The sequence below is a fragment of the Cervus canadensis genome, chromosome 10, assembly GCF_019320065.1.
Source record: "Cervus canadensis isolate Bull #8, Minnesota chromosome 10, ASM1932006v1, whole genome shotgun sequence".
Taxonomy (NCBI): domain Eukaryota; kingdom Metazoa; phylum Chordata; class Mammalia; order Artiodactyla; family Cervidae; genus Cervus; species Cervus canadensis.
The window spans coordinates 21686202-21758290 of NC_057395.1; positions in this window are offsets into that span (position 1 = coordinate 21686202).

The window sequence follows — 72089 nt, forward strand, 5'->3', positions numbered from 1 at the left end:
AATTAATTATATATCAATTAAAAAATCAACCTAGATGTCCAACAGATGAATGGATAAAGAAGTTGTGTTACATATATAATGGAATATTACTCAGCCATAAAAAGGAACACGTGATTGACTGAGAAAATATTGAGGATAGAGGGAGAAGAGGGCATCAGAGAATGAAATATCTGTATGGCATCACCAATGCCATGAACATGAACTTGGGAAAACTTCAGGAGATGGTGAGGGACAGGGAGGTCTTGCATGCTGCATTCCATGGGGCCACAAAGAGTTGGACATGACTGGGTGACTGAACAACAACAATATGTATATATACACACATACACATACCACATCTTCTTTACTTGGTCATGGATACTTGGCCTGCTTTCATATATTGGCTATTATAAACAATGCTGCTATACATATTGGGGTGCATGTATTTTTTTAAATTAATTAGTGGTTTTGCTTTTTCTGGATATATACACAGGAGTGGAATTGCTAGACCACATGGCAGTTCTATTTTTAGTTTTTTTGAAGAATGGTACATACTGTTTTCCCTAGTGGCTGCACCAGTTTATATTCCCACCAACAGTGTACCAGGATTCCCTTTTCTCTGCATCCTTTCCAGCACTTGTTATTTGTAGACATTTTGATGATAACGATTCTGATGAGTGTGAAGTAGTATCTTGTTTTGATTTGCATTTCTCTAATAGTTAGTGATGTTGAGCACCTTCTCATGTGCCTGTTAGCCATCTATATGTTTTCTTTGGGAAAATGTCGATTCATGTTTTTTGCCCACTTTTCAATTTTTTTTTATATTTAGCTGTATGAACTGTTTATACGTTTTGTATATTAACCCCTTGTATATTAACCCCATGCTGCTGCTGCTGCTAAGTCATGTCAGTAGTGTCCAGCTCTTATCATTGGCAAATATTTCTTCCATTCCATATGCTGTCTTTTTGTTGATGGTTTCCTTTGCTGTGCAAAAGCTTTTAGGATTAATTAGGTTCAATTTGTTTATTTTTACTTTTACTTCTTTTGTCATTAGGAAGCAGATTAAAAAAAAAAAAGAAAAAGTGACAATTTATGTCTTCCTTTATATTCTTTTTGGAGTTTATGGTTTTAAGTCCTACATTTATTTATTTATTTATTTTTTTTCTACATTTATTTTTTAAATTTATTTTTTTTATTTTGTTATTTTTTTGGTATATGGTGTGAGGAAATGTTCTAATCTCATTGTTTTATCTGTAGCTGTATTTAATTTTCTTGTGGTAAAACTCCCTTCTGTACTCTTAGCACAACCAACGTATTCTATTACCTTAATGATAGAGCCATTCAGTGTTGGACATATGATTCTGTAGCTAATTGAAACCCAATCCAGAGACACATGCTTGAAACTGTTGGGAAGTGAAAGTTCTCAATACACTAGATTAGAAGCTGGGTGGCAAGATGTATGGCAAAATCTTGGCAAAATCTCCCCAAGAATTAAGTTGATAAAGAGGAACACTGAGCTGAAAGATGCCAAGACATAGAGCTGAAGCTCTCAGCTGAGCCCCTGGATCCAGGCATACTTAAACCACCTTTCTTTCTATGTTTTTCAGCTACATGACTCATATTCCATCTTGTGTTTTTGGACATTTCTCTTTGGTTTCTGAAACTTACAGGCCAAAAGTTAGATATAAATAAAAAGCTATTGTAGATACACCATTTAAAAAATTTAGATGTACCTTGGTTCCTCCCAGAGAACCAAATAAAAGAATTTAGAGAGTTCAAGCACTATTCTTCTCATTTACAAAATAATAAATTTTGTACAAGATGAATCTGAGATATTTTAAAATAAAAAATCCCGAGCAAACATGAGGAAAAAGTACTTAGTAAAATGAACGGGGGGGGGGGGGTCCAAAAATGTGCTAATAAGGACTTGTTGGCACCACACTTCTGCCAGGAGCACTGTTACTCCATATATCCAAAATGTGAACTTAAATAAAATTTATAACTGGATCCCCTTTTTCTTCTATGTGGAAGCCTCATGCTCTTCACAAATTAGTGCATGTTTTTCTTTATAATTGTACATAGCAACTTCTCATACGTTAGTTTTGATCTAGATGTGATCTCATCCAATAGCCTTCCTTGACTCTTCTATTTCAAGTAGCATTTCCCTACTCAAATCCAACTCAATCAAATCATTTTATTTTATTACCTTCTCAGAATTTAAAATTTTCTCAGATTATCTTGTTTAGTTGCTCATTAGCTATCCCTTATAATGGAATATAAACTACATGAAAGTAGTTGTGTTTTCTATCTTAATTATCACTAAGTGTCTGTCATCCAACTGATTTTTTCTAGAATAAAAAAATGAATGAATTAGTTGCATATTTTGCCTTTCTTCAAATAGACTTTTTTAAAAAGACTATTTTTTAAGATAAGTTATAGGTTTGCAGCAAAATTGAGAGTAAAATACACAGATTTTCTGTATGTTTCCTGTCCCCACATGTGCATAGCCCCATTATCAACATCCTTCTCAGAGTGGTACATGTTTTGTAACTGATGAACCTACATTGAAGCATTATTACCACACAAAGTACAAAGCTGACATTAGGGATCAGTCATAGTGCATCGGGCTTCCCAGGTAGCTATAGTGGTAAAGAACTCACCTATCAGTATAGGAGAATTAAGAGATGTGGGTTCAATCCCTGGATCAGGAAGATCACTTGGAGGGTATGGCCACCCATTCCAGTATTCTTGCCTAAAGAATCCCATGGGCAGAGGAGCCTGGCAGGCTACAGTCCATAGGATCACAGAGTCAGACATGCCTGAAGTGACTTAGCACACACACATTTGTCTATTATTTTAATATTATACAGAATATTTTCACTGACCTAAAAATAGTTTGTGCTTTTCCTATTCACCCTCCCCTCATCTACCCTTGGTAACCACAGATCTTCTTACTGTTTCTACTGTTTTGCCTTTTTTGGAGTGTCATGTAGTTAGAACCATACTATTGTTGTTCAGTTGCTCAGTCATGTCCAAATCTTTGCGACCCCATGGACTGCAGCTTGCCAGGCTTTCTTGTTCTTCACCATCTCCCAGAGTTTGCTGAAACTCAGGTCCATTGAGTCACTGATGCCATCCAACCATCTCATCCTCTTCCACCCCCTTTTCCTACTGCCTTCAATCTTCCCCACCATCAGGGTCTTTTCCAATGATTTGGTTCTTCGTATCAGGTGACCAAAGTATTGGAGCTTCAACTTCAGCTCCAGTTTGAGCTGAAGTTTCATGATTGAGGCTTCAACTTCAGTCATTCCAGTGAATATTCAGGGTTTATTTCCTTTAGGATTAACTGGCTTTATCTCCTTGCAGTCCAAGGGACTCTCAAGAGTCTTCTCCAACACTGCAGTTTGAAGGTATCAATTCTTTGGTGCTCATCCTTTTTTATTGTCCAGCCCTCACATCCATACATGACTACTGGAAAAACTGTAACTTTGACTCGACAGACCTTTGTCAGCAAAGGAATGTCTCTGCTTTTTGATATGCTGTCTAGGTTGGTCATAGCTTTTCTTCTGAGGGGCAAGTGTCATTTAGTTTCATGGCTGCAGTCACCATCTGCAGTGCTGTTGGAGCCCAAGAAAATAAAGTCTGTCATTGTTTCCATTGTTTCCCCATCTATTTGCCATGAAGTGATGGGGCCAGATGCCGTGATCTTCGTTTTTTGATTATTGAATTTTAAATCAGCATTTTAACTCTCCTCTTTAACCTTCATCAAGAGGCTCTTGATACATACAGTATCTGGCCTTTTCAGATAGGTTTCTTCTACTTAGTAACATGCATTTGTTTCCTTCACATATTTTCACAGTTTGATAACTTATTTGTTTTTAGCACTTAATAATATTCCATTGTCTGGATGTACCACAATTTATTTATCTATTCATCTACTGCAGGACATCTTGATTGCTTCCAAGTTTTTATACAGTTGCATGAGTGGTAAAATATGGGGACTATCTATAATTTTGTAATTATATGTAATCTTTATGATTCCAAGATGCTGCTAGTGACCCATTGACCATATGTGGATCAAAGTGTTTTTCTGTAGTGGGAAAGAACTTGTGCCAACCTATTTATGCTTTATCCCTTGTTGAACCTCATGACCACTTGGCCTGGACTTTTAGAACAGGGTGTGGGCATTGGCAGACCTCAAACATTCTGGAGAGGAAATTGGTCTGGGGGGCTGTGGTAAGTCTGTTTTTAGACAAATTATTTCAGAGGTGAGAGCAGGCTACTGAGAGTGAAGTGTACATATATGGAATTATATGCATTTGCAAATATGACCTTGTAAACAAGAGAAATTACATTTGGCCCTAAATACTTGAGAGTCATAAGCCTAAAAGTCTTAAAGAAAATGTGGATGAACACAAAATACAGATTGGATGTTATTTCTGGGGAAATGCAAAAGCAGATATTTTGTGGAGAGAATCTTTGAGGGCTGATCTTAAAAGTTATTGGTAATCTTTTCTTCCATAATCTGGTGGTAAGCATTTTTAATATTTTCAGAAGTCATTAGCTGTATATGATGATATATATTACATATATACAAAACTTTATATACTTTTCATAATTAAGCTTTTAAAAGAGAATAAATATGGATTATCTTCCTAAACAAAAGTTTATTGTGCCAAAAATTGAATTTTTAAGATTTCAAAAGTCTTTTTTTTTTTTAATTTCATAAAATATGGTTACTTGGAGAACTTGAGAGGAATCAAGTGAGTACAATATTTTTTCTTAGTTTTTAGCTATTTCAGAAACACTATCATTATTGTGAATAAATCAATGATTACTTTTCTCAATTCTATAATTCTTATGTAAGCAAACAAAACTCTTTGAGCTTCCCTCCTCTCCAGACTAAAGCCTAAGTGTTTGTCACTGAGTCATGTCTGACTCTTTGTGACCCCATGGACTGTAGCCCACCGTGCTCCTCTGTTCATGGGATTTCCCAAGCAAGAATATTGGAGTGGGTTGCCATTTTCTTCTCCAGGGGATCTTCATCACCCAGAGATCAAATTTGGATCTCTTGCATTACAGGTGGATCCTTTACCAACTGAGCCAGCAGGGAAACCCACACTAATGCCTGGGGAAAAAAAAAAAAAAAGTGAAAATCGAAGTCACTCAGTCGTGTCCGACTCTTAGTGACCCCTTGGACTGCAGCCTACCAAGCTCCTCTGTCCATGGGATTTTCCTGGCAAGAGTATTGGAGTGGGTTGCCATTTCCTTCTCCAGGGGATCTTCCCGACCCAGGGATCAAACCGGGGTCTCTCGCATTGTAGACAGACACTTTACCATCTGAGCTACCAGGGAAGTTCAAGTTCAGCAAATTTTTACAGAGGCTAAAGCTAAAGATATGTCAAGCTAGCAAACAATCTCAGGACTTTCAAAGAAAGCTCCAGGGTTTAGATTTCTTACCATGGAGATGCCTTTAATCTATGCCTCCAGCAACAGAGATTTGAAGAAGACTAAAAGCAAAATACACATTAGATTTATCACAATTAAGCTGTGTGTTGGATGGGAATGATAACCCGAAAGCACATTATTTGAATCTGAAGTCAGTTTGGTGAGAAATACAATACAGCGTTACCATCCTCATTATATTGTGGAAGAAACATTAGTATATTAGAAAAAGAAGTTGAAGCCTTGTCCAAATTCATTCAACTAGCAAGTGCAGGAGAATACACACCAGCTTTAGAATCACTTTCCTTTGATTCTTGGACAAGTGGCTAAAAGCATAACCTCATCATATATGCAAAACATCCATAGATTAACTAAAAAGGACTTTCTTACAACCAAAGTGAGCCCACTGGAGAATAAGTACAGAGTGATTTCTTTGGTTTCTAAAGATTTGTGATCCAGATTCATTAGGTATCTCACCATGATCTTACTCTTTCTTGAGACAGGTAAGGGAAACAAACTGACAATGATGAGCTTAGGGGAGATGCAGTTTATTTTAAGCAAATCTGTTTTTGGAGAATCTTCTTATTCTTCACCCTTAATTTTCCCACTTATACCTAATGTGACATTTAACTCATGACACTATCTTTTGTCTTTTCGTTTTCTTTCTTCCTTTTGCTTTTTTTTTTTTTTATCTTGTATGAGCTACTCCATGGGCTTTTTGTCCCCTCTTCCTCTGCATCCTAAGACAACCAGGGCATTCTCTCAGTCACTTTGGTCTGTGTGCTCACGTCCTCACCATTCTCATAAGAAAAGAGGGGATGAGGGCTCAATGCCTGCAGTGTGTGAAAATGGGAGTAAGGTGAGTATGTTGAGTAAGGTGAAGGCAGTAAGGTAAGGTGTCCTCGGGGCACAAATGGATAATCACCCTTGTCACAGCAAATAAACTCTCTCACAAAGAATTCCGTGGTTTTCCAGAGGAAATGAGCTTTCCCTGCAGGCTGCCGAGCCCAAATGAGCTCCTTACAGCACCTGCAGATCTGAGCATCAAGCAATTATTCCACTATCTTGCCTAAAAACAAAGACTGGGCTACCCTTTGACAACCTCTGACCATTTCCAGCTAGCATAAACTAATTATATTTGCAGCAGGAGGGGAGAAAGTCTTTCATAGTCCTCCATGGGAGATGTCCTTCATGCTTTTTGCCATGTTGTCAGTTCTGACAATCCAAAAAATGACCACTTTTCAACCAAGGAGTTGCTGGACGAAGTACTTAAGGAGATACTGGGAGACCCTTAACACAAATATATCTCACTGCCTAGGATTTAGCCATGTGTCTGAGTGGCCCACCCTAACCATTTAGCAGTGATACAAGGGAACTATTGTTAAGTTCACTTAGCATCTATTACAGCCTGGTCAAAACAGCTTTTTTGTTTTGTTTTGTTTTTGGACAACCTGTTAATGGGCCCACAGATAGGTGTAAGGAATAACCCAAGCCTTGGGCACTGAAGCAAGATGAGAGGTTAATTGAAACTTTCTATCCCAACAGCCTGGGATTTTGCCAACTTTTACTAAGAGGACAGTGTTGAACAAAAGGAGATATATGATACAATTGGTTGGAAAACAGGAGGGTCAAAATTCCCAGATGAGGAAGGAAAACTAGCCAAGGAAATCAGGCCACCTGGGCCATTTAAGATGCCAAGAATATCTGGTGGCCATTCATCTGGTGCATGAGGCAGAAAGTAGTGGGCCCACCATTCATCACATCCTGCTCCCTACCAGAGAAAATATAAGGTCAGTGCTATAAACAGTAGGCACCCCAGAGTAATCAAAATTCCAGAGTTTTTTTTTTTCACTGGAACAGCTCACAGGAAATCAGGTTTTTCTTTTCCTAGAGAAGGTATATTCAAGTCTCAAAATTGTGGGGCTGGCCTTCTACACGGTGCCTGGGGGAGCAGGGGCATTTCTCTGAGAACTTGTGAGGGATTATGTCTAAATAAATTGAGAGGCAGTGGCCCATTAGGACTTCTTGAGTAAGCTCCGTCTGGCCTGTTGCATGCAATGTCCACACCTGCTCACTCTCTCCTCACTCTATCAAAAGGACCCCTCTTTCTCCATCTCTATTAGGTCATAATCATTATACTCTGTCTTAAGTTCAAAAGCAGTTGCTCTTTATCTAGGACCCTGAATCTATTTTTGGAGGCTTCTGGGATTTTATATTTCTTGAGGCTTTTTTCAAACCTCCCTCCTTTGCCCCCATTCCCATCACAAACTTTGACAAGTCCAGCTGGCAGATCTCTCTGTCTGGAAGTCGACTTAAAAATTTGCCAACTCATTTTCTTTCTTTCTTTTTTTTCCCCTTCCCAGTACAGCTGGTGCCAAAATGTGATGATTTGTTTTGCTCCAGTCACTGAAGTTTTTGTTTTCTTTTATTTCAACCCCCTGCTGGTTTCCCAACTTGGTGCTGAGTCATCTGCTGCAGGTGTTCTAAGCGGCTGGTATTTATGTCACTTGCAGATGGTTTGGGTAAATTAAACAATGTTCCTGCAGCCCGGTAGAGGCTCTCTTGGCTCTCTTTGATCCAAGGGCTTCCTGTGGTTCCTGCTCATGTGCAGAACTTCAGGGTACTGGGTGAACTCTTAGATGGATTTTATCCAAAGATGGTTAGGTTGCTTCGGGCCCCAGTCTGATGGGATCCAATTCAAGCTAAGAGAAGTTAAGAATAGAGAATCCGAAAATCACAAGGCTTAACCTACATAGGGAATCACATCCCCAATGTACCATGAGCACAAGTAAGCTAATACCTCAGCTGCCTAAAGAAATTAGGATAAAGGGGTCCTGTTCTCTTTCTAAAGAAGGGGGAAGTCATATTTGAAAAAGAAGACCTGTTACAGTGAAACTATAAGTCTTAGAAACACATATTTAGTGTTTTCTTTTTCCTTGTCCCTTATCTAACCCCACAATGTCTCCAGCTCCTATTCTACTTCTCACTGCAAACACTGTTTCACCTGAAAATATTTATTTATACTTTAGACACAGAGGATAGAGGAGGAACTTAGGAATTCTTGTTCCCTTCCATCTGAGAAGGCTGTCCTTCATCATGAGATAATCCATTCCACTTGGAAACCCTCAACAAATATGGAGTTTTGTGATTTAGCAAGGGAAATATCTGTTTGGTCTTCACCAAAGACAAGAAGTATGACTGTATTTCAGACGTCTTTCTAGAAAAACAGGATTTTAGGAGAAATATGCTTTCCCAGTACTGTAGAAATCTACATTGACTTTTAAAAGGTGACCAATCTTCTGAGGGGTTTCCCCGGAAGAGTGAATTTTGGTGCTGAAACTGAAGCAGTCCTTGGCAAACAGTGGGCATTTTAATGTATGTAGAGAATAACCCCAAAACCATTAAAAATACAGATTTCTGGCTCCCCATCCCCAGAGATAATGATGCAGTTGGTCTGTGGTGGGACCCGAGGATTTACATTCCTAAGGATTTTCAAGGTGGTGGTAAAACTGCCCGGTAAGGACTGTAGTTTGAGTTATAAGCAGCTATAATATTCTTTGATAGTATCTTGTGTCTTCAGAAGAGGAGATGAAAAGTATAAGAAGATAAAAGTGAAGAAAGAGTACAGATGCTGGAGCAGTGCCTAAATTTTTGACCCTTGAACAACACAAGTTTGAACTGTGCTTGCCCATCTGTTTGCAGATTTTTTTCAACAAATGTCACAATATTACATAATCCCTGGTTGGTGAATCCCCTATGCAAAACTGCTAGTAAGGAGAGGAAACAAGTTAAAGTGGACTTTCCACTGTGCAGAAGATTGGCACCCCAACCCCTTCTGTTGTTGTACAAGGGTCAACTATACTAGATAAAGGGGGTGTGTGTGTGTGTATGTGCTTAGTCATTCTGTCATGTCAAACTCTTTGTGACCCCTTGGACTGTACAACCCAGATTCCTCTGTCCATGGAATTTTCCATGCGAGAATATTGGAGCAGGTTGCTATTTCCTTCTCCAGAGGATCTTCCCAACCCAGGGATGGAACCTGTGTCTCTTATTTCCTGCATTGCAGGCAGATTCTTTACCCACTGAGCCAAAAGTATTGTTTTTTAAAAGTGACTCATTCTTAATGTATTAGGCAGTTATTACCATAAAAACAACAACCAAAAAATCTCAGTGACATACGGCAACATATGTATTTTCCCACTCACAGAATGGTGGGGTTCAGCAAATCTAGGCTGAGCTGGGCAAGGTGTTTCTGTCTGCAGGTTGGGTGCAAGTCTCTTCCACATACCTCATTCTGGCAAGCTGACATATGATTTTCTCATGGTAGAATCAGAAATGGAAACATGTGATGTTTCTGAACACATAGGCTCACATCAGTCACAATGTCACTTTCACTCACATTCCATTGGTTAGAACCAGTCAAGCCCCAGATTAGTGGAATTGAACAGTACGTCTTCCACTGAAAGTGAGTGGGCTGGGAGTGAACACTTGTTGAATAATAATCTAATCTACAGGGATCTCAGAGTTTGAGAATATCCAGTCTAATGACTGAAATATAATTGCTACCTGTTTCATAACCTACAACAAATTTCAGGGTTTTTTTTAGCATCAGTTAGGGATAATTTGGAGAAGGCAATGGCACCCCACTCCAGTACTCTTGCCTGGAAAATCCCACAGATGGAGGAGCCTGGTAGGCTGTGGTCCAAGGGGTCGCTAAGAGTCGGACACAACTGAGTGACTTCACTTTCACTTTCTTGCATTGGAGAAGGAAATGGCAACCCACTCCAGTGTTCTTGCCTGGAGAATCCCAGGGACGGGGGAGCCTGGCGGGCTGCCGTCTATGGGGTCGCACAGAGTCGGACACGACTGAAGTGACTTAGCAGTAGCAGCAGGGATAATTCGGAGAAGGCAATGGCAAACCATTCCAGTACTGTTGCCTGGAGAATCCCAGGGATGGGGGAACCTGGTGGGCTGCCATCTATGGGGTCGCACAGAGTCGGACATGACTGAAGCGACTTAGCAGCAGCAGCAGCAGCAGCAGGGATAGTCACCACATTGCTGAAATATTTACTAAATGCTATAATGCAGATTCTAGTTACTCACATTTTTTAAAGGGAAATTACTTGATATCTCACTTTATCTGATTGCTTTGTAGGAAAACAAAAAGAATATAGAATATGTAGTATTAACCCACTTTACAAGTTTTTGGGTGCTATAATTTATTTTATTTTATCTGAAATACTCTTTCTTTCCTTTGATGCTCTCAATCACTTTCTATTCAATTAAATAAACCTATAGATTCAATAGATTTTTCTACCAAAACACTGCAAATATTTCATGTTACATAAAAATCATATAAGGATATAGAAAGAAAGCATAAATAACTATCAAAATAAGTATATAACCAAAGAAATCATTTTGATGACAATAGAATCATCTTGTTTCTCAAACGGGTAAACTGTGATTGATTTTTGGCAAAGGGTTTTAAATGGAATTTACCAGTATGCGAGGATTAAGAGGTATTTGTTAACATTGACAAGGCCTTCTGGAGGATTGATATTTCCAGAATTGTTGGAATTACCATCCATGGCTCACTGACTAGACCTCTTCCAACAGAACATGAGATTTTCATTGGTTTAGCAAAGGAAAGTCTTTATCAAATTTAATGGGATCATTTACTGTTTATATGATCAAAGAGACATGAACATTTATCACTGAGCCCTATAAGAATATTATCAAAAGACTGTTTTGCATATAGGGTTATCATTACCATGTTTTTAAATTCCATATATATGCGTTAGTATACTGTATTGGTCTATATCTTAAACTATGTCTTCAAACAGGATTCAGGTTATGCACTAGGGTATCTCGTGATTTCTGGCTGAGTTATAGGGACCTGTACACAACCCTGACAGGAAGCCCTTGGACATAGCATTTCCATCCCTTTAGTGTGCAATGTATCAAGCTTCCACAGTTCTTATTGAAACCACTAAAAAGACTAGCACAAACAGGTCATCAGTTGGGACTGTTCTCCAAAGGGAACTAATACTGCAACTGCTATGAAAGTCAAAGTAAGTTTCATTTTTGTGCGGCCAATCACTCCAATGAATTTCATGCAGAAGAAACCTGATTAAAATGAATGACTGTAGCAGCTTTGAATGCAAAGAAACAAAGAGAGGGTTACAATAAAAATGCAATATGAAATCTAATAGTTATGCAGAAAAGTAGGGGATGAATATTATTAACAAGTTGATGTTGCTTCTCAAGATGATCCCTCTAGTGCTGAGCTACTCAATATCATAGTCACTAATTATCTGTGACTATTTAAATTTGAGTTTCCTAAAATTGAAAATTCAGGTCCTTGTCCACATTAGCCACATTTCAAGCAGTCAATAGCCACATGTGACTATTGGCTACCATATTGGAGAGCACAGATATGGAATATTTTCATCATAGCAGAAATTTCTACTAGATAGCAATGAACTAAAGCTTCTTGTTACTGGAAAGGTGTTGGATTTAGTACTTGTATAATGAAAACATTATTTGTTAAAACAATGCTGTGAGACTCTTTTCTCAGCTAGAGCTTTGTAGTAAGAATAGCCATAAAATCTGAATCTGGAGAATTATCTTTAATGAAAAAATTGTTAGTACTGATATTAATATTTATGCTCATAATGAATGTTTGCTGTCTGCCCCAAATACTGAGAAGCAGAAACATGCTACTATATGGAAAGAAAATGACTTTGTGCTATGCTTGTTATGCTTGCTCAATCACCCAACATTTCTATCCTCCTCTTTGGGAAGTCAGTTTTAATGGAAAGTAGGACATGGTGACCTGAGGTCACCAAATAGGTTTTGCTTTTTTTTTTTTTTTCATGTGTCAACCGTTATGATCCTTCTTAGATTTACAGGGCTTTGTTGTCATTGTTCAGGCAGTAAGTCATTTCCTTCTCTTTGCAACACCATGAACTGCAGCAAGTCAGGCTCCTCTGTCCTCCACTATTTCCCAGAGGTTGCTCAGATTCATGTCCATTGAGTTGATGGTGCTATCTAACCATCTCATCCTCTGCCTCCCACTTCTTTTGCCTTCAGTCTTTCTGAGTATCAGGATATTTTCCAGTAAGTTGGCTCTTTGCCTCAGGTAGCCAAATAATTGGATCTTCAGCTTTAGTATCAGTCCTTCCAATGAATATTCAGTGTAGAATTCCCCTTAAGATTGACTGGTTTGATCCTGCAGTCTAAATGGATTCTTAAGAATCTTCTCCAGCGTCACAGTTTGAAAATATCAATTATTCAATGCTCAGCTTTCTTTATGATCCAACTCTCATATCCATACAAAGCTACTAGAAAAACCATAGATTTGACTCTATGGACATTTATTGGAAAAATGATGTCTCTGTTTTTTAATATGCTGTCATACCTTTCCTTCTAAGTTTGTCATACCGTTGTATGACAAAATTTGTCATACCTTTCCTTCTAAGGTGCAAGTGTCTTTTAATTTCATGGCTACAGTCACTATCTGCAGGGATTTTGGAACCCAGGAAAAGAAAATCTGCCACTGTTGCCAAGTTTTCTTCTATTTGTTATGAAATAATGTGCCTGACCAGATACCATGATCTTAGGTTTTTGAATGTTGAGCTTCAAGCCAGCTTTTTCACTTTCTTCTTTCATCTTAATCAAGAGGCTTTTTAATTCCTCTTCACTTTCTGCCGTTAGAGTGGTATCATCTTATCTGAGGTTGTTGATATTTCTCCTAGCAATCTTGATTCCAGCTTGTGATTCACCCAGCCTGGCATTTCTCATGGTGTACTCTGCATGTAAGTTAAATAAGCAGAGTGACAGTATACAGTCTTGTCATACCCCTTGCCCAATTTTGTCAGTAGTTCCATGTCCAGTTCTGTTTCTTCTTGTCCCACAAACAGGTTTCTCAGGAGACAGGTAATGTAGTCTGTTACTCCCATCTCTTAAAGAATTTTCCAGTTTGCTGTGATCTACACAGTCAAAGGCTTTAACTTAATCAATGATGAAAAGGTAGATGCTCTTCTGGAACTCCTTTGCTTTCTCTATGATCCAATAAATGTGGGCAATTTGATCTTTGATTCCTCTGTTTCTTTGAAACCCAGCTTGTACATCTGATAGTTCTTAGTTCACACACTGATAAAGCCTAGCTTTAAGGATTTTGAGCATTACCTTGCTAGCATGTGAAATGAACTCAATTGTATTGTAGTTTGAACATTCTTTGTCATTGCCCTTCTTTGGGATTGGAATGAAAACTGACCTTTTCCAGCCCTGTGACCACTGCTGAGTTTTCCAAATTTGCTGACATACTGAGTGCAGCACTTTTAACAGCATCATCTCTCAGGATTTGAAATAATGAAGCTGGAATTCCACAATCTCCACTAGCTTTGTTTGTAGTAATGCTTCCTAAGGCCAACTTGACTTCACTCTCCAGGACATCTGGCTCAAAGTTAATGACAACACCATCATGGTTATCCAGGACATTAAGATATTTTTGTATAGTTCTGTGTATTCTTGCCACCACTTGTTAATCTCTTGTTCTTTTAAGTCTTTACCATTTCTGTCCTTTACCATGCCTCTCCTTGCATGAAATATTCCCTTGATATCTCCAATTTTCTTGAAGAGATCTTTAGTCTTTCTCATTCTATTGTTTTCTCTATTTCTTTTAGTTGTTCATTTAAAGAGGCCTTCTTACAGGGTTTGAGTGTTCTTATACTTTTCCAATTCATCTCTAAGAATTGTAAATATTTATTGTACTCCTCCATCTTGATGATATATGAAAATTGGGAGTCAAACAAAGTCTTAAATGCCACATTAACTCCTAGTTTCCAAAGGAATCAAGTTCTAATTTTAGCCTTTGAAGTCTATAAAATAGTGCATAAATTCAGTCTTTACCACTGTCGGAAGAGATATGAATCCTGTTACTCTTATACACAGTTTTTGTTTCAGGATCTGCCCGTATGAACACCACTGACTTCTAGGCACTTTGAAAATTTGTGTCATTTGATTCTTATCTCAGATAATTACTATCTACAGTTTACTTTGAGAAAAATGAGGCTAAAAGAAAATAAGAGCTGACATAAGTTCACAATTACATAAACTATTTGAACCTTAGGCAATTACTTCTCTTTGTCATTTTTTTTTTTTTTTTCTGACAGGTACTCTCACTGGGATAATTATAAAATGGACTAATTAAGAATTAAGAATGTACTCTGACTCAGTTTGGGGATAGTGTATGGGACAAGAAGAAGGACCATGTTCAAGCAGAAAAGAGAAGAAAGAGTGTAGTATATTTGAACCCTCACCAAAGAGGCTGAGATTCACTAGCAAGAGTTGGAGCAGACTCCAGAAACCAGGGCTTCCCTAGTGTCTCCCCTGGTAAAGAATCCACCTGCAATGCAGGAGACCCCAGTTCAATTCCTGTGTCAGGAAGATCTGCTGGAGAAGAGATAGGCTACCCACTCCAGTATTCTTGGGCTTCCTGGTGGCTCAGGCAGTAAAGAATCCTCCTGCAATGTGGGAGACCTTGGTTTGATCCCTTAGTTGGGAAGATACCCTGGAGAAGGGAATGACTACCCACTCCAGTATTCTGGCCTGGAGAATTCCATGGACAGAGAAGCCTGGAAGACTACAGTCTATGGGGTTGCAAAGAGTCAGACACAACTGAACAAATTTTACTTCACTTCTTCAGGAAAACAAGGCAGAAATTCAGCCATGGGATCTAGGCAATCAGAGAAAGGTACTTAGGAGATTTGTGGGTTCTCAGAGTTACCTCAGAAATGAATCTTAAGGCCACAAGCCTGATGTTGAAACCACTAAATGGGCAGATTAGGATCCTGGTTTCTTTCTGAGATCAGACCGAATTCTTCAGTTGGATATGGACTACCATTCTCAAAACTTTGGAATAAAGAAAATCAATAACCTCTTTGCTTCTCTTAGTGAATCTCAGTTTAGCCATGAAATTTCAGAGGAAGAAGATAACTTAACATTCAATGTTCTGAGTGATATTATTATATACAATCATAATACAAGACAGTCATGGAAATACAGAAAGAACATAAGAAATTATTGAGTGTGGTACTTCATGTACAACGAAATACTCTATGATACTCAGTTAGTGACTTTTATATACAACATAGGACCACAATCTCAGAACACCAAGGATTGTCCAGCCTTGTTTTATTACAGAAAAACTCGCCATGGTGTTCACATTTGGAAACTTTTTCTTACATTACATAGGAAAAAAAGGACAAGCTTTTCAGCACCTGGAATTGTTAGTGAGGTATAACTAGGGTGACAATATAATTTATTGTCCAAATATAGACACTTTTGACAATGAATGTAATTATTTATAATTACACCAGAACCACAGGTGTAAACCAGAACTGTCAGAGGCAGAACAGGGCACACTGTCACCCTAGGTGTAGACCACAGCTGCATGTAATTGGCATCATGACATTTTCCCAACTCACTCACTGAATATGACCAAAAGTCTGCTCATGTGTGTCAGCTGATTTATAAGCTGGTTGACATAATGATGTAAATGTGCAATGATGAAGATGTTTAGTAACTTGTTTTTAAAGAATAGCCAGGGTAAAGAAAAATGTGATTGATCATTATTGTTGGGTTTTATCTTTAAAAAAAAATTAACTTGATACAGTACATTTCAAGAAAAAAAGTGTTCAATTACCAATCTCCACTTGCCATGGGAGAGTATTTCTCTTCAATTGAAAAAAAAATTAAATTATCTATTATCCTCAAGGAATTTTGTATGATATTCTGTTTCAGATATGTCTGATTTTGCCCTTAGGGAAATTTGAAGGGCATTTGGGTTATCACAATGCTTGGGGTGCACTACTGGTGTTTAGTGGGTGGGGACCTGGAATTGTAGAGGTCCTAAAACACCAGGTTTCCCTGGTGGCTCAGATGGTAAAGAATCTACCTACAATGCAGGAGATCTGGGTTTCATCTCTGGGTCAGGAAGATCCTCTGGAGAAGGGAATGGCTACCCACTCCAGTATTCCTGCCTGGAGGATTCTGTGGACAGAGGAGCCTGGTGGGGTACAGTCCATGCAGGTCACAAAGAATTGGACATGACAGCGCAACTAACATTGCACCATGCTGCATAGTCTCACACAATGAAGTGATGCCTCAGGCCTCATCTGACTCTTGTGAAGAAAAATGTGCTAAGAAAAACCTAAGTCTAAAATGTAGCTCCATTTTTGTATATAAATGCAAAGATTCTTTTTTATACTGCTTTAATAGCAAATACCATACACATTGACAGAATTATGCCCTTTCTTTTATTTGGTGCTCTAACTAGAATTGTTTATTTCAGAAAGTCACATAACAGAAAGCATTATGTCTGGGTGACTGAATTTGTGACTAACATTCAAAGTGACCCAAGTATTTATACATTGAAATGCTTATTTATGATAAATGATTTTCTTAATTTATTTTACAATTTATTTCAACATTATAATTAGAGCATGATATTGACTTAAAAATACATGTGGGGGTTTATATTATTTATGAATTTCATTTCAGTGTAGTAAATGTACTAATATCTGATATGAATAGGGATCTTGCCAAGACTCCAGAACAGTGCTCCTCATAGTGTAGTCCCAGAACTGGCAGCAAGATGTTCACTAGAAATGTAGATTCTTGGGCTTCACTCCAAATCAGCAAAATTACAATCTTTTAGGTGGCATTCAACTGATCTGTGATTTAACAAACATTCTAGGTGGTTTTTGTGCATGCTTTAATGCATGCAGCGATAGGAGGACTATCATTCCAGGTAAGGCAAAGATGAGTAATGAATTGTCTTCAAAGAACATAGGGTTTAACAGAAGAAATAAAGATACCTTCTTTCTTGAGTTATGTGAACTCAAGAAAATCAGAAAGATCAGAGATCACAATGCCCAAAAAACAGAAAGTGATATACCAAATATGACATATCAATAGCAAAATGCTGGATTCTGAGACAAGTTTAAACTATACAACCCAATTAAAATGAACAAGACTCATGCTGTTAAGACTTGATAGAATCCTGAAAACATACCCAGCAGAGTACTTAAGCTGTTCCAAAACACATCATTCTCTACTTTTTAACAGGGAGTGAACAGCTGGGACGTGTTATTAGTAAGCCATGTTTTCATAGGCTTTCTGGTTTTCTTTAGCCAAAGTCTTACAACAGTCTTTGGACAAATTAGTGCCTGAAGCTATAGGAAGTCTTCAGTCATTTTGAGAACTGCTGAGTAAGTCGGGTCTCAGATACAGCATACCCACATGGACATGCCTTGCCACCTTTGGCCTTTCCACCTTGGAAATGCCTTCACAACCAATTGCACTATTCTCAAATGTCTATTTACTTTTAATGACTTTGGTTAAATGTGAAGAGTTATTCTGATGACCCAGTTCAAGACTAGCAAGAAAAGCTTTAAAAAAATCAGTAGATTAAACTGGGAAGCTCTTAAATAAATGAGTAAGAATCAAATTTACATCTTAATAAATGAGCGACAAATTGTTGAGTGGCCTACATAAGTTGGTGATACTGAACCAGACCTCACATTTTAAAAAGACACTGGGAAGACCCAGAGGAATTGGGTGGAGAGGGAGGTGGGAGGGGGGATCGGGATGGGGAATACGTGTAACTCTATGGCTGATTCATATCAATGTATGACAAAACCCACTGGAAAAAAATAAATAAATAAAGGAGAAATTGAAAAAAAAAAAAAAAGACATTAAAGAGATCAACATGGAAGCAATGTTGGAACATGAAGCATGGAAACTTTCTATGTCTAGATATTCTCACATACACTTTTGCTGCAGGGCACTGTGGGGTTTTGTTCCAAATTGTCAGCACAGTGATCTGGCTTTTATAAGTTCACCAAAATAGCTCGTTGGGATATTCTTCCTATATTTTGTTGATGGGAAAAATCCTGAAACATGATCTCCTCTTGCCACACACAAGAAAGCAGCCTCCCTGAGATCCTCCTTGAGCTGCCTCTTGTTGTTGGCACTTGCATAGATGTTTATTTCTAACTTTGTCCTAATTTCAGTACAGCTCCCCAAATATGATTGAATCTCAGCAAGTCCATTCATGTCAGATTCTTCATTTAAAGTTGTTTTGAAAACACTGTTACATACCCATTGTTCATAAGCTGATGGGTCAGTGTCTACTGTCCATTTTTTATGGCTCACAGGCAGTTGCTATAACTGTGTAACTCCCACTGGGAATGAGAGAGTGAGAGAATGGTGCCAATTATTTTTTACATCTCAGAAGGCAAAAATCTATGTGCTAAAGTCATCTGGATAAAAGTACAAACTCCACATCTTCCTTTGCCTAAAGAGAGTTTCTCATTAACATTTCCATCCCCTTTGGTACTGAGAGCTGCTCAAACAAGCATTTAGAACAGGTGGTCCTGGTTGTACTGAAGCAATTCCCCTAGGGAACAGCACATGCTTACACTGTAGATTCCCAGGCCAGTAAATCCAAGACAAAATTACAACTCCCAGCGGTCAACTCATTTAGTTTTACACAATGAAGTCCATCCTCTTTGTTGGGAGTGGAAAATGTATTCCTCTTAGAAAAAATGTATAGTGTAATACAAGAGGGGGAAAAAATCACTGAAAATTAACAGACTCAAGAGATAATAAAAATTCTGCCAATGATCAACCCTGGGGTTTTGGTCAATAATTTAAGATTTCTGTTCATTAATAGGGTCAGTGTGCATAAAAATTAAGAGGTTTAAAGAATCCTAGATGGCTTGTGAAAGGACTTTAGGAGCTGCATATAGGCATTCATTTGGATAAAAATTTGATGCTTATCAACCAGCGCTTTTTACAGAATTTTACAAGGGTAGATATGACCGCTCCAAATTAAGAATCATGGGATTAAATTTCTCCAAGGAAACTTTACTACCCCAATGTTCTTCAACAAAAATTTATTGAAAAGGTGCTATGTCAGGCTATTGAACTATATGGACAGGCAATACATAGGCTCGCATGTCTACAACTCACTGCTCTTATGACTTTACAGCTCCTGGCTATAAAGAGAGCAACAGCATCACATTTAATGTCTCTTGTAATCTTGTTTCCATCCTTATTTTTTGATAAAATTTTATATGGAGTCCACAGATGACTCTTATTCACAAAATCAAATACAGTACCTAGAAATATTTGCATCCTCTGGGAGTTCATTACAAATGCAGCATGCCTGATCTCACCTAAGAACAGAATTCAGCATTTTACAAAAAAAAGAAAAAGAAAATGCTTCAGATACATTAAAGTTTGAGAAGTTCAGCTCTATAACATTCAATAATTTCACTTTACCCTTCTAAACTAAAGAAATAAATGAAATTGTCTTTGTTCTAGACAGCCTTAACTTTAATGTCATCATTACTTTTGTCAGCATAAAATATTTAGATTCCTTATAATCATTTAGAATAATAAAAAAAGGGGGGGGAACTAAGTTGTAGGGATAAAATCTACTTACCTACCACTGTGTCTAAACATTTCTGGGCTTAATTTGTTGAGTTGGAGAATCAAATCTATATCCTTAGCATTATTGTGGCGCATTGCAATTATTCCATACATTTTGAATGAATGAATATGAAGAATGAAACAAAAAAAGTCATCAGGAATCTTTGATTAAAAAGTGTAGAAATGACTTCCACTTCTGGCCAAGATGAAATAACAGGAAAAACATGATGTTTACCCTCCCATCTGGAACAAGAGAAAAATAGACAAATATATGAAACAGTAGTTTGCAAGACGCTAGATGTGAGGCAATGAAAGACAGTGAAGCTTGAGAGATGAGCCTTTCTATTACCCCAGATGACTGCCTTGGAATGGTTTCCAGACCACAGCACAGAAGGGCTGCTCAGGAGGAGGAGACCAAGAGGAGAACCTACAAAGAACACTGTAGCTAAAGCTGACACAATAGAGTACCAAAGAGGATAGAACTGCACAGAAAGAGAACCATGGAGATTTGTGGAAGGTCCCCTGGTGTACTGATCAATCCATGTGTGTGAGGAAACTACTTGAAGCTGAAGAAAGAATCTCCTGAAAAGATTAGACACTGGTCTGTCTAACCGGGACTATAAAGGGATTGTAAGTAATGCCTGCTCCCATCAGCCAGACAAAAAACCTCAAGATTCTGAGGCTTCATGTAGAGTACACAGAAAGAATTTGCCTCAATCCCGGGGAATAATTAGCCCTAGACTGAGCACTATTCCCAGTTACACCTAACAAATCTTAAAAATAAAGCATACTAGCTATCTATTTTACACACACACACACATATATATATATATATATATATATATATATATGTATATATACATGTCAATGCTACTCTTTCAACTCTTCCCACCCTCCCCCTCCCACTCTCCACAAGTCCTTTCTCTACATCTGTATCTCTATTCCTGCCCTGCAGAGAGGTTCATCAGTACCATTTCCCTAGATTCCATATATATGCATTAATACATTTGTTTTTCTCTTTCTGACTTACTTCACTCTATATGACAGACTCTAGGTACATCCACATCACTACAAATAACCCAACTTAGTTCCTTTTTATGACTGAGTAATATTCAATTGTATATATGTGCAAAGTCTTCTATATCCACACATTTGTTGATGGACATCTAGATTGCATCCATGTCTTGGCTATTGTAAATAGTGCTGCAATGTACATTGAGGTACATGTGTCTTTTTGAATTATGGTTTTCTCAAGGTATATGCCCAGCAGTGGGATTGCTGGGTCATAAGGGAATTAAGTGATTTTTTTTCCCCCTTCAAAGGACTATCTGCATGTTTCTCAAATCTGACCTGTAGATGGCTTTTGTTTGGACCACTGTGGATTAAATGGAATCAATGGCCAAATTTAAAATGTGAGATGTTAAAAAAAAAGCACAGAAGAAATTAAGTATTCTCAAGTAATTTAACTACATGTTTAAACAAAACTCAAAAATATTTAGAGGAATGTAAGATTATTTACCACTCGGGAAGGTAAAATTCAGAATGTCGGGTATCCTATCAACTACTTCAAAGCATGCAAAGAACAAGGAAGATACAACCCATTATAAGGAAATAAATCAGCTATGTCAAATCAACCTTGAACTGATCCAGAAGTTAGAATTAGCAAACAAGTGCACCATTAAGTTTTAAAAGAATCAATTAATTGTAATCATTTTTTAAGAAAACAGAAAATGTTTTACTTGTAGGAGAAGCATTACCCTCTGGTGGTATTTCCAGGTATTGCCAGTAAAGATATTTATAAGTATGCTTTTTCTTGGGGTTTACAAATACTTGCATGAGTGAGTGAGTGAAATATTTGCATAAATAATTACAACTGGAATCTTTTTGTGCAATATCTCTGTTCACTGCATTAAAGATGCTGTCCAGATTACCCACTTCTTTACAGACCCTTATGGCAGAGAGAAGAGAAACTAAAGAGCCTCTTGATGAAAGTGAAAGAGGAGGGTAAAAAAGCTGGCTTAAAACTCAACATTCAAAAATGAAGATTATGGCATCTGGTCCCATCACCTCAAGGCAAATAGATTGGGAAACAAGGGAAAGAGTGACAGATTTTATTTTCTTGGGCTCCAAAATCACTGCAGATGGTGATTGAAACCACAAAATTAAAAGATGCTTGCTCCTTGGAAGAAAAGCTAAGACTAACTAGACAGCATATTAAAAAGCAGAGACTTTACTTTGCCAACAAATGCCCATATAGTCAAAGGTATGGTTTTTCCAGTAGTCATGTATTGATGTAGAGTTGGACCATAAAGAAAGCTGAGCACCAAAGAATTGATGCTTTTGAACTGTGGTGCTGGAGAACACTCTTGAGAGTCCCTTGGAGATCAAACCAGTCAATTCTAAAAGAAATCAACCCTGAATATTCATTGGAAAGACTAATGCTGAACCTGAAGCTCTAATATTTTGGCCACCTGATATGAAGAACTGACTCATTAGAAAAGACCCTGATGCTGGGAAAGATTGAAGGCAGGAGGAGACGGGAACGACAAAGGATGAGATGGTTGGATGGCATCACTGGACATGAGTTTGAGCAAGCTCCGGGAGTTTGTAATAGACAGGGAAGCCAGATTGCTGCAGTCCATGGGGTTGCAAAGAGACGGGCACAACTGAGTGACTGAACTGAACTGTAGTTGAGGCATTATATAGGCTATTTAAATAAATAGTATTAAACCACTTGTAGAAGACACATATATACATCTCTGTTGTATGTATGTGTATATATATTATAATATATATATTATTTGTATATATAATATATATATGTTATATATAGACATGTATGTTTATGTGAGTATGCATAAATATTAAACTGAAGATGCAATTAACAAAGAGGCTTCCTGAAACAGTTGTTGTCTTGAAAATTAAATTTCATTCATTGTCTAGTGAAGAAGACATTGTCTTCCTTATAATAATAGTATTCTTAAATGTAATTTAAGTCTCATACACTATTCCATTACTAGCTTGTCCTCTTCACTTAAATTATTTACAACCAGTTTCCTTATATATTCATTTTGTGTGTCTTTTGCTTTTAGAAAGAATGTTCTTTGAAGTTTTCTCTCCCTACCACATCCCTAATACCTAGAAATATCCCTGGCATGCTAATTATTATCACATTGTTAAAATAATTATCATATTGAATTAATGAGATGAGTTTGCTGAGACCTGAAATTTCAACAGTCAGCTAGAACTTTGCTGATGTTTAGTCACTAAGTTGTGTCTAATTCTTTGCAACCCTGTGGACTGCAGCCTGCCAGGCTCCTCTATCCATGGGGTTTTCCCAGGCAAGAATGCTTGAGTGTGTTACCACTTTTTTCTCCAGGGTATCTTCCCAATCCAGGGATCAAACACACAACTCCTGCATTGCAGGGGGTTTCTTTACCACTGAGCCACTAGGGAAGCCCTCAGCTATAATTCAGTTCAGTTCAGTTCAGTTCATTCAGTCATGTCCAACTCTTTGTGACCCCATGGACTGCAGCATGCCAGGCCTCCTTGTCCATCACCAACTTCCGGAGTGTACTCAAACTCATGTCCGTTGAGCTGGTGATGCCATCCAACCATCTCATCCTCGGTCGACCCCTTCTCCTCCTGCCTTCAATCTTTCCCAGCATCAGAGTGTTTTCAAATGAGTCAGCTCTTCGCATCAGGTGGCCAAAGTATTGGGGTTTCAGCTTCAACATCAGTCCTTCCAATGAACATTCAGGACTGATTTCCTCTAGGATGGACTGGTTGGATCTCCTTGCAGTCCAAGGGACTCTCAAGAGTCTTTTCCAACACCACAGTTCAAACGCATCAATTTTTCAATGCTCAGCTTTCTTTATAATCCAACTCTCACATCCATACATGACTACTGGAAAAACCTAATTCAGCTATAGTTAGGATACATATAAAATAAATTTAAGCATTTGGTATATAGCTACGTATACACATTATGGTCACAAACCCATTTTAGAGAAGCTTTACATGATCAGATATTGATTTCATTGGTTAATTTCAGTTTCTAGCCAGGAAATTATATATTTGGCAACAAGATATTTGATGCTATAAAATAATAACTAAAAGTACAGCCTATGAAGCCAACTTGGTATTAAACCCTATTTCTACCTCTAACTTGGCCTGTCTAGCAGGCAACAGAAGCAACTCTAGATGTTTTCAGCAGAGAGATTTTAATATAGGCATTTGATTACCCTAGTGGTAAAGATTTATGAAGTCAAAGGAGGAACTGAGTTATTTGAAAGATTAGCAAGACGAGGAAAATGTGGTCATGCTTAAGGCTGAAATTCCACATAGAAACTACATTGCGTGAACCCAGGAGTCATGGACCCTGATGGGTGACAAGATCATCCTACCTTTTAGGACCTTGAAATGAGGGGGATTGTCAGGTCAGAGCTGGAGCCATACAGGGTACATAGCTACTGACAGAGATGCAATCAAGCAGATGAAATGGTAAAAATATACCAGTTTCCTCTTTTTTTTTCACACTTTCCATTACTTATTCTTGTACTATATAGGACATAATAGCCAAAAGTCATTTGTCAAGGAAATCTGAGATTAGTTTGCATGAATCACTCTGTGGGTGCCAGTAATCCATCCTTAGCATAGATGTGAAATGAATATTTCATCTTTCAGCTTTGCCTCAAGGTTTTCCCACAAACTACCTCTTGCTCTGGAATAATCTTTCTTCATCTCTTCATTTGGATACCTCTTCCTCATCCTTCAGATTTTACTTTACATGACACTTCCTCAAAACTTTCTCTCTTTCAGTTCAACTCAGTTCAATCATTCAGTCATGTCCCACTTTGTGACACCATGGACTACAGCACAGCTATCTTCCTTGTCCATTACAAACTCCTGGAGCTTGCTCAAATTCATGTGCTTCGAGTCAGTGATGCCATTCAACCATCTCATCCTCTGTTTTCCCCTTCTCCTCCTGTCTTCAATCTTTCCCAGCATCAGGGTCTTTTCCAGTGGGTCAGTTATTTGCATCAAGTGGCCAAAGTATTGGAGCTTCAGCTTCAGCATCAGCCCTTCCAAATATTTAGGACTGATTTTCTTTCGGATTGACTGGTTGGATCCCTTTGCAGTCCAAGGGACTCTCGAGAGTCTTCAGAACCACAATTCAAAAGCATCAGTTCTTTAGCGGTCAGTTTTCTTTATGGTCCAGCTCTCACATCCATACATGACTACTGAAAAAATCATAGCTTTGACTATACAGACCTTTGTCAGCAAAGTGATGTCTCTGCTTTTTAAGATATTGTCTAGGTTTGTCATAGCTTTTCTTCCAAGGAGCAAACATCTTTTAATTTTGTGGTTTCAGTCACCATCTGCAGTGATTTTGGAGCCCAAGAAAATAAAATCTGTCAGTGTTTCCATTGTTTCTCCATCTATTTGCCATGAAGTGATGGGATCAGATGCCATGATCTTTGTTTTCAAATGTTGAATTTTAAGTCAGCTTTTTCACTCTCCTCTTTCATTTTCATCAAGAAGCTCTTTAGTTCCTCTTCACTTTCTGCCAGAAGGGTGGTGTCATCTACATATCTGAGGTTATTGATATTCCTCCTGGCAATCTTGATTTCTGCTTGTGCTTCATCTAGCCCTGCATTTCCCATGATGTACTCTGTATATAAGTTAAATAATTAGGTTGATAATATACAGCTTTGATGTACTCTTTTCCCAATTTTGAACCAGTCCTTTGTTCTATGGGTGGTTCTAACTGTTGCTTCTTGACCTGCATACAGATTTCTCAGAAGGCAGGTCAGGTGGTCTGGTATTCCTATCTCTTTAAGAATTTTCTACAGTTTGTTGTCATCCACACAGTCAAAGGCTTTAGCATAGTCAATGAAGCAGAAGTAGATGTTCTTCTGGAATTCTCTTGCATTTTCTATGATGCAACATATGTTGGCAATTTTATCTCTGGTTCTTCTGACTTTTCTAAATCCAACTTGAACATCTGGGAGTTCTCAGTTCACATACTATCAAAGCCTAGCTTGGATAATTTTGAGCATTAATTTGCTAGTGTGTGAAATGGGTGCAACTGTATGGTAGTTTGAACATTCTTTGGCATTGCCTTTCTTTGGGATTGGAATGAAAACTGACATTTTCCAGTCCTGTGGCCACTGCTGAGTTTTCCAAATTTGCTGGCATAGTGAGTGCAGCATTTGTACAGCATCATAGTTTAAGGCTTGTGATAGCTCAGCTGGAATTCCATTACCTCCACTAGCTTTGTTCATAGTGATGCTTTCTAAGGCCCATTTGACTTCACATTCCAGGATGTCTGGCTCTATGTGAGTGATCACAATATTGTGGTCATTTGGATCATTAAGATCTTTTTTGTATAGCTGTTTTGTGTATTTTTGCCTCCTCTTCCTAATATCTTCTACTTCTGTTAGGTACATGACATTTCTGTCCTTTATTGTGCCCATCTTTGCATGAAAAGTTCCCTTGGTATCTTTAATTTTCTTGAAGAGATCTCTAGTCTTTCCCATTCTATTGTTTCCTTTATTTCTTTGCATTGATCACTTAGGAAGGCTACATTCTCTCTCCTTGATATTCTTTGGAGCTCTGCATTTAGATGGATATATCTTTCCTTTTCTCCATTGCCTTTCAGTTCTTTTCTTTTCTCAGCTATTTGTAAGGCTTCCTCAGACAACCATTTTGTCTTTTTGCATTTCATTTTCTATAGGATGGTATTGATCACAGCCTCTTGTACAATGTTAAGAACCTCTGTCCATAGTTCTTCAGGTACTCTGCCTATCAGATCGAATCCCTTGAATCTATTTACCATTTCTACTGTATAATCATTAGGGATTTAATTTAGGTCATACCTGAATGGTCTAATGGTTTTCTTCAACTTAAGTGTGTATTTGCAATAAGGAGTTCATGATCTGAGCCACAGTCAGCTCCTGGTCTTTTTTGGTGGTGGTGGGGGGGAGGGGGGCTGACTGTACAGAGCTTGTCCATCTTCAGCTGCAAAGACTATAATCAATCTGATTTCAGTATTGACCATCTAGTGATGTCCATGTGCCGAGTTGTCTCTTGTGTTGTTTGAAGAGGGTATTTGCTATGACCAGTGAGTTCTCTTGGAAAGACGCTGTTAGCCTTTGTCCTGCTTACTTTTGTACTCCAAGGCCAAATTTGCCTGTTACTCCAGGTATCTCTTGGCTTCCTACTTTTGCATTCCTGTCCCCTATGATGAAAAGGACATCTTTTTTGGGTGCTAGTTCTAAATGGTCTTGTAGGATTTCACAGAATCATTCAACTTCAGATTCTTTGGCAATAGTGGTTGGGACATATACTTGGCTTACTATGATATTGAATGGCTTGCCTGGAAACAAACAGAGATCATTCTGTTGTTTTTGAGATTGCACCCAAGTACTGCATTTCAGACTCTTTTGTTGACTTTGAGGGCTACTCCATTTCTTCTAAGGGATTCTTGCCCACAGTAGTAGATGTAATGATCATCTGAATTAAATTTTCCCATTCTGGTCCATTTTAGTTCTCTGATTCCTAAAATGTCAATATTCACTCTTGCCATCTCCTGTTTGGCCATTTCCAATTTACCTTGATTCATGGACCTAACATTCCAGGTTCCTATGCAATATTGTTCTTTACAGCATTGGACTTTACTTTCATCACCAGTCACATCCACAACTAGGCATTGTTTTTGCTTTGGCTCAGCCTCTTCATTCCTTCTGGAGCTATTTCTCCAGTCTTCTCTAGTAGCATATCAAGCACATACTGACCAGGGGAGTTCATCTTTCAGTGTCATATCTTTGCCTTTTCATGCTGTTCATGGGGTTCTCAAAGCAAGAATACTGAAGTAGTTTGCCATTTCCTTCTCCAGTGGACCACTTTTTGTCAGAGCTCTTCACCATTTCCTGTCTGTCTTTGGCAGCTTTTTATGGCATCGCTCATATTTTCATTGAGTTAGACAAGGCTGTGATCCATTTGATCAATTTGTTTAGTTAAATAACTTAGTGTAAAGCTCTCCAGATCTACACATATTGTGGCAAGAAGCAATATTTAATTTTTTTATTGCTGAGTGCTACTCACTGTATTTATACATTAAGTATATATGTATATACACATAATATGCATACATATATATATATGTGTGTGTGTGTGTGTGTGTGTATACCTACAGATACATACCACCTCCTCTTTATCCATTCATTTATTGATGGCTCCTTACATTGTAAGTGTGAATGGCTATTGTAAAATGTGCCACAATGAATATGGAGTGCACATACATTTTTTATTTAGTCTTGCTGTTTTCTTTGAGTAGATAACCAAAAGTGGAATTGCTGGATCATATGGCAATTTTGTTTAACATTTTTTGAGAAATCCCCATTCTGTGTTTTATGGTGGCTACACTAATTTACAATCCAGTCAACAATATACAAGTGTTATTTTTTCTCCATATCCTCACCTACTCTTAGTGTTTGCTGTCTTTTATTAATTAATTAATTTTAAAATGAATGGTAAATGCTTTACAATGTTGCATTGGTTTCTGCCATACATCAACATGATTCAGCAATAGGTATGCATATGTCCTTTCCTTCTTGAACCTCCCTCTCATGCCATCCCACCCCTAGAGGATGTCACAGAGCACCAAGTTGAGATCCCTGGGTCATATGCAAGTTCCCACTGGCTATCTATTTTACATATGGTAATGCATATATCTCAGTGCTACTCTCTTAATTCATCCAACCTTCTCTTTTCCCCACTGTGCCCACAAGTCTGTTTCTCTATGTCTGTGTCTCTATCACTGCCCTACAAATAGGTTATTCAGTACCATTTTTCTACATTACATATTATGCATTAATATATGATATTTCTCTTTCTTCTTCTGACTTAATTCACTCTGTATAACAGGCTCTAGGTTCATCCACCTCAGTTCTATTGAATCAAATTAGTTCTTTTTATGGCTAAGTATTCCATTGTATATATGCACCACAACTTCTTATCCATTTACCCATCAATGGGCATTGAGATTGCTTCCATGTCCTCACTATTGTAAGTAGTGCTGCAGTGAACACTGGGGTATATGTGTCTTTTCGAATTATGGTTTTTTCCAGGTATATGGGCAGTAGTGGGATTGCTGGGTCATGCGGTAGTTTTATTGATGATAACCATTCTTACAGGTGAAAATGGTGCTATCTCATTGTCATTTTGATTTGTACTTCCCAGATGATTGGAATATTGAACATCTTTTCATATACCTATTAGCCATCAGCATGTCTTCTCTGGATTCATTTTTATTAATCAAGTTTTTTGTTATTGGGTTGTATGAGTTCTTTGGATATGTCATTTTAAAGTATCTTCTCCATTTCAGTGGGCTGCCTTTTCATTCTGTTGGTGGTTTCCTTTGCTGTGCAAAACCTCTTTAGTTTGATATAGTCTCTTTTTGATTTTGTTTCCCTTGCCTGTTAGTGATGGTCTTCTTTTTATCCCAGTTTTGTATTCTGAGAGGCAAGTGATGATCTACTTTGTATTCGCGAGATGAATTCCATTCAAGCCATCATTCATTGCTTGGTGCTTTAGTCTCCATGTTTTACTGATGTTGAGCTGCAGCTGTGGCAGTGGCTTCTTAATGCTAATTTTCAAATATACAGATGGCAGCTAAGGCAACATGTTGTCAAACTCACTGTTTCCAGTCATGATCTCTGATTTTGTAAACACCTTTTCTTCCTGGAACCACCTCCAGGGCACTGCTCTGGGGCCAGTTGGAAAGAGTGGGCACTGAGCAACTAACATTTTAGAAGAGATTAAGCTTTTCTATTATACATACTCTTAGAAAATGTTTTACATCCCTTAAAATTGAATCTGACTTTGTGCTTATTAATTTACTTGTGAATTATCTCTAAAATGTCTTTCTTTCTTGCTAGGTGATATGCTCCATGAAGTGAGACTTTCTCACTTCAGAACCTAACACATACTTGACACTCATATACTTGTTGGATGATGTTTCTCAATCCATATTCTCATCTCTGTTCTTGAGACTTGTCAAGGTGTCCCAGATAAATCAAGTGCAGCCCTGAAATCTCATCATACTCCTGGACATGTGAGGATACCAAATTACCACTCAAGTCAGCTTATTTAAAATCCCAGAAGAAAAAGTCACAAATACTGCTCAACACTATAGTCTCCTCTACAAAAATTGCTACTAAAATAATTAACTCTGTCTAATAAAATTTCAAAGGCAATTAGTCTGTACTAGTCAGTATTCTCCAGAGAAACAGAACCAATAGGATTTCACACGTGCATTAAATACAAAGGATTATAAGGCACTAGTGCACATAATTATGGAAGCTGATGAGTACCGAGATCTGCAGCCCGCAAACTGGAAACCTAAGGGAGCTGATGGTATAGTTCTAGATGAAGTATGAAAGGCTGAAAACCAGGGGAACTGACTGTGATTCTATCAAAATTCCAGAAGGCTTGAGGCCCAGAAAGAGCCAAAATTTCAGTTCAAGTCTGATGGCAGAGAAAAACAAAACAAAACAAAAAAGATGACTTGGCTTCAAGGCAATCAGGCAAAAGGAGTTCCCTTTTACTCAAGGGAGGGTCAGCATTTTTATTTTCTTTAAACTATCAACTGATTGAAAAAAGGTCCATCCACATTAGGGAGGGTAATCTGCTTTACTCAATTGACTGATTCAAATGTCAACCAGAAACACCCTCACAGACACACCAGAATGGCATTTGACCAAATGCCTGTGCATCCCATGGCTCAGTCAAGTTGATGCATAAAATTAATCATTTGAAGTCTAGCCCTTGTCAACTTGGCATGCATACCCATCTCCTGAAACCATCTGTAATTTTCAAGTAAAGATAGCAAAAAGATCCTAATTTCACCTAATGTGATTCAACTATTCTACATACAAATGAAAATACACTAAACCCTCCCCAGGATAGGAGGTAAGTCTTTGAGTGATGCTTACTCTTTTCCTTGATGTCCCATGAACTTAAATATTATGATGTAAAATTGACAATACTTTTAAGTATTTGGTGAACATCCATATAGAACACAAAAATATTTATGCTTTTTTTGCTATTCAAAGAGGTCTATCCACATACCTCTTCCTGCTGGCCTTAAACCACGAATTGATATATTATCTCGATTTGACCATTTATCCTTCCAAGCAAAGTAAACAAGCATGCAGTGCTCAAATTTCTGCCACTAGGTACTGTGTCTCTTTCTTGGCTGGAAGAGATGCCAGAGGCAGCAACTTATGCTTTATCTTAGAAGAAATATTTTGGCATGTTCCCATACTTCTGGACCCCTAGAAAATAAGACTGAGCTAGAAGCACCTTGAATTTTAGTCAGGTTTATTTTGTATCGTCTGACACACAAATATCTTACCAATAAGCTTATAGTAATTGCTACTTCTTAATCACCAGGTCCAATCATCATAGTGTCAGTAATGTAATGGACCAGTGTGATATCTTCTGCAAAAGAACGCAATAGAGATCCCTATGAACTCAATTATGACAGAGACCTGGAGAGTTGATACACTCCTGAGGGAATACAATGAAGGTGTATTCTGGCATTGTCAGAAAACTGCTTCTAGTTGTCCTTATTGACAGGCATGGAGGAAAAAAAGCATTTGCCAGATCAATGTATATACTAGATATCAATGGATGTGTTAATTGGCTCAAGCAAATTAACTATATCTACTGCAATTGGAAACACTGCATGATTAATCTTAAAATAACCCACCGTCATTCTCAATGATCCATCCATCTTCAAAAGCCAAATAGGAGAGTTGAATACGGTTGTGATGGGCATCATCACACCTTCATCTTTCGTGTCCCTGATGGTGTCACTAATCTCTGTGATCTCTTTAAGAATACAGTATTGCGTTTGATATACTATTTTCCTAGGGAAAGACAGTTCTAGTGACTTCTACTTGGCTTTTCCTCCCATAGAAGCCCTCACTCTACATGTCAGAATTCTGCTAACTGAAGAGCATGTCTTTCCAATTATGTATTCAGGAACTAGGAAAATAACATTAAGATGCATTCAGGGACCCACTGGGCCCATTGTGAGATGAACCTGAGTTAAAATTTCATTGATTACCTTCTCTGACCAGAGGGATGTTTTTGGTCTCCTGGAACTAGTGTTAGTCCGGAAACAGTGTCCAGTAGCCTCCTGCATGTTTGATTATTTCTTTTTTTTTCTCAATTCCTTTCATTCAAGTGATTTTGCATCTGTAAATTGGCTCGAGTCTGGGAATTGACTGAAAGTCTGTGCTAACATCATCAGGTTAGATTTCTGTTCAATTAACTGACTTAGAACTTTTCTGCTTAGAACAAGTAAGAATTTAGTAGATTCCTTATCTATTTCACATCAAGGACACTTTGGTTAGCTGGGCAATGCCACCCATCTTCATGAATCAGACTATTTTGATGGTTCTTTGGCTTCCATTTCCATTAGTGTAACCATGCCCACCTTGCAGTTGGTAACCTAGTGCAGTCACATGGGTCCTGCTACTCTCAGATTCAAAGTCATTGTATTTGCATCTCCCAAGTGAGTCACCACGGTTTCCACTGTAAGATCCTGCCTACCGAGTGATCGCAAAACTCTTCAAGAGTTACCAGAGCTTTCTTAACAAATTTATTTCTCACAGTCCTAAAAGGGGTATCTCTGAACCCTCTCAGAGTGGATGTGTTTGTCATTCAGTTGTGTCTGACTCTTTGCCACCCCATGGACTATAGGTCACCAAGCTCCTCTGTCTATGGAATTATCCAGGCAGAATGCTGGACTGAGTTGTCAACCCCTTCTCCAGGGGATCTTCCCGATCCAGGGATTGAACCTGCATCTCCTTCATGGCATGCAGATTCTTTATCTTCTGAGCCACCAGGGATGAGTATGTTTTAAATAACAAATATTTCACTGTAATATGCCAATATCCCAAGTCTTTGAGTTCCTTCTTCTATGTTAAGCCAAACTTAGTTTGGCATTTCTAACTCAGTAACTGCGGGCCACCTTTTGGTTCATGTTTCAACCAAGCAAACAGGAAAACTGTTAGAGCTCCTAGTAACTCACCAAACTGCAGCATTAAATGCAAACTCTCTGCTTATTGAGTCTAAATCAATAAATTTGGCCTGATCCGACATTCTGTTCCATCCCCATTTCCCAAACCCTTAAAATCCATTCCCACAAGTGTTCCCTGGATTTCTGTTTGTATAATTTGGAAAACTCAAGTAATTCTTTTTAATTGTAGCTCATCTCCTCACGGGTCACACTCTTTAACTCCCCGTTAGGGGTGTGATGGGATTTGAGCCTAGCTATATGTCTGGAAACAAAGAAGCGTGCTGAGATTGACTGCTGAGGAGAATCTACATTGTTTAATTCACACAGTAATTCAGTCAGGCACAGGTCAAAGTCAGAAATTTCATTCCTGAGGTTATGGGAGATAAGAGTCTCTTTCAGGGCAGACGTGATAGTTATTAAGTCATTTATGTGGTTCTTGAGCTGGGATTTCAAATCTCTGAGCTCATAATTTATTTTCCCCATCTTGTCCAGCAACATTAGGAACAACCATCCAATTTTAGTATATGTGTGTGTGTGTGTGTGTGTGTGTCTATATATATATATTTAATATATAACATATATATATATGTATTTAATTAATTATTTATTTTACTTTACAAGATTGTATTGGTTTTGCCATACATTGACTTGAATCCGCCATGGGTGTACATGTGTTCCCAATGCTGAACCCCCCTCCCACTTCCCTCCCCATCCCTTCCCTCTGGGTCATCCCAGTACACCAGCCCCGAGCATCCTGTATCATGCATCGAATCTGAACTGGCGATTCGTTTCACATGTGATAATTTACACGTTTCAATGTCATTCTCCCATATCGTCCCACCCTTGCCCTCTCCCACAGAGTCCAAAAGGCTGTTCAATACATCTGTGTCTCTCTTGCTGTCTTGCATATAGGGTTATCGTTACCATCTTTCTAAATACCATATATATGCGTTAGTATACTGCATTGGTGTTTTACTTTCTGGCTTACTTCACTCTGTATAATGGGCTCCAGTTCAATCCACCTCATTAGAACTGATTCAAATCTATTCTTTTTAATGGCTGAGTAATATTCCATTGTGTATATGTACCATGGCTTTCTTGTCCATTCATCTGCTGATGGACATCTAGGTTGTTTCCATGCCATGGCTATTATGAACAGTGCTTCAAGGAACATTGGGGTACCAGTGTCTCTTTCAATTCCGGTTTCCTTGATGTGTATGCCCAGTAGTGGGATTGCTGGGTCATATGGCAGTTCTATTTACAGTTTTTAAAGGAATCTCCACACTCTTCTCCATAGTGGCTGTACTGGTTTGCATTCCTACCAGCAGTGTAAGAGGGTTCCCTTTTCTCCACACCCTCTCCAGCATTTATTGCTTGTAGACTTTTGGATAGCAGCCATTCTGACTGGTGTGTAATGGTACCTCATTGTGGTTTTGATTTGCACTTCTCTGATAATGAGTGATGTTGAGCATCTTTTCATGTGTTTGTTAGCCATCTGTATGTCTTCTTTGGAGAAATGTCTGTTTAGTTCTTTGGCTCACTTTTTGATTGGGTCTTTTTTTTTTCTGGAATTGAGCTGCAGGAGTTGCTTGTATACTTTTGAGATTAATTCTTTGTCCATTGCTTCATTTCCTATTATTTTCTCCCATTCTGAAGGCTGTCTTTTCACCTTGCTTATAGTTTCCTTTGTTGTGCAGAAGCTTTTAATTTTAATTAGGTCCCATTTGTTTATTTTTGCTTTTATTTCCAATCTTCTGGGAGTTGGGTCATAGAGGATCCTGCTGTGGTTTATGTTGGAGAGTGTTTTGCCTATTTTTTCCTCTAGGAGTTTTATAGTTTCTGGTCTTAAGTTTTGATCTTTAATCCATTTTCAGTTTATTTTTGTGTATGGTGTTAGAAAGTGTTCTAGTTTCATTCTTTTACAAGTGGTTGACCAGTTTTCCCAGCACCGCTTGTTAAAGAGATTGTCTTTTCTCCATTGTGTATCCTTGCCTCCTTTGTCAAAGATAAGTTGTCCACAGGTGCATGGCTTTATCTCTGGGCTTTCTATTTTGTTTCTATTTCTGTCTTTGTGCCAGCACCACACTGTCTTGATGACTGTGGCTTTGTAGTAGAGTCTGAAGTCAGGCAGGTTGATTCCTCCAGTTCCATTCTTCTTTCTCAAGATTGCTTTGGCTATTCGAGGTTTTTTTTTTTTTTTTTTTTTTTTTTTTTTTTTGTATTTCCATACAAATTATTTGTTCTAGTTCTAGTTCTCAGAAAAAAACCATTGGTAGCTTGATAGGAATTGCACTGAATCTATAGATTGCTTTGGCAGTGCTAAGGGGAAGGTTCATAGCAATACAGGCTTACCTCAAAAAACAATAAAAAAAAGTCAAATAAATAACCTAACTCTATGCCTAAAGCAACTTGAAAAGGAAGAAATGAAGAACCCCACCGTTAGTAGAAGGAAAGAAATCTTAAAAATTAGGGCAGAAATAAATGCAAAGGAAGCAAAAGAGAGCATAGCAAAAATCAACAAAACCAAAAGCTGGTTCTTTGAGAAGGTAAATAAACTTGACAAACCATTAGCCAGGCTCATCAAAAAACAAAGGGAGAAAAATCAAATCCACAAAATTAGAAATGAAAATGGAGAGATTACAACAGACAACACAGAAATACAAAGGATCATAAGAGACTATTATCAGCAACTATATGCAAATAAAATGGACAACTGGAAGAAATGGACAAATGCTTAGAAAAGTACAACTTTCCAAAATTGAACCAGGGAGAAATAGAAAATCTCAACAGACCCATCACAAGCATGGAAATTGAAACTGTAATCAGAAATCTTCCAACAAACGAAAGCCCAGGACCAGACGGCTTCACAGCTGAAATCTACCAAAAATTTAAAGAAGAGCTAACACATATCCTACCCAAACTCTTCCAGAAAATTGCAGAGGAAGGTAAACTTCCAAACTCACTCTATGAGGCCACCATCACCTTAATACCAAAACCTGACAAAGATGCCACAACAAAAGAAAACTATAAGCCAATGTCACTGATGAACATAGATGCAAAAATCCTTAACAAAATTCTAGCAAACAGAATCCAACAACATATTAAAAAGACCATACATCATGAGCAAGTGGGCTTTCTCCCAGGGATGCAAAGATTCTTCAATATCCGCAAATCAATCAATGTAGTACACCACAATAACAAATTAAAAAATAAAAACCATATGATTATCTCAATAGATGCAGACAAAGCCTTTGACAAAATTCAACATCCATTTATGATAAAAACCCTCCAGAAAGCAGGAATAGAAGGAATATATCTCAATATAATAAAAGCCATATATGACAAACCCTCAGCAAACATTATCCTCAATGGTGAAAAACTGAAAGCATTTCCCCTAAAGTCAGGAACAAGACAAGGGTGCCCACTCTCATAACTACTATTCAATATAGTTTTGGAAGTTTTGGCCACAGCAATCAGAGCAGAAAAAGAAATAAAAGAAATCCAGATTGGAAAAGAAGAAATAAAACCCTCACTGTTTGCAGATGACATGATCCTCTACATAGAAAACCCTAAAGACTACACCAGAAAATTACTAGAGCTAATCAATGAATATAGTACAGTTGCAGGATACAAAATTAACACAGAGAAATCCCTTGCATTCCTATACACTAACAATGAGAAAACAGAAAGAGAAATTAAGGAAACAATTTCATTCACCATTGCAACGGAAAGAATAAAATACTTAGGAATAAATCTACCTAAAGAAACAAAAGACCTATATATAGAAAACTATAAAACACTGATGAAAGAAATGAAAGAGGACACAAATAGATGGAGAAATATATCATGTTCATGGATCAGAAGAATCAATATAGTGAAAATGAGTATACTACCCAAATTTGTATATTTGTTAGTTTGCTAAAAGTCTTCAAAAATGTTACCCACTTCCTTGCTTCTTGTAAGTGGTTAATTAGGAGTACCCAATAGTGGTGTTTTGCATATCTCTAATGGCACCCCACTCCAGTACTCTTGCCTGGAAAATCCCATGGACAGAGGAGCCTGGTAGGCTGCAGTCCACAGGGTCGCTAAAAGTCAGACACAACTGAGTGACTTCACTTTCAGTTTTCACTTTCATGCATTGGAGAAGGAAATGGCAACCCACTCCAGTGTTCTTGCCTGGAGAATCCCAGGGATGGGGTTGCACAGAGTCGGACATGTCTGAAGCGACTTAGCAGCAGCAGCATTGCCATATCATGTCATGAATTTCAGTGCCCTCTTTACTACTGGGAAAAGAATTACTAACATTTTATACTTAAAAAGCTTGGAGAGCAATTGCAGAAACCATGGAACCAATTCATTAAATTTATCCTTAAAATTCAGCTCTTCTAGATCTATCATTGGTACTAAAATATGTATTAGGGTTCTTATGGATCTCCAGAGAAAAACAGAACCAATAAGAAATTGGTTCACATGATTATGTAGGTTGATAAGTCCCCAAATCAGCAGTAGGCAGACCCAGTTCAAACCCAAAGGCAGGAAGAGAATAGCAGCAACAACAGCACAATATCCTAGTTCAAAGGTAGTCATGTAGTAAGAAATCCTTCTTACTTATAGGAAAGTCAGGTTTTTTTATTCTTTTCAAATCTTTAACTAAGTGGAAGAGGCCCACCCACGTTAAGGGAGTCAATCTGCTTCATTCAGTCTACTGATTCCATGTTCATCAGTATGTTCAAGTGATTCACTCAAAAATTTTTTCACAGAGACATTCATAGTAATATTTGGCCAAATGTCTGGGCATTCCGTGATCTATCAAATTGACACATGAAATTAAGAATCACAGCATCTCATATGTACCAGGCATTATACAAAGTTTTAAGGACCCTGATGTGAATAGAATACAGTTCCTGGGTTCCATGACATCAGAGATTTTCAGGGGAAACAGATGTATGTGTGATTAAATATTGTGAAAATGGCAAAGTTCTCTGTGAGTTTACATTCTTGGTAAGAGAGTTAATGGCACATTTGTAGCATTTGAAAATGACAAAGAAGAGAAGACTAGATAGGACCTGGTCACAAATGATGTTAATCCCTTATGTCTTGGCTTCTCCCAAAAATAGACTCACAGTTAAGAATTCAAATGCAAGTGGTTTATTTTAAAAAGTGATCTGGAAACAGTAATGAAGAAGTGGGAAGTGAGAGTGAGAAGAAGCTACCAGAGTGAATTTCCAAATAACTCTGGGCAACTAAAGCTCGGTCTCACTGAAGAAACTCAGAAACAGTACTGAACACATTCCTCGGGTACTTTGCTCCTAAAGGTTGAAAGGACTTGAGAGTACTATATATCAGTCCTTAGTAATTCCACATGGGTTGAAATTGTTAACTCCTTGATATTTCTGCCTTCCCATGTTCACCAGCAAGCATGGCTCTAGCAACCAGGAAAAAAATCCTTAAAGAAAAGAGATGGAGAGACTAGTACTTGTTACTCAGGTTTGCATATTCTGGACCTGGGAAGAGTACTGACAGCATTTCCTACAAAAAAGCAGGAAATTTTGACTTTACTCAGAAGACATTGAGGTGTCACTAAATATTCCTAGAATACAGACTAGAGAGGAAGTAAAAGATGACCTGAATCCCATGGATAATGAAGAAAGCTTGGCGTTCAGCATCAACTTGGTGTCTGCCTTTGCTCACTCTTCACATATGACCATTCATTTGTCCTTTTCTATTTCAGGAATTATTCTCAGCTTTCTTTTCTTTCTTTCTTTTTTTTTTTTTTTCAGCTTTATTTTCTAACAAACAATGTTTGGACACTTAAGCTATGGTCTCATCAAGATATTTCTTTAGTAATGTCATTTTGGGACATTCTCTCCCTCTGTTCTTGCCTCATCATAACAAAGATTTGGAACCACAGACCACTTATAGCTCAAACAGGCAGGATTTTATTAAGCAGGCTGTAGGCCCTGTTTGTAACAACAAACTAGTTACAGCTCAGTTACAGCTGAAGTGTGAAGCAGGCAGCAGGCCCCCAAGAAACTAGGACAGGCTGATCCTGAAGGGCCCTGAGCCCTCTTGGCATCCCTTTGTATACATTTTTGTCTCCTCTCCCAGAGCCTGATTGGTTACACCCTATGTACAATAGGTGACCATCCCAGCATATGCCTGACTGGTTACACCCAGGACCTATCAGGGAAGAGGGTGTGTTTTCCCAAGTTATATAGTGGTGTTGTGTTAGTTGCTTAGTCATATCTGGCTGCAACCCCATGGACAATAGCTCACCAGGCTCCTCTGTCATGGAATTCTCCAAGCAAGAATATTGGAGTGGGTTGCCATTCCCTTCTCCAGGGGTCTTTCCGATCCAGGGATCAAATCCTGGTCTCCCACATTGCAGACAGATTCTTTTCCATCTGCAAATTAGGGGATGATATAGCAGCATTTGCCTGATTGGTTATACCCAGGACCAAAGGTTCTCACTCAGATCCTTAACTTCCCTTTTTGTGGACTTTTTTCCCTCCTTCTGCATGGTTCTCCACGTTGGACTCATTTTTTTTTTTTTTCCCTAAATACCTGACAGTTTCATGATTGTCACTGGAAGTTCCTATACCTACCTCAGCTTCACCATGACCTTTATTTTAACTCTCAAATCTCATCTGGAGTTACTTTAGGGCCTCCATAATTTTACTTCATACTTCCTTTCTCCTGCTACACTAACCATCTAATCAACCTCATCCATCACATCTCAGCATCACTGAATTTCTTTTTATTTTTCTACATATCCAGTCACATCATGATGACTTTGTACCTGTTTCATTTGCCAGAAGAAGTAGTCTCTGGTTTTCCAAGTATTTGTCTCTTAAGGTACTTAAAACTCCCTTACATATCTTTCCAGTATAGTGCACATTATGTGGTACATGCAATAAACAGTTGCTTATGAAGAGCAAAAGAGAAAATAGCAGTTATCAGTTACTGAATCCAGATTTACTCTTGTTGATCCTGAAGTGACTTTATGTTGTTATGAATCAGGGTTCTTGGCTTTCCCCAGTCAATAGAAATTGACTAGAGGCCAGACAAGAAATTCAGGCAAGGCTTTATTGGGCACCCTGCTGCAGCAGAGGGAGCAAGAACAAACAACAGATTCCCTTGCTTGTTTGCTCCCCAAGGATGGGTGCAAGCTTTTTCCTTAAATGTTGTGTCCTGAGGGTTGTGGTGTGTCCAGGGGTCAGATCAGAGTAGTGGTTTAGTGTTTTGCCCACCTCTTAGATAATATTGTGTGCAGGAGACATGCACAGTACCCTGCTTTGATCCCCAAAACCCTGTTTTTGCTCCAGGCTTCTCAAAATTAGCAGTTTGGCTTTTTGGTTTCTTTGTTTCTTTTGTGTCCAGAATTTGCCCCAATTGTGCATGCAAGTTGTTATTTTTAGTCCAGTTGAGTTTCTTTGTATTTTGTTGCTCAAGGAGAGGCTTGTCCAGGTGCAAATTTTGCAGCACTGAAGCAAAGGGTCCCAGGTCCCAGGCCTGTCTAGTATCATCATAAAGAAGTTGTAACAATAAATTGGAAAGCGGTGTCATGACACCAAGAGAGAAGATAGATCTATAATAGCATGCACCTTCTTGAATTTGAGTCTAAAAAGAAAACATATGATTTAAATCACAAGCACATGAGTCTTTTTTTCTTTTTGCTTCCACACCTTCTTCCTTTCAGAAAACAAAGAATTACTTGCAAAAACAAATAAAAACCCATATGGTGGCAAAGGACAGATTGTTGTAGAAAATCTCCAAAGTATAATAATTTGGGGATAAATAGGAGAACTGGAAATTCAAACTAAAGAAAAAATCCTCACCTACCCTTTTGAAGGGCTTCCTTGGTGACTCAGATAGTAAGAATCTGCCTCCAATGCAGGGCACCCGGGGTTCAATCCCTGGAGAGAGAAATGGCTACCCACTCCAGTATTCTTGCCTTGAATATTCCATGAAGAGAGGAGCCTGGCAGACTGCAGTCCATGGGGGTTGCAAAGAATAGGAAACAACTGAATGACTAATACACACACTCTTGTAAAATCTTCATATTCAAGTTGAACCAATTTATAAAGGCAAAAAAGATTCTACCCATCAGAACAATACCCAGTTTCCCCTACAGTCAGTCTCTCTCATTAGAAAACTTCCATAAGCCTCTTATCCTTATCCCTCAGAGGGCAGACAGAATGAAAAATCACAGAAATAATCAAACTGATCACATCTTTATCTAACTCAATGAAACTATGAGCCATGCCATATAGGGTCACCCAAGATGGATGGGTCACGGTGGAAAGTTCTGACAAAATGTGATCCACTGGAGGAGGCAATGGCAAACTACTTCAGTATTCTTGCCTTGAGAACCCCATGAACAGCATGAAAAGCCAAAAAGATTTGACACTGAAAAATGAACTCCCCGTCAGCAGGTTCCCAATATGCTATTGGAGAAAAGTGGAGAAATAGCTCCAGAAAGAATGAAGAGGCTGAAACAAAGCAAAAACAATGCCCAGTTGTGCATGTGACTGGTGATGAAAGTAAAGTCCAATGCTGTAAAGAACAATATTGCATAGGAACCTGGAATGTTAGGCCCATGAATGAAAGTAAATTAGAAGCGGTCAAACAGAAGATGGCAAAAGTGAACATCAACATTTTAGGAATCAGTAAACTAAAATGGGCATAATGGGCTAATTTAACTCAGATGACCATTATATCTACTACTGTGGGCAAGAATCCCTTAGAAGAAATGGAGTGACCATCATATCAGAGTGAAAAAAGAGAGTCTGAAATGCGGTACTTTGGTACAATCTCAAAAACTACAGAATGATCTCTGTTCGTTTCCAAAGCAAACCATTCAGTATCACAGTAATCCAAGTCTATGCCCCAAGTACTAATGCTGAAGAAGCTGAAGTTGAACAGTTCTATGAAGACCTACAAGACCTTCTAAAACTAATACCCCAAAATGATATCCTTTTCATTATAGGGGACTGGAATGTAAAAGTCGGAATTCAAGAGATACCTGGAGTAACAGGCAAATTTGGCCTTGGAGTACAAAATGAAGCAGGACAAAGGCTAACAGAGCTTTGCTAAGAGAACACACTGATCATAGCAAGCACCCTCTTCCATACAACACAAGAGACACTCAGCACATGGATATCACCAGATGGTCAATACCGAAATCAGATTGATTACATTCTTTGCAGCCAAAGATGGAGAAGCTCTATACAATCAGCAAAAACAAGACTGGGAACAGACTGTGGCTCAGATCATGAACTCCTTATTGCCAAATACAGATGTAAACTGAAGAAAGTAGGGAAAACCACTACACCATTCAGGTATGACCTAAATCATATTCCTTACAATTATATAGTGAAAGTGACAAATAGATTCAAGGGATTCAATCTGATAGACAAAGTGCCTGAAGTACTATGGATGGAGGTTCTTGACAATGTACAGCAGGCAGTGATCAAAACCATCCCCAAGAAAATGAAATGCAAAAAGGCACAATGTTTGTCTGAGTAAGTCTTACAAGTAGCTGAGAAAAAGAGAGAAGTGAAAGGCAAAGGAGAAAATGAAAGATATACCCATTTGAATACAGATTTCCAGAGACTAGCAAGGAGAGATAAGAAAGCCTTCCTCAGTGATCAGTCAAAAGAAATAGAGAGAAACAATAGAATGGGAAAGACTAGAGATCTTTTCAAGAAAGTTAAATATACCAAAGGAACATTTCATGCAAAGATGGGCATAATAAAGGACAGAAATTGTATGTACATAACAGAAGTGGAAGCTATTAAGAAGAGGTAGCAAGAATACACAGAACTATACAAAAAAGTTCTTAATGACCCTGATAATCACAATGGTATGATCACTCACCTAGAGCCAGACATTCTGGAATGTGAAGACAAGTGGGCTTTAGGAAGCATCACTACAAACAAAGCTAGTAGAGGTGCTGGCATTCCAGTTGAGCTATTTCAAATTCTAAAAGATGATGCTGTTAGAGTGCTGCACTCAATATGCCAGCAAATTTGGAAAACTCAGCAGTGGCCACGGGACAAGAAAATGTGATTTTTCATTCCAATCCCAAAGAAAGACAATGCCAAAGAATGTTCAGATTTATCACACACTTGCACTCATCTCACATGCTAGCAAGTTAATGCTCACAATTCTCCAATCCAGGCTTCAACGGTGTGTGAACCATGAACTTCCAGATGCCAGATGTTCAAGCTAGATTTAGAAAAGGCAGAGGAACTAGAGATCAAATTGCCAACATCTGCTAGATCATCAATAAAGCAAGAGAGTTCCAGAAAAACATCTACTTCTGCTTTATTGATTATGTCAAAGCCTTTGACTGTGTAGATCACAACAGACTGTGGAAAATTCTTCAAGAGATGGGAATACCAGTCCACCTTACCTGCCTCCTGAGAAATCTGTATGCAGGTCAAGAAGCAACAGTTAGAACCAGACTTGTAACAATGGACTGGTTCAAAATTGGGAAAGGGGTACATCAAGGCTGTATATTGTCACCCTGATTATTTAACTTCTATGCAGAGTACATCATGTGAGATGCTGGTCTGGATGAAGCACAATCTGGAATCAAGATTGCCAGGAGAAGTATCAATAACCTCAGACACACAGATGACACCACACTTACAGCAGAAAGTGAAGAACTAAAGAGCCTCTTGATGAAAGTGAAAGAGGAGAGTGAAAAAGTTGGCCTAAAATTCAACATTCAGAAAACTAAGATCATGGCATCCAGTCCCATCACTTCATGGCAGAAAGATGGGGAAAAATTGAAACTTTAAATTGGGGAGCTCCAAAATCACTGCAAATGGTGACTGTAGACATGAAATTAAAAGACACTTGCTCCTTGGAAGAGAAGCTTTGACCAACCTAGATGGCATATTAAAAAGCAGAGACATTACTTTGCCAGCAAAGTCTAGTCAAAGCTATGGTTTTTCCAACAGTCATGTATAGATGTGAGAGTGGATTGTAAAGAAAGCTGAGTGTCAAAGAATGGATGCTTTTGAACTGTGGTGTTGGAGAAGACTCTTGTCAGTCCCTTGGACTGCAAGGAGATCAAACCAGTCCATCCTAAAGGAAATGAGTCCTGAATATTCATTGAAAGGGCTGATGCTGAAGCTGAAACTCCAATACTTTGGCCACCTGATGCAAAGAACTGACTCATTGGAAAAGACCTTGATGCTGAGAAAGATTGAAGGCAGGAGGAGAAGTTGACAACAGAGGATGAGATGGTTGGATGGCAACATCAACTCAATGGACATGAGTTTGAGCAAGCTTTGTTGGTGATGGACAGGGAAGCCTGGCATGCTGCAGTCCATGGGGTTGTAAAGAGTCAAATACAGCGGAGTGACTAAACTAAACTGGCTGAAAGATTCTACCTTCCTGCTTCCCTTGCTTTACATCAACATTTCACATGGATTCCACTCCCTAAGGTGGACTGACTCACAGGTCATACATCAAATCATTGTTGAGTAAAGTAAGAATATGTATTTCTGTAACTAAGGTAGTTTAACACATGAAGTGACTTCTTCAAAATAACCATATTAGGCAACCTTGGTATAAAGCACTTTTGTGTGATAAGTAAATCAAACATCTGCATGTCTCCCATTTCCTGGTCCATAATGTGATGTAACAGCCAGCCTGTTGAATTTTATATCTTGTCTTATAGAAGTAACCTTGCTTCAGCAACACAGTCACAATCAAGCCTCATGGTGAGCAAACCACACACCAATATTCTTATATTCTGGGACATTCCAGAAACAGAATGTACTCATATTTCAAATAAAGAAATTACCTCCCAGGGTCAGAGAATGCTGACAGATAAATGTACCATTGGACTTTTAGAAACAAATATAAATAACAGTGTATTTTTCTTGGTGTTGTGGTCAGTGAAAAAGCTCCAGTGTTTGAAAACTACATGCATCATGGATCTTAATATAAAAAACTCTAGAACCAATGAGGCTACACTATAAATAAAAACAATAACTTAAGCCTAACCAAGAGAAATGAGTATATTCAGAAGCACAGCTCCACAGGAGCGGGCTTCTCCATTGGAAAGACATGGGAATCAGAAATGGAGGGAGGAAGTACCTTTGATTAAAAGGATGCGGGAATCTTCAATTCAGTAATAACTGTGAGAAAATGTTATAAGATGCTATAATAATAAGGAAGAACATTCTGTGTTGCCCTGCAGCCATTAAGGCTAGTTGTTTAGCTTTAATTTCAAAGTTCACAAGGAGGAAATCTAACTAGGATCAAGGGACTAAGGAGACACTCCTAGTATCAAAAGTAAATGTTGGAAGATTCTTTATGCCATCACATGAAGATCATGAAAATAATAAGGGTATGCCTGTTTGAATATATTTCTAACTCTTAACATAAGCATTTCCACATGATATCTGTTTGTCTGTGAATTCCAACAGTTTTCCATCAAGGATGACATTTTCCCTCTGTTTCATTATAAGTGAAATAATTGTTTAGAATATGCATTTCTTTGCACAAATTTTGGCTTGACAGAGTTCTTCTAGTGATTTTTGCTTGAAAGTGAAGTCGCTCAGTCGTGTCAGACTCTTTGCCAACCCATGGAATCCAGGGTCCTCTGTCCATGGGATTTTCTAGGCAAGAGTACTGGAGTGGGTTGCCATTTCCTTCTCCAGGGTATCTTACCGACCCAGGGATCGAACCCAGGTCTCCTGCTTTGTAGACAGACACTTTACCGTCTGAGCCAAGTGTGATATTGATAACTGAGCAACTAAGATGTTCAAGGAAAAGTTTTCACACTTTTTCACTAAAAAAAGTTAAAAAAAATTCATAGAACTGTTAGATATTCTACCTGTAGAAGCAGTTATTCTGTTTACTAGTAATTTAATGTTTTTCACCCATCAGCATCACAATGTGTATATAGTTGATCAAAAGTGTAGTGAAAATTATTTATCTAGTACTCTACTTTCACTACTTTTGGGTAACTACCCCAGGAAATCTTTTCAGATTTCCAGCCTTGGAAGCATTCAAAACCAACCTAGTGACCAGTGACCAAAACTGAGATGACCAGCTGATGCAATAAACCATTCAATTGACTTGTGTTGTTGCCTGAATTGAGCAGATATTTGTCTGAGATTGTTGGAAACTGAGGTAGATGTATATTGTCACCCTGTTAACTTATATGCAGAGTACATCATGTAAAATGCTGAGCCGGATGAAGCACAAGCTGGACTCAAGATTGCAGGGAGAAATAACAATAACCTCAGATACTCAGATGACACCACACTTATGGCAAAAATGGGGTCGCAAAGAGTCAGACACGACTGAGGGACTGAACTGAATTGAGATGATGTTGAAAGACTCTACATATAAATGCAGATTCTGGGTTTGCAGTGGAAACTCACAAACAATTCTCCTCTACCATATGATATCTTCATTGACCTGCCTTATTTTAACTTCAAGTCTTCTTTAGGTTAAGGGGCTGTGTTGACACATAAGCCTACATTCATGTATTATACATTTACTGAGTGACTATCATGTCCAAGACACTTGGCTGTGACCATCAAGGTACAGCGGTGAGCCACAAGACAAACACGGTCCATTCCTAAGTCTTTTTCTCTCTTACTTATTCCCATTTTTTGTAATGCTTTGTTTTCTGACAGAGAAATCATCCTACTCATGGAAGCACCATTTCAGTTCAGTCGCCCAGTCATGTCCGACTCTTTGCAGCCCCAGGGACTGCAGCACATCAAACTTCCCTGTCCATCATCAACTCCTGGAACTTGCTCAAATTCAAGTCCATCAAGTCAGTAATGCCATCCAACCATCTTATCTTCTGGCATCCCCTTCTCTCCTACCTTCAATCTTTCCCAGCATCAGGGTCTTTTCCAATGAGTCAGTTCTTTGCATCAGGTGGCCAAAGTATTGGAGCTTCAATTTCAGCATCAGTCCTTCCAATGAAAATCCAGGACTGATTTCCTTTAGGATGGACTGGTTGGATCTCCTTACAGTCCAAGGAACTTTCAAGAGTCTTCTCCAACGCCACAGTTCAAAAGCATCAGTTCTTCAGTGCTCAGTTTTCTTTATGGTCCAACTCTCACATCCACACATGACTACTAGAAAAACCATAGCTATGACTAGATGGGCTTTTGTTGGGTGGAGTAATGTCTCTGCTTTTTAATATGCTATCTAGGTTGGTCATAGCTTTTCTTCCAAGGAGCAAGCATTTTTTAATTTCATGGCTGTAGTCACTATCTGCAGTGATTTTGGAGCCCAAGAAAATAAAATCTGTCACCATTTCCATTGTTTCCCCATCTATTTGCCATGAAGTGATGGGACTGGATGCTATGGTCTTCATTTTTTGAATGTGGAGTTTTAAGCCAGCTTTTTCACTCTCCTCTTTCCACTTTCATCAAAAGGCTCTTTAGTTCTTCTCTGCTTTCTGCCATAAGAGTGGTGTCATCTGCATACCTGAGGTTATTGATATTTCTCCTGGCAATCTTGATTCCAGCTTGTGCTTCATCTAGCCCAGCATTTCACATGATGTACTCTGCATATAAGTTAAATAAGCAAAGTGACAATATACAGCCTTGTCTTTCTAACCATTGCTTTTTGACCTTCATACAGATTTCTCAGGAGGAAGGTAAGGTGGTATGGTAGTACCATCTCTAAGAATTTTCAACTCTTGTTTTCTTCAGTCAGGCTGCTCCCCTGCAAAATCAGCCCCAACTGAACTGATATGACCTCCAACATTATAAATCCCACATCACTCTCCCCTTTGCTGCATGCTGTGCCCTGGAGCCTAGTGATTGGGAGCCACAAGAATACAATTCTAAATCAGAGCTACTTCACTGGTAGGCATGAGAAAGAAGGGGAGATTTGTGATTATTTTAGTGAATTTGATCTTTCCAGACTGATAATTAGTTGTTATCTTTGTGACTATTATAGAAGTTATGGCATCATTGAATTCAGGCCAGGAAGGGCTTCTGTGAATCAACTCCTTATATTCCCTCACTTTTTCACACAAAGAACTCCAGTAAAAGTGGCTGTTTGTCTTCACATAGTATGCTTGTTTGGGAATCAAAAAAATCAGTGAAAAAAGTAGAGATAAAATCTAGGAATAATTCACATCAAATTTCATTATTATGAAAATACAAGTTTAATTATAGTGATAAATTATTATTATTCTAAAGGGTCAAGTCTCTAGATTCCTTCCATTACTTCACTTAGGTAATAACTATAATTTCTTCTTTAAGATACTAAAACTAACAAACATGCTGCTAATTCTCTGGGAACCAGGAGTCTGAAGTACAATCACACATAAGCTTGTGTAGTTAATATATTTTTAGCATCTATAAGAAAGTAAGCTTTAGTTCTTGGACAAAGGGGCTTGTGCAATAATTGGTTTCCACTTTTTGAATAAAACACTTTTACCTTCTATTTCTAAAATTGTCCAAAGGCAATATAATTTTTATAAAGCGTCTGAAAGTTTCAAAACCATTTCACTGCCAATGTTTCTAATTCCAAACCTGATGTTCTGGAGAAATGTGTGGCCTAGTCCATGCCAGAATATTTCATTTTATGTGTAAATGGTCACAGATTTAGTAATGGACTGCAAAAGATTCTTGCATTTAACTACATCATTTACTGTTCATGCACTCATCCAAGCATGCACAAACAGAGGGGAATGCCATGCACTTTAAATCCATGAACATCATGGAAAAGACCCACTCTGGGTTTTGGACACATTAACAAATTACGTCCCATTAGGTCAATGCAAAAATTAATTGTGGGATTCTTTTAAAATCCACATTGCCTCCTGGCTCTTGCAGGCCACTCAATTAGACACCTCTCAAGGCCTTTGTGTTGGACTAAATGTAGCTAATTGTTCCATTTCTGCAAGGAGTGATTCATCTCCCAGATGTCCCAGACCTTTCAGCAGCTCTGCTCTACCAATATCTCGACATATGAAAATAGAGTCATTAGGGACCCAGGCAGAGGGGAGAGATTGGGAAGCAAATAGAGCAGGGTATTCTTTACCCCTGCCCTTTGGTATGATTAATCTTCAGTGAGAAAGGACTCCTGAATCATTCTCTTGACAGGATAGCCCCTTTGCCCTATCTGGCTTCCCACGTGAGGAAAGATGGATGAATGCTTCCTTTTTTCTCTTCCTCCAGGTGCAGCCCTATTCACACTCGAGTCTGACTGCACATAATAGAATGACTTCTACTTGCCTCAGCTCTGTATTTTCTCCTCTACTGTTTCTCATTTGTTCTTATTCCAGTGACAGAGACAGCCAAATTGAAAATGCATGAGGACCCAAAGTCTTATTTCCTTGGGGCACTGGAGTAAAAGTGTGTTTGTGTGTGTGTATGTTTTCTTGTAGGAAATATAGCTTCAGAGTAAATCTATAGAGAAAGGTTTTTATACCTTTAAGCTATTGGGTTAGCGTGATGATTTTTACTATGATTTTGAACTCTTGCTTTATTTCTAAGCTGTTTTCTTCATGTCTTTCGTTTACTTGTAGCAAATGGTGCTATTCATCCATTGTGTGTGTGTGTGTGTATATATATATACATATATATATATATATATATATATATATATATATATTATAATAATGCATGTTCTGGAATAGAAAGAGCATCTTATCCTGCTATTTGTATGCTTTCAACCATATTTAAAACAGCTAACAATGTGTCATCATCAAATGCCATTTTTAGATTTCACACAGATTGGCAAAAAGCTTCTGCTTTAAAGTGAGATGAGAAATTGATAACACAATATTTTAACTTTATATGGATCTATGCCTAGATTTAGGCTGGCCTCTACTGAAAATAATTAAGTTTTACTTATAATTTATAATTATATATATATATATATATATATATATATATAACTTATAATTATAATTACTTATAATTACTGAAAATAATAGGTTTTAGTTTGAGTTCCCTGGAACAAGACATTGAAACTAGGATATGAATACATGTAGTTTATTTGGGAGGTGATTGCAGGGAGTGAAGTTAGAATGATTTATGGAAGAGAAAGCCACCTGTAAAGGGTGTGTTATCAAGCTAGTTGCCACCATGGGCAGGTTGAGCTTAGTCCCAGTAGGGAACTCTAGGAGCCTCATAGAATATCCACCTCAAGATTTCTCTCATTTATGGAGCAATGAAGCTGGAGTATTAATAGACTAATCCATTAGTCACTGCCCCTAGGCTGCTCCTGAGAGACTTAATTAAACCTGTGTAGCCAGGCAGAATAGATTTGATCACCAAATAATCTTCAGGAACTAGACGGAGATATGTTTACTGAAGGGCTCCTGGGGACCATGAGAATGGTAGGGCCCAGAGTGTCTGCTCCATCATTGCACTTTTGGAAACCTTGACAGGAATGATCACTTACTTTAAGCTAGTTGAAAACTTGCATTGCTTTAGAATCTATGGAAACCCCTGACTTTGAAATGTAAGGTGTCCCTTATTCTTCATTTTGTTTCATCAACATTTCTGTGATTAACTAGACCAGCCACATGGTTAATTAGAGTCTACAACTCTAGGAGAACCTATTTGTTTATTTTTGCAAGTGCAGTACAAAAATATCTCTCCCCTGAGCCATTTGAGAATAATGTATTAACCTGATGCCCCAATACCCATGAATATTTTAGTGTATTTTATATGAACAAGGACATTCTCTGTCTGACTCTTTGTGACCCCATGGGCTATAGCCCACCAGGCTCCTCTGTCCATGGAATTTTCTAGGCAAAAATATTGTAGGTGGTTGCCATTTCCTGCATCAGGGGATCTTCCCAACACAAGGATCAAACCCATGTCTCCTTCATCTCTTGCATTGACAAGGGGATTCTTTACCACTGGGAAGCCTTAATTACAATATGTATAACAAAATCAGGAAATTAACATTAATGCATTTTTACTATATAATCCTCAAGTCCCATCCAAGTTTCAACATTTGCTTCAGTAAAGGGTTTTATTTCAGAACTATACGATTTCACAATGTACATGTATATCATATCATATAGTTTATATATAATTCTATTTGTCAGTTATTCCCCAATAAGCTGGAAAAATAGAACACTTTAGTAGGTGAATTATAAGAATTAAAAAAGATAAGAATCATGCTGCATTGCAGTTGTCATGTCTCCTTAGTTTTTTTCAACCTGTGCAAATTCTTGGTCATTTCTTGACTTTTTTAACCTTGAAAATTTTGAAGATTAAAGGTCATCTGTTTTGTAGAATGCTCCTCAGCTTGAATTTGTACTCATCTTATTTTTGTTCTATAATTAACTTTGTCATGCTTCACTGGCAGGAAAAAAAATCACAAAACTAATGCTGCATTCATCTCATTGTTTCACATGTGTGACACACACTTTTGATGAGTCCCTTTACTGGTGATCCAGTCCCATCACTTCATGGCAAATAGAAGGGGAAAAAGTGGAATTAGTGTCAGATTTTATTTTCTTAGACTCCTGATGACTGCAGTCATGAAAGTAAAGAACACTTGCTCCTTGGAAGAAAAGCTATGACAAATCTAGATAGCATGTTATAGAGACATCACTTTGCCAGCAAAGGTCCTTGTAGCCAATATTATGTATGTTTTTTCCAGGAGTCATGTAATGGTGTGACAGTTGAACCATAAAGAAGGCTGATTGCCAAAGAATTCATGCTTTGAGTTATGGTGAATTGTGGTGCTGAAGAAGACTCTTTAGAGTTCCTTGGACTCCAGAGAGATCAAACCAGTTAATACTAAAAGAAATCAACACTGAGTATTCATTGTAAAGACTGATGTTGAAGCTGAAGCTTCAATAGTTTGGTCACCTGATGGGACGAGACAACTCATTGGAAGAAAAACAAACAAACCAAAAAAAAAACCCTGATGTTGAGAAAGATTGAGGGCAGGAAGAGAAGGGGTCAACAGAGAATGAGAAGGGGACAACAGAGGATGAGATGGTTGGATGGTATCACTGATTCAGTGGACATGAATTTGCACAAACTCCAGGAGATAGTGAAGGATGGGGAAACCTGGCATGCTGCAGCCCATGAGGTCACAGAGTTGGACACGATTTCGAGACTGAACGATAACTGGTGATCACTGGGTTAAAGTGGTGTCTTTAGCATTCTCCATTGTAAATTTCACATTTTAAAATTAAGAACTATTTTGAGAAGAGGTACTTTTAACTAGTAAATGTCCCACTACTCATCAAACTTTCAATTATTTGTTGATATATATATATCAGGATATTCTCATAAATTATTATTTTAATATTGGCTCATAACCTTTACTATCCTACATATTCTGATATTGAAATTGTCCCAGATTTGGCCAGGAGGAGGCCCTGACAGCTGACTTGTCTGTCTTTTCAGCTTGACCCCATCTTCCTAGGAAGACTTTTAAAATTGAGCATCCCAATCAATGGTGAGATATTTGAACCAACAAATGGTATTCCACTAAGGAAAATTAGAAGGATAACTCAGCATATCTTCACTACTACAAAGAAGAAACCAACAAGCAGAAGAAAATCAAGATCCATAGCATGAGACTTTTGATTGAGACATGAGGCGGCTTCTATAAAAAGTAGCCATACATATCCACATGGAAATCTCCCATGTGAAATACCTTGAGTTAATTGATTCTAATATTGCTGAAATTATACATGATGCAGAATTTGTGTTGACTACTTTTAGTCAAGGATCTCAAAAGATTATAGTTATAGGTAGTAAATTATGTTTTGGATTGTAATAGATTATTTTTAATACAAAATTAATTCTGGAAGAATGAAGAATGCTTCATCAATAAGTTAATTAAATAACAGCTAAATTTTTTTTTTCAAAACATTCTTCCAAGAAAATGTATTTGGACTAGCAGCACCAGAGATGTCCTATCTCTGCCAATAATTTCTTTTCCGTTTGATCTTGAGGTAACCAAGAGAAGTAAACACACATTGGTCAATAGCCAATGGAAAATAACACATTTAATATGCCAATGCCTCTGACTTATTAGCAAAGAGGTCTGAGAAAACTGAGTCTCCTGTCTTCCAACTCTCATGCCAATTCATTAAAAGTACTAGCTGTTCACAATTATATAAGCTATATGAAGCAATTACTTTGCTGAAAAAGGTGCGTATAGTCAAAGCTATGGTTTTTCCAATAGTCATGTATGGATGTGAGAATTGGACTATAAAGAAAGCTGAGTGCCAAAGAACTGATGTTTTTGAACTGTGGTGTTGGAGAAGACTCTTGAGAGTGTATTGGACTGCAAGGAGATCCAATCAGTCCATCCTAAAGGAAATCAGTCCTGTATTTTCATTGGAAGGACTGATGCTGAGGCTGATACTCCAATACTTTGGCCACCTGATGTGAAGAACTGAGTCATTAGAAAAGACCCTGATTCTGGAAAGATAGAAGGCAGGAGGAGAAGGATGAGATGGTTGGATGGCTTTACCGACTTGATGGACATGAATTTGAGCAGCTCCAGGAGTTGGTGATGGACAGGGAGGCCTGGTGTGCTGCAGTCCATGGGGTCTCAAAGAGTCGGACATGACTGAGTGATGGAACTAAACTGAACTGATAGGAAGCAATGACCAGTATATTGTGAAGAGTGCAAGTGAAGAAAGCACAGTGTTTGGGCTTTGAGAGTTATTGTTTATCTGCATGGAGTAAATGAAGAGAGAAATGCAGGCCCTATTTAATCCACAGTCACACTGTTACTCATAACGTGGTCCAGTAAACAAACATCCTGAAATTAGTATCATGATTAACAAATTTCCCATTTTTTAGGAAGCGATGGAATGTAGTGCTGAACTGAGAGGTGGAGAGAAGTGCTTCCTTTCCTGTATATTCAATGTGATGCAGTTTAAGGAGGTTGTCAGCAGGCTCATTCAAAGATCTTGCCTTAAGTGAAACAAACAATGAGTTAAACAATTAAAACACAAGATGTGTTGTGCTTAGTTACTCAGTCGTGTCTGACGTTTTGTGACCCCAAAGACTGTAGCCCGCCAGGATCCTCTGTCCCGGGGGATTCTCCAGGCAATAATATGGGATGGGTTGCTGCGCCCACCTTCAGGGGATCTTTTCAACCCAGAGATCGAACCAAGTTCTCCTGCATTCCAGGAAGATTCTTTACTGTCTGAGCCACCAGAGAAGCACACAAGATAAAAAGTATGGAGGGATTGTTCCAAGATGGAGGAGGTATAGAATGGGGAGAACTTTCTCCACCACAAATTAATCAAAAGATCATTTGAATGTTGAGCAACTTCCACAAAACAACTTCTGAAAGCTGGTGAAGGACACCAGGCACTGAGAAAGGCAGCTCAATCTCTTCAAAAGGAGGTAGGACAAAATATAAAAGACAAAAGATTCAGGGATGGAAATCCTTCCTGGGGAGGGACTCGTGAAGGAGAAGTTTCCACACAGTAGGAAACCCTCTCACAGTCATGTCTATGGGGAGTTTTTGAATCTCAAAGGGCAACAATCAGGAGGGAAAACAAAAAACACAGAATATGTGCCTAACTGCAACAACAAGCAGAGGTGGAGAAGTGGCACAGACAGTCCTGTCCACCACCAGTGAGTGGGAGCTGGGCAGAGAGATATGGGCTGCATCAACAGTCCTTAGGATAAGGACCAGGCCTGAATGCCCTGAGGACAATCTGAGGGAGCTAATGTGAGATAGCAACCCAAACTGTAGGATAATCAGAGAGACTGAAAACAAACAAACAAACAAACAAAAAAAAACTTTCCTGAGAAAGGCTCTAATGCCCCTTGGTGCACCCTGGCGTGCTCACAGAACAAAGGAGTGAATACCAAAGAAGAGAAAGTCGGCTGCCATATAGGGCCCTCCGTTCCCAGAGGCAGAGAGGCAGGCATGCAACAGCCAGATCCAGAAGGCAAGGGGCTGCTTCAATCTCAGCCCCAGAGACTGCATTTTCCACCAAACTGTGAGGAGGCTCTCAGTTGATAACCATGTCTTCCTGGGATCCTGGACAGTTGACATGTGCCAGGAGTGTCACAGCCTGAGATCAGCTCCCCAGAGGAGACACACAGCATACTGGAACTGTGCTCTCACACCCGGGAAACCAAGCAGTCGGGACAGGGGAGGTGACTAAGATACAAGGCCCACCCGGGACAGTGTGCTCACCAAGCACCTAGTCACCTGAGCTGCTCAGACCTGGGAAGGGCACAGAACACACAGCTAATCTGGATCTGTGCCCCTGAGTACCACCCAAGAACCTGAGTGGCTTAGACCTGGAAGTGCACAAAACCCAGGACTCACTTGGGACAGTACCCTTGCAGAGCACCCTGGAGCTTGAGCAGTGTGGACCCAGGAAGTGCATGCCGCCTTTGGCTGTGGCAAACCCAGGGTGGCCCATCCACTATGAGCACTCCCCATACATGCCAGGGGTATTTGCTTGCAGTGTCCCTCCCTCCCCACAACACAACTGAACAAGTGAGCCTAAAGAAGTAGCCACCTTCACAACCTCATGTCAGGGTGGTTATTAGACACTGAAGAGACTTGCAAAGCAGAAGAAGCCAAAATAAACAAAGAAGGGGAAACTGCTCTGGAAGTGGCAGGTGCAGCAGATTAAAACTCTGCAGTTAATACTGAGACTGTACATTTGAGAGACACCTATAGACCTTGAGAACAAGTACAAGCTGGAACAAGGGACTATCTAACACTGAACTGGCCCACACTGCCCACAACAATATATATATATATATATATATATATATATTAAAATATATATATTTTTTAACTTTTATGATTGATTTTGTTTTGCATTTTTTATATTGCATTTTTAAGAGTCTAATCTCTATTCTAGGATTTTAATCTTTTCTTTTTGATATTTGTTATTAATTTTGTGTACCTTTAAGAATCTAATCTTCAGTATTCATTTTCACTTAGGGGTTTGGTTTCTGGTTTGATAGCTGTCTCCCCTTTTAACTCCCCCCTTTCTTCTCCTGGTCACCTCTATCTCCCCCCTCCCTCTTCTCTTCTCTATATATGAATTTCTCTGGGTGCTCCTGACTGTGGACTGTTGTTTCACCATTAACCTAGGGGTTTTATCTTCTGTGTTGTATGGATGGAGAAGTCTTGAGGCTACTGTAAGAGAAGGATTAAAAATTAGAGGAAGGAGGCTTAACTCCAAAACTTTAGAACATCAGAGAACTCCTGACTCAGGGAACTTTAATAGACAAGAGCTTATCCAAAAATCTCCATGCCTGCCCTGCAACCAAGCTCCACCCAAAAGCTAACAAGTTCCAGTGCAAGACACACCATGCTAATTCTCCAGAAAAACAGGAATACAACCTTGAACATTAAAAGACAGGCTACCCAAAGTCATGCCAAACCTATAAATACCCCAAAACTCACTAGTGGACACATCATTGCACTCTAGAGAGAAGAGATCTAGCTCCACCCACCAGAACACGGACATAAGCTCCCCTAACCAGGAAACCTTGACAAGCCACTAGTCCAACTCCACCCACAGGGAGTAGACTCAACAGTTAAGAGGAACCATGAACTTCCAGGCTGCAGGAAGGGAGCCCCAAACACAGCAATCTAAATGAAAATGCAGAGAAATATTCATCAGATGAAGGAACATGCTAAAAACGCACAAAGCAAAAGAGGAAATAGGGAGTCTACCTGGAAAATAATTCAGAATAATGGTAGTAAAGACGATCCAAAATCTCGAAAACATAATGGAGTTACAGATAAATAGACAAGAGACAAGGATCAAGAAGATACAAGAAATGTTTAACAAGAACCTAGAAGAAATAAACAAGAGTCAATTAGTAAAGAACAATGTGATAACTGAGATTAATCACTCTGGAGGGAACCAACAGCAGAATAACTGAGGCAAAAGAGAGGATAAGCAAGGTGAAAGATAGAATGATGGAAATAAATGAAACAGAGAGGAAAAAAAGAATTAAAAAGAAATGAGGACAACCTCAGAGACCACTGTGATAATATTAAATGCCCCTGCATTCAAATCATAGGTGTCCCAGAAGAAGACGACAAAAAAAAAAAAAAAAAAGACATGAGAAAATAGTTGAGGACATAATAGTCAAAAACTTCCCTAAAATGGGGAAGGAAATAGCCACCCAAGTCCAAGAAACCCCAAGAATCCCAAACAGGATAAACCCAAGGCAAAACACTGCAAAACACATATTAATCAAACTAACAAAGATCAAACACAAAGAGCAAATATTAAAAGCAGCAAGGGAAAGGCAACAAATAACACACAAGGGGATCCCCATAAGGATAACAGCTGATCTTTCAATAGAAGCTCTTCAAGCCAGAAGGGAATGGCAGGTCATACTTAAAGTGATGAAACTAAAACCTACAACCATGATTACTCTATCCAGCAAGGATCTCATTCAGATATGAAGGAGAAATCAAAAGCTTTACAGAGAAGCAAAAGCTGACCAAGCCAGCTCTTCAACAAATGCTAAAGGAATTTCTCTAGGCATAAAGCACAGACAAGCTTTATAAAAATGAACCAAAACCAAAAAAGTAAATGGTAACAAGATCGTACTTATCAATAATTACCTTAAATGTAAATGGTTTAAATGCCCCAACCAAAAAACAAAGACTGGCCAAATGGATACAAAAATAAGACCCAAATATATGCTGTCTACAAGAGACTCACTTCAAACCTAGGGACACATACAGACTGAAAGTGAAGGGCTGGAAAAAGATATTTCATGCAAATGGAGACCAAAAGAAATCAAGAGTAGCAATACTCATATCAGGTAAAATAGACTTTGAAATAAAGACTATGATAAGAGACAAAGAAGGACACTACATAATGATCAAAGGATCAATCCAAGAAGAAAATGTAAGACTTAAATATATATTCACCCAACACAGGGGGACCTCAATATATAAGGCAAATGCTAACATGTATGAAAGGGGAAATTAACAGTAAAACAATAATAGTGGGGGAGCTTAATATTCCACTCACAACTATGGATAGATTAACCAAGCAGAAAATTAGCAAGGAAACACAATCTTTAAATTCTACAGTGGGCCTGTTAGACCTAATTTATATCTATAGAGCATTTCACACAAAAATGACGGATTTCACCTTTCACTCAAGTAGACATGGAACATTCTTCAAGATATGTCACATCTGGAGCCATAAATCTAGCCGTGATAAATTTTTTAAAACAGAAATCATTTCAAGCATATTTTCTGTTCATAATGCAATAAGATTAGATGTCAGCTATAGGAAAAAAAAAACTATTAAACATACAAACATATGGAGGTTAAACAACACATTTCTGAGTAACCAACAGATCAAGAAAGAAATCAAAAAGGAAAGCATAATATGCATAGAAACTAATGAAAATGAAAACACAACAACCCAAAACCTATGGGATTCAGTAAAAGCAGTGCTAAGAGGGAGGTCCCAAGCCTACCTCAAGAAAGAAGAGAAGCATCAAATAAACAACCTAACTTTCCACCTACAGCAGCTACAAAAAGAAGAAAAAAATAAGCCCAAAGTTAGAAGCAAAGAAATCATAAAAGTCAGAGAAGAAATAAATGAAAAAAAAAAAAAAGACTATAGTAAAAATCAACAAAACTAAAAGCTGGTTCTTTGAGAAGATAAATAAAATAGACAAACCATTAGCCATGCTCATCAAGAAAAAAATGGAGAGGAACTGACTCAATAAAATTAGAAATGAAAATGGAGAAATTATGACAGACAACACAGAAATACAAAGGATATTAAGACGACTATGAGAAATTATATGCCAATAAAATGGACTACTTGGAAGAAATGGACAAATTCTTAGAAAAGTATAACCTTCCAAAACTGAACCAGGAAGAAACAGAAAATCTTAACAGACCCATCAAAAGCATGGAAAACAAAACTATAATAAAAAAAAAAGTCAACAAAAGATTTGTTGAAACCCAGGACCAGATGGCTTCACAGGTGAATTCTACCAAAAATTTAGAGAAGAGCTAACACCTATCTTACTCAAACTCTTCCAGAAATTGCAGAGGGAGGTAAACTCCCAAACTGATTTTATGAGGCCACCATCACCATAATACCAAAAACAGACAAAGATGCCACACACAAAAAAAGAAAACTACAGACCAATATCACTGATGAACATAGATGTAAAAATCCTCAACAAAATTTTAGCAAACAGAATCCAAAAACATATTGAAAAGACCAAACATCATGAGCAAGTGGGCTTTATCCCAGGGATGCAAGGGGTCTTCAGTATTCACAAATCAATCAATGTGATACACCATATTAACAAATTGAAAGATAAAAACCATATGATTATCTCAATAGATGCATAGAAAGCCTTTGACAAAATTCAACATCCATTTGTGATAAAAACTCTCCCAAAAGCAGGCATAGAAGGAACACACCTAAGCATAATAAAAGCCATATATGACAAACCCACAGCAAATATTATCTTCAATGGTGAAAAATTGAAAGCATTTCCTCTAAAATAAGGAGCAAGACAAGGGTGCCCACTCTCACCACTACTATGCAACCTAGATTTGGAAATCCCAGCCACAGCAATCAGAGAAGAAAAAGAAATAAAAGGAATCCAGATTGGATAAGAAGGAGTAAAACTCTCACTGTCTGCAGATGACATGATCCTCTACATAGAAAGCCCTAAAAACTACACCAGAAAATTATTAGAGCTAATCAGTGAATATAGTAAAGTTGTAGGATATAAAATTAATACACAGAAATTCCTTGCATTCCTATACACTAACAATTGGAAAACAGAAAGAGAAAGTAAGGAAACAATTCCATTCACCATTTCAATGAAAAGAATAAAATACTTAGGAATAAATTTACCTAAAAACCAAATGACCTATATACAAAAACCATAAAACACTGATGAAAGAAATCAAAGATGACACAAATAGTTGGAGAAATATACCATGTTCTTTGATTGGAAGAATCAATATAGTGAAAATGAGTATACAACCCAAAGCAATCTACAGATTCAACACAATCCCCATCAAGCTACCAATAATAATTTTCACAGAACTAGAACAAACAATTTCACAATTTGTATAGAAACATAAAAAACCTCGAATAGCTAAATTAATCTTGAGAAAGAAGAATGGAACTGGAGGAATCAACCTGTATAACTTTAGACTATACTACAAAGCTACAGTCATCAAGACAGTATGGTACTGGCACAAAAGCAGAAATATAGGTCAATGGAACAAAATAGAAAGCTCAGAGATAAATCCAAACACATATGGACATCTTATCTTTGACAAGGGAGACCAAAATATACAATGGAGAAAAGGCAATCTCTTCAACAAGTGGTGCTGGGAAAACTGATCAACCACCTGTAAAAGATTGAAACGAGAACACTTTCTAACACTACACAAAAATAAACTCAAACTGGATTAAAGATCTAAATGTAAGACCAGAAACTATAAAACTCTTAGAGGAAAACATAGGCAGAACACTCTCTGACATAAATTACAGCAAGATCCTCTATGACCCACCTCCCAGAGTAATGGAAATAAAAACAAAAGGGACCTAATTAAACTTAAAAGTATCTACACAATGAAGGAAACTACAAGCAAGGTGAAAAGGCAGCCTTCATAATGGGAGAAAATAATAGCAAATGAAACAGCTGACAAATAATTAATCTTCAAAATATACAAGCAGCTCAATACCAGAAAAATAAATGGCCCCAAAAAGTGGGCCAAAGACCTAAACAGACATTTCTCCAAAGTCATACAGATGGCTAAGAAACACATGAAAAAATGCTCAACATCATTCATTATCAGAGAAATGTAAATCAAACCACAATGAGGTATGATCTCATGCCAGTCCAAATGGTTGCCATCAAAAAGTCTACAAACAATAAATGCTGGAGAGGGTGTGGAGAAAAGGGAACCCTCTTACACTGTTGGTGAGAATGCAAACTAGTACAGCCACTATGGAGAACAGTGTGGAGATTCCTTAAAAAAGTGGAAATAGAACTGCCATATGACCCAGCAATCCCACTCCTGGGCATACACACCGAGGAAACCAGATCTGAAAGAGACACATGTACCCCAATGTTCATCACAGCACTGTTTATACTAGCCAGGACATGGAAGCAACCTAGATGCCCATCAGCAGACAAATGAATAAGAAAGCTGTGGTACATATACACAATGGAATATTACTCAGCCATTAAAAAGAATACATTTGAATCAGTTCTAATGAGGTGGATGAAACTGGAGTCCGTTATACAGAGTGAAGTAAGCCAGAAAGAAAAACACCAATACAGTATACTAACGCATATATATGGAATTTAGAAAGATGGTAATGATAACCCTATATGCAAGACAGAAAAAGAGACACAGATGTATAGAACAGACTTTTGGACTCTATGGGAGAAGCTGAGGGTGGGATGATCTGAGAGAATAGCATCAAAACATGTATATTACCAAGTGTGAAACAGGTCGCCAGTCCAGGTTGGATGCATGAGACAAGTGCTTGGGGCTGGTGCACTGGGATGACCCAGAGGGATGGGATGGAGAGGGAGGTGGGAGGGGGGTTCAGGATGGGGAACACATGTAAATCCATGGCTGATTCATGTCAATGTATGGCAAAAACCACCACAATATTGTAAAGTAATTAGCCTCCAATTAAAATAAATAAATTTTTAACAAGTATGAAATTCAATGTAAAAGGTACAGAAAAATAAGAAAGTGATAATGTAAAAAAAAAAAAAAAAAGAAAGTGATAATGTATGAATAGGTTTCCTTGAAAAAATTATTTTAATTTAAACAGCTTTAAAGTGTAATTTTCTTCTTGCTGACCTGCCCTACAGGAGGGAGGGGCTATCCCAGGTTATTACACAAAGGCCAATTCTAACCAGGTGCTTAGGGTCATAGGTTCAGTTCACTCACTGGATACACTTCCTTTGGGTTCAGTCAACTAAACCCACTGCAGAAGAGAACTTAATAAAGGGAAGGAAATCCTACCAGGACCTGCTCCAAGGGATCTCAAGGTTTTAAACCTAATGCTGGGCCTCCTTATGCCTTCAGGTTAACCATATGTAAACAATTGCTACTTTTCACACCAGAAGCAGGTTACTCTTCAGAGGTGGACTGATTCCTTGGCCATAAAGTTTATAAGTCCACTGGCTAAGTTTATGAAGTGCTCAGACATCCTTTGGAAATGAAAGGTGCTGTATAGTGGCAAGAGCTCTAGGGTGGGAAGGAAAGGAATCACAGCCACGGAGCCTAAGTCTCATTAGCCCAATATATTGCTTTTGCAATGAGGTTAGACATATTTTAAGAGAATTAAAACTGATCCATCGTACTGAAATGCGCAGTCATTACATGCTCTGCCTCCAAGAGCTGTTAAGCATAGAAAAGCCTAAAGTAAGGCTGGATGAAGAAAAATAAAACACATTTGCCTACAATGGGTCTTGTCCCTGCTGTAAACTTCAAGCAACCTTTCCCCGGATGGTACTTCCCCCAAGGTTAGTGAGCATACTATGGAGACTTGGAGAAGGATTGGAATCAAATTTCTTCAGTTTTCAGTATCTTCATCAGAACTTTGACTTCTCCCAGGGCCACTAATAATGGCATCTTCTTCTTTAGTACCTTGGTACCTAAAGCTTTTTTTTTTTTTCCTCTGTGAAGGTGAATCAAATACAACTCCTTTTCAAGGAAGAACAGTTCGTTTTGCTGTGTAAAAAATGATCCCCAAAGTAGTGGCTAAACCTAACAATTTCTCTTTTCTCATAACAGTGTGAATTGGCACTCTGGGCTGAGCTAAACCTGGGTTGCTTGTCTCTGCTTTAGTCAGTAGGTGGTTGATGACCTTGTTCACATGCCTGATGGTGATACCTGGCTTCAGGATCAATGCAAGTAACTGGATCATGTGCTCCTCGTTCTCTAGAAGGCTAGCTGAGGATCATTCATAGGGTGGCTGTACTAATTCCTAAGAATAGCAAGACAGGAAAAGCCTAGTGCTCAAGTACTTGCTAAGCCCCTGCTGGTCAAAATCTGTCACAGACCTAAATTCAAATCTTAAAAAAAAAAAAAAAAAAAAAGGAGAGAGAGAGAGAGCGAGAGAGAGGGAAATAAACTCTCCACTTTTTGATGGGAGAAGCTGCAAAATCTCACTGCAAAAGTCATGAAATAGGAAGAGAAAGAATTTTTGGCAAGTTTTGCAACTGACCATATAAGGTAAAAAATGGAAAGAAAACCAAATATGTTCTACCATAAATGTGCTCAGATCCAAAAGAAGTGCTGGAAGATAATACTAGTTGGAGACATGGCTTCCATGTCTATTTTAGTTTATTATTGTCATCACCAAAATCTTTCAATTAATGTTTGGAGAAATTTGGGGGCTTTTCACAGTATGGTTTTCCCTGAAATTTCCCTCTCACAATATGTTCAGACTGATGAAGCTATGGTTATTTTCAGACAAAGAGACTCATTATCCGCCCCAAACCCACCATCACTTTCACACACATGAAGAAAACTAAAAATGAAAGAATGGGGGGAAAAAAAAACCTAGATTTTTTTCTCCTTTTATTTTCTTTCTTTCTTTATTTTTCAGACTTGCTCATAAAGCAAAGTGAAGCATGTGGTGAACCTGTTCACACTTTCTCACTTTTAGTGAATGACTTCATGCATTTATTTCTATATGTTGGTGGAGTTAGGACACACTACGCACTAAATATTACACCTTGACATATTGAATATTTTAAGTTAAAAATTTTGAGAAAACAGAAGATGCAAGAAAGTAGGTTTCTCGAGTGACCTCCCCTCTGCCCTTTTTCTCTGAAATGAATCATAAAACTCTCAAGTGGGAGATATCCTCTCCATACTTGGAGGCAAGAAGCATTCTTATCTCCAAACACAAGGGGACTCCCAAGAAGAATTCTAATAAAAAGGCCTTGCTAAGTCTCCCCCCAGATTATTACACTTACCCTATACTCCTTTATTATCCTATTTCTACACAACTCCCCACGCTCCATCAAATTTAACTTTAAAATATGCAGGTCTAACTGTATGCTTTATACCTATTAATCTATCTTTGTCAGTTTAAATTTCAGACCCAGTCAGGGACCTTAACAAGTTTTGAAGAAACTTTTTTCCTTCTCTACAATATCAAGTTGCTTCAGTTGTGTCCAACTCTTTGCAACCCTGTGAACTGTAGCCTGCCAGGCTCTTCTGTCCATGGGATTCTCCAGGCAAGAAAATTGGCTTGCCATGCCCACCTCCAGGGCATCCTTCCGACCCAGGGATTGAACCCACGTCTCCTGAGCACTGGCCTGGGAAGCCCAACATTATCCCGATTTTAGAACAATCTAGTTTTGAAAATAAATAATTTGGGCAGACCTTATTATCACTTGCCTATTTTTAGTTTGCTGTTTTTAATACAGGGCAATGTTGTTAAGATGTAACAAATAATGTCAGCCCCACAGCTTTGCAGAATGCCCTCCTGCCTCTAAAGCACTTTCCACATGTTTTATTTGATCCTTGTAGTGGAGTACGCAGAGATTTACATCAGTAGTATTTGAGGGCTATTTCAAAATATTGACCCTAGAGTAGAAAGAACAGAAGGGGAAGCGGAGGGAAAGGAAAAGAAAGAATTCATTCTTCATCTTCTGAGGACTTAATAGCCATGCTCCTTGAAAAACTGCCAGCATTTTTTCTAGCAATTTGAAGTCAGCAACTTCCCTTGTGAAAACCAGAAGAAAGCCACAATAATCGGAAACAATCACTTCAGATAAAACTCATGGTTTATGATATAACCACTGTAAAAAGAAGGAAATTATCAGAAATTATTCATAATCAAAAATGTCCATATTGAGAGTAGCTACATTTGATTTATATTAGCAAAAAAAAAAAAAAAAAAAAAGAAATGAGAGAGAGAGGATGCCCTCAATAATGTAAAATTGTACATTCTATCTAGTTGGGAACTTTGGATGTCTCGTAGATTTCTGCAGTTTACATTAGGATATTTCCTACACATAGCAGAATGTCCAAATACAAAGGAGCTTAAACAATAGGTCCTTTCCACCGTGTACCAAAATCTATATGGGAAGGTATTTGTCAGATTTCCCGGAACTTTGCCTCTTTTCTTGACTTGCAAGATAGCTGCAGTAACTTTAAACCTCACAGCTTTATGAGAGACGGTCACAGGCAGGAAGGGAAGTAGATCTGCTTTCTACATATCTCAGAAAAAAACAATGTTTCCCTGAGTCACTAGATTTTTCTCTTGAAGCTCATGGACCAAGAAGGGTACACATGTTCATGCTATTGCTTCAAAGAAGGTTGGTAAAGCAAGGTACAGCTATCTTCAGCTTTTACTGGTAAGGCATCAGGGGAAACAGATGGCAGGGTCTTGAGCTTCCTAACTGGCAAGAAGGAAGGAGATGATTCATACTGTCTGCTTCAAAAAGCTTGGTGGAAATGTATTTTAATCTGAAACATGTATGTATTAGTTTTATTGTTCCTCTCCCATCATTGATTATGTCTACATTCACAAACAATGCACAATCTTTATAATATTTTATGGATTACTATGCCTGAGTGGGAACAAAGATAAGTGGATATATTCAAGCTTAATAAAGCTCTTAGGACCAACTTCAAAGCTGTGAATAAAGCAATTAAAGCTGTCCTCTTCAGGCCCCGTGGCTGAGCTGTATGTGATGCCACCTGTGAGGCAAGTCTTGTCTTTGCACAGAAATGTTTTGATCCATTTCCATGTATTCTTCTACTCAATTGAAAGTTGCAAATGGCAATATTTTATATTACTATCTTTTAAAATATATTATTAAACCAAGTCATTTTTATATTTTCCAGATGAAATATGATATAGTAGAGCAACTTTTAAAATAGTATCTGTGGCTGTCTAGCATTTTGTTAAAGCCAAGTGGTTAGGGTGGGTCTGACTAGCTAACACTCCCAGCGTGTGTGCATGCTAAGTCACTTCAGCTGTGTCCAACTCTTTGCAATCCTATGAACTGTAACCGATCTGGCTTCTCTGTCCATGGGATTCTCCAGGCAAGAGTATTGGAGCGGGTTACTATGCCCTCTTCCAGCAGATCTTCCCAACCTAGAGATGGAACCTATGTTTCTTGCTTCTCTTGCTTTGACAGGTGGGTTCTTTACCACTAGCACCACCTGGGAAATTCCACATTCCCAGCATATCCATCTAAATAAGCTCAGCCTTTGCTTTGTTTTTTGCTTTTTTTTTTTTTTTTAATTTGGAGGTAAAAGGGTTCTGCTTACACATCTTTTTTTTTTTTTTTTTTGGTGAAATGAATTCTACAGTTAAGAAAAATTTTTTCAGTAGGAAGAGTTGAGGATCTAGAATCAGAACTTGGAGGGAATCTTAATACTGCCATTTATTAGCATGCCATGTGACTATGTGCAAAAAGTTGCTTTCCCGTGTAGTGGTATTTTAATAACAGTGAATCCATGAATTTTGAGAAAAAATTCACAAATTAACTCCCTAATTGGATGCCCAGGAACTATCAACATTATTTCCTATAATTACAGCATAAAACCCCATTCAGTTGGTATGCCAAGATTTTCTTAGCTAAGGTAGATTGTTTCAAATTTTTTGTTGAAATAGCCATCATTCACAAGGAAGATAATCCCTTATTGTAAAGTTCCCATGGAATAAATTCTAAGAAATAAGTTTATGGATACAAGGACATAAACATCTGTTTGCTACTAAAGAAATTTTGCCAGATTCCATTTTTTTAATAAATATAATTGTTTATATTGGCATTAGCAATATATCATTACATCAAGTTTTTAAAATGCTGCCAATTTTGAATATTTCTTTTATTCAATTTTGGCGAATATATCAGGTATAAAAATATATCATGGAGTTACTGAATTTCTAATAGTTTTATTACTAAGAAAGATACATATATTTCTTTATTTTTAAGAGTGACTTATTTCTGTAAAGATGACACAATGGTCATTATAAAAATAAAAGCAATTAATAAATTTAAAAAGAAGAAAGCAACTCTTCTGAAATTGGCAGGTGGTACTTGAAAAGGAGAAGTTTGATTTTATTGTTTTATTGTGGTGGTTAAGTCACTAAGTCATGTCTGATTCTTGAGACTCCATGGACAGTAGCCTTCTAGGCTCCTCTGTCCATGGGTTTCTTCAGGCAAGAATATTGGAGTGGGTTGCCATTTCCTTCAGGAAATCTTCCTGACCCAGGGATTGAACCTGGGTCTTCTGCATTGGAGGCAGATCCTTTACAAACTGAGCTATGAGGGAAGCCAAATTGTTTTATTATATTTTGTGTTTCACTTTAAAGGTCATCTTTGAAAGTTTAGGCTATCAAAGGTTGACTTGTTCTGTACTGGGCCCCTCAGTGAATATTTTAGGCTTTGAGAGCTGTGGTTTCAGTGGCTACTATTCCCCATCTCTTTCATCATGCTTTTCTAGAATTCTAAAATGCAAAGCCAGTTCTTAGTCTGTACAAAATCAGACTGCAGGGCTTTGATGCAGGCCATAATTTTCCAATCTGTATACCTGATGTCATTGCCTATACATTTAGATTCATTCTACATGGTTTTTTTTGTTGTTCTTTCTACTTAGAAATTTTCCTTTTTCTTTCTTTCTTTGTCTTTACTGATTCCAGGTGGGCCATGTTTTATTACATTCTATCTTTAGTTGGTTTGAAAGTTGTACATCCTATTTCTACTATTTTAGTGTGGCCTTAATTTTTTAATTGAGATATAATTCACATATAAAATTCACTATTTTAAAATGTACAATTCAGTGGCTTTTCATATAATCACAAGGCTGTACAGTCATTGCAAATACCTAATTCAAAACATTTTCGTCATCCCTAAAGAAACCTTCCATCTGCTATATTTACTCCCCAGCTCTCCATTCCTCTTCCTGGAGCCACTGGCAGCCACTAATCTACTATCTGTCTCTATGGATTGGCTGGTTCTGGACATTTCATATAAATGAAACCATATAATTTATAGCTTTTTTGGATCTAGCTTGCTATAATGTTTTCAAGTTTCATTCATGTTGTAGCTTGCAACAGTGCTCTATTCCTTTTTGTGTCTGAACCATATTCTATTGTGTGGGTATACTATATTACCTATTCATCAGTTGATGAGCTTTTGGGTTGTTTTTCCCTTTTGGCTATAATGAATGAGACTATTGTGAAGATTGGTGTACAGATTTTTATGTGAACATATGTTTTTAGTTTCCTTAGTATACACCTAGGAGTAAAATTGCCTAGTTGCATGGTTTAACTTGTTGAGAAGCTGCCAAATTATTTTCCACAGCCAAACCATGTGACATTCCCATCAGCAATGTATGAGAATTTCAATTTCTCCACATCTTCACTAACACTCCTTATTTTCTGTGTCTTTTATTATAGTCATCCTACAGTTTGCAAAGTGGTATTCCATTGTGTTTGCTTTGCATTTACCTAATGTCTAATGGCATTGATCATCTTTTAATGTACTTATTGGCCATTTGTATATCTTCTTTGGAGAAATGTCTATTCAAGTCCTTTGCCCACTTTTAATTGAGCAATTTGCATTTTTATTGTTGAATTATACATCTTCATTATATATTCTGAATCTTAGAATTTTATCAGGTATATGATTTGCAAATATTTTCTCTGATTTTGAGGATAATTTTACTTTCTTGATAGTGTTTTTTGGTACTCAAGAGTTTTTAATATTGATGAAGTCCAATTTATCACTTTTGGTTGTATTGTAGTCTGAATGTGTGTACCCCCACCCCTGGTCATATTAACATACTGAAATCCTAACACCCCAGAGATGATGGTTTTAGATGGTTTGTAAAATACTTAAGTTATGAGGGTGGAGCCCTCATGAACAGGAATACAAACCTTGGAAAAGAGACCCCACAGAGATCCCTAGCCATTTTCACCATGTGAGGACATAACAAGAAGACACCACATATGAATCAGAAAGTAAGCCCTCACCAGCCACCACACTGAATCTGCCAGAGCCATGATCTTGGACTTATCAGCACCCAAAATTGTGAAAAATAAATGTCTATTGTTTATAAGCTACCCAATTTGTGTCATTTTTCTATGACAGTCTGAACAGATTAAGGCAGGTTCCTTGTGATTTGGTGGTCTTATAAGAAAGCTTTGCCTAACTGAAGTCATGAGTATATGCATCTCTATTTTCTTTTAGGAGTTGCATGATATCAGCTCTTACATTCAAGTCTTTGATCTATTTTGAGTTGTTTTGTATATGATATGAGTAGGGCTCCAAATTCATTTTTTCATGTGGATAACCACATGTCTCAGCATCATTTGTTAGAAAGACTATAAATTCCCCAAAGTATAATCTTGGCACTATTGTCAAAGTCAGCTGATAGTAGATGCATGGGTTTATTTCTGGACTCTTAATTTTATTCCACTAATTTATATATCTATTCTAATACCAATACCACATACACTTGATTACTATAGCTTTGTAATACATTTTGAAATAGAAAAGGGTTGAGTCTGCCAACTTTGTTCTTTTTCAAAACACTATTCTGTGTCCCTTGTATTTCCAGATTATTTTCAGTATCAGTTGTTCATTTCTGCAAAAAAGGAAATAGACACTTTGGTAGAGATTACATTGAATCTATAGCTCAATTTGGGGAGTCTTGCCATCTTAATATTGCTTTTCAATACATGAACTTAGGACATCTTTCCATGTATTTGTGTCTTTAATTTCTTACCTGAGCATGTAACAGGGAAGAACAGAATCTGAGTCCATGTTGAATCTGTTTCTTTTACTTTAACCTTTGCATTTTGTTGTTTTTGTTACTATAATCACTAAAAGGATGCTGTTTATAGATGTAAGCATACATAATAGACTGCCTCTGGGAACCCTGCCCCTCTGCTTTAATGTTAAACTAAAGTGTCTTTGTCCAGCTCACAGGGAGACATTCTGATGCTTCCCACTAGTGAATGGCTGCAGGATAGAAGAAATTAACACATCCCTCCCCCCATGCTGGCCAACCCAGAAGATATTTTGTAAGATTTAAGACCTTTTTACTTTACTTCCTCACCTCTTTTCCCTGTCTATAAAAGAAACTGGCATCCAGACCCTGATAAAATGATACTCCAGGACACTGGTCTGCCATCTTCTAGTACCCACTGTTTTCTGTATAAAATCTCTATTGCTTGCCTCGACACCTCGTCGTTTGATTATTGGCCTGTCATGCAGTGAGCAAATGGAGCATGGATTCAGTAACAAGCTCATACACGGCCTTACACATGTGCATAGCTTTCTAGATTCCCAGGAGTATGTTAAAGCATTTCAAAACCCTATGGACATGTCATTCCACAGTTTTTCCGTTTAAGCTTTTTCATTAGTCTATGGTTTACCCCAAATGTTATCCATTGCCTTGGGAATATTTATTTATAAATGTTTTTGATAAATGTCCTCCAAAGAGGCTTTTAGCATGAGGTGAACACTTAGGTTAAATCTTTTCAAGTGAAGCCTTTCAGGAAACCAGTAGATGAATCAAAATAATGATAATTCCTTAGAAATTTTATTTGGGCTCTAAAATCATTGTGGATGGTGACTGTAGCCACAAAATTAAGACACTTGCTCCTTGGAAGAAAATCTATGACAAACCTAGACAGCATATTAAAAAGCAAAGACACCACTTTAACAAAAGTCTGTATAGTCAAAGCTATGGTTTTTCCAGGAGTCATGTACAGATGTGAGATTTGGACTGTAAAAAGGCTGATTGCTAAAGAATTGATGCTTTCAAATTGTGATACTGGAGAAGACCCTTGAAGGTTCCCTTGGACAACAAGGAGATCAAACCAGTCAATCATAAAGGAAATCAACACTGAATATTCATTGCAGGGACTGATGCTGAAGCTGAAGCTCCAATAATTTGGCCACCTGACGCAATGAACTGACTCATTGGAAAAGACTCTGATGCTGGGAAAGATGGAAGGCAAGAGGAGAAGGGGGTGGCAGAGGATGAGATGGTTGGATGGCATCACTGACTCAATGGATGTGAGTATGAGCAAATTCTGTGAGATAGCCAAGGACAGGGAAGCCTGGCATACTACAATCCATGGAGTTGCAAAGAGTCAGACACAACTTAGTGACTGAAGGACAACAGCTCTCTCCCTTCAATATTGGAAATGTTAACTTGCATTTTCAAGATTACTGTTAAGTTGAACAGTGTGAAATGGAACTGGGGTAAGTGAGAATCCCACAGAACTCTCTGTTCTTACCTAGATTCAGTTGTTTTTCTTAAAGGCTCTCTGGATGATACATGCCTTTAGTTAATTTCCAGAGTTCTGAAAAAAAAAAGATTTTGACAACTTTGCCAGTGTATCATTGCTTTTATGAAAGGTGGAATTTTGGGAGGTCCTTAATTTGCCATTTTCACTGACATCATTCACCCTTAACTCACCTTAATTCTTAATACAATTTTGTTTTCTAAATTTCAAAATAATAAAAGTCTTTGTCTTCTCAATATTGTCAGGATTTTACAATTATTTAACTCCTGTCACCCTTATGTTTTACATGGTATTGTGAACATGTTGTACATATATAAAGCTGTCACCCTAAGATTCCTTCTTATTACCAAAAATTTCTTTCAGCTATTGTGGTTGCATCTCGTCTTTCTTGAATACCATGCCTTTTTTTAAAAACAAAATCTAAGATTTTTTTTTTTGTGTTGGGGCACACTGCAACATTTTTTAAAGAATACTTTAAAATAAATTTTTTAAGAACATGTTCTTCTACTATTTTAGCTCCATCTTGTTTTGATACTCATCAAATATGTCATTACTTCATGCTGCTTTCTAATAGCCAATTTTTAAATTCATTTAATAAATGTCATTGATCACAATTTTTTCTTCTGCTCTCCTTTTTTCCTCTATTTCCAGTTTCTTCTTTCCTGAGCATATCCTTCAGTAGTTTCTTTATTGAAAGTGTGAATGGTAAACTCAACTTTTTTGCTTCCAGAAAGTTCTTAATTTTTCTTCATAGCTTGGTGTCCTCTCATTTCTCTTATTTCTACATGACAATATTCTAAT